This window comes from Macrotis lagotis, chromosome 4 (assembly GCF_037893015.1).
Source record: "Macrotis lagotis isolate mMagLag1 chromosome 4, bilby.v1.9.chrom.fasta, whole genome shotgun sequence".
NCBI lineage: Eukaryota > Metazoa > Chordata > Mammalia > Peramelemorphia > Peramelidae > Macrotis > Macrotis lagotis.
Window position 1 is genome coordinate 217946974 of NC_133661.1, and position 72089 is coordinate 218019062.

Below are 72089 nucleotides of genomic sequence, written 5' to 3' on the forward strand. Positions count from 1 at the left end.
AGTGTTTCCAGGGCTCAGACTTTGTCTGGATTAGTACCTTCCCCTACTGGTCTGTTAGCTTAACGAAGACCTGGGCTGCTATCTAACTGCTGGGAACAGGGTTGATATCCACCTGCCTTGGCCTGGGACACTATCTAGGTGGAGCCTGTGCTAAGCTGTGGCTTCCACTGGTTTTGCTGTTCTCCCACCTAGCTGGTCTATACTTCCTTGATACCCCCAAAGAGACATACTTTCACTGAATACCCTCCTCAAGGTCCAGAATTGAAAATTTATTTTGCTCTTTTTTTTTTTTTAATCAGATCTGGAGTTTTAATGTCTGTGTAGAGGTTTCATTTAAAGTTGTGTAGGGAAAAGCTCCAGGAGCATGCTAGCTTCATGCTGCCATCTTGGCTCCTGGAAGTCCTGAACTTTTATTAGAGATAAGTTTTGTGATTTTTTTTAAACCTATCTTTTAATAGAGAGGTGATGGACTAGAGGTAAAGAATGAGATACATAATTTCAAATATGACCAAAGGGTTGATGCTTGCTTGACTAATTCCCCCCACACTGGGGAGGTTGTCAGTTGTGAGGGTTAGAGTTGGATAGTTACAATAATTTAGCAACAAAACTAATCTTTCATTTTTTCACCTTGATTGACTCATCTTCTTTTCTAATCTGATACAACAGAGATCTCTTGGAGAGTTTTTAATGCTTCATTTTGTTCTGTCAAAACTATTTTTTTAATAACAAATAATAGAACAGGATCCTATATTCTTTTTCTCTTCATCAAAGAAGTGACTATGAAGATATAGTTTCAATGGAAGGAATTATTTTTTAAAAGTTTACTTAGTCTCATTTTATGTTTGCCAATGATACTTTTATTCTCTACAAAAGTTATTAAAGAAATTAAAGGAATATAAAGACATTAAAAATATTAAAGGGATATAAAGTCATTAAAGAGATGATAAAGCAAGCATATTGGTTGGCAGTTTCCAATATTTTCTTGGCTGACTTTTTTTGGTATCAATTTTGTCTGTGTCCTTTCAAGATTTTAGAATATCTTGGGGGAAAAAAACCCCTGTGTTTTTAAAAGCAATATCACCTACAGTGAAAAATTCTTCTGTATATATTCTATCATGATCAAATTCATAAGAGTCATTACTACATTCTTTTATACATGAATGATTGAGATGATAGTTTCATCAGAATCACTGATGGGAAATTTTAATATCTGTTTCATTTCACATCTATTTGTTGCCCTTTTGATTTAAGCTACAAACAATCTTTGAATGAATTGGTTAAATTGGTTTTCTTTTTATATTCTCTGAAGACTAATTTTCCTTTGAATTTCTCCCTTTATAAGGTAATACCAGTAATAATTTTCTGCCATCTTTATTGTGATTTTTATACATTAGGATTTTATGCTAAACTTTTACTGTCAAGTCTACCCAGCAAGGATATCAGGAAGAAGCTATTTTGACCTCATTATGAAGTCTCTTTGTAGCACTTAAATTTATTTAATAAAACATCATTGCTGATTAAAAAAAAAGTCAATAACCAATAATTGGAACTAAACACATTTTGGCACATTAAAGTTAGCGAATGTAAAAATGTGCTCTAAAAAATTGTTGTGCCTGATGAGTACAAGGAATCATGGAAAGATCTTTTGAACTTACATGGAGTGGAATAAATAGACCTGAGAAAATTCTATAAATAGTCCTTACAATACAAGGGAGGGAAAAAAAATAAAAAACACTAAAAAATCAAAAGTAAATGTAATAAAATAGCAAAGCTCTAATAGGACTTGAATGAGAAGACATTCCCAAACTACCCTTTGTTGAGGTAGAAGAATAAAAGGTATTTCACGTTGCACATGTTTTCAAATTTTTTTTCAATGCAACAATCAATTATGCTTTTTTTCTCTCTTAAAAATTTTTTTTGTCATGGGATGAATCTCAGGGCAGATGGGCAAGGGTAGTAAATAAATGCAATACTATGACAAGGTAAGAAATAAATTATCAGTAAAATTTTAAAAGAAATCATTATAGGGGCAGCTAGGTGGTGCAGTGGATAGAGCACTGGCCCTGGAGTCAAGAGAATCTAAGTTCAAATCTGGCCTCAGACACTTAATAATTACCTAGCTGTGTGGCCTTGGGCAAGCCACTTAACCCCATTGCCTTGCAAAAGCTAAAAACAAAAAAAAAAACAAAAAACAAAAAAAAACCCTTTAAAGTCTGATATCAATTTCTAAAGTCTCTATCATCTACATATTTCTCTTTTCAGTTCCAGCTCAAAAAGGAACTGCCATTGGTCTGAATACAGACAGCTCCAATAACGAACAACCTCATTAAAAAAAAAAAAACCTGGATATGTGTCCACTTAAAATATTTATTTTTATATTTTATCACATCTATTATTGATGTCATTTATGTGGTTACTTCCTTTGCCAGGACAAACCAGAACTCAATCCATGCATCCTATTCTGTATCATTGAAACCCAGACAGGCTAAAGGATTTAGGTGACTTACTCTAGATACCCTTTTGGTCACTGAAAACTTCTTTTGAACTCATTGGCATTTAATTTTTAGTTTTAAAGACATTCTTTCACCTTCTGAAATTAGTAGTTGCAGAAGCCTGTGCCATTTTGATAAAGGTGGAATATAAAACTTTCAAAGAAGTTTCATATTCATTCTTTTTTCTTGACCTTTACTTTAACTCTGGGAGGTAGGTATGATAAGTATTATTATCCCCATTTTATAGTTGAAAAGGATAAAGTACAAATGACAAAAGAGAAACACTAGAGATTTTTTAACAGAGAAAATACATGATAACTATGCATGAAGTGATACTATCCTAACAGTCATACAAAGGATGGATTTGCAGAATAGAGAGAGTTGAAATGGGAATTTTAGAATATGGGTTATATTAAGAGTTTATATTAAATTGCTGGTGGGGGAAAACTAAAGGATAAGTCGATATGATATGAATTATAGGCACACATAATTTTAACTGAATTAAAATATTGTAAAGATGGGCTAGTCATATTTGAGAAGGCTTCACTGAGAAGATGATACTTAAGCTAAATCTTGAGGGGGGATAAGATATCTGAAAAGAGAATTCAGTTCAGGTATAAGGGCTAGTACTTTTTGTTGTTGTTGTTGTTGCTGTTGTTGTTGTTTATGAAGAAATGTAGAAACTGAAAAAAAGCAACTTTGAGGAATAGCTAGTAGTCTACTTTGGATGACCTATACATTTATAAGAATAAAGTGAATTAAAACTAGAAAGGTAAATTGCAGCCATATTTTGAGAGCCTTAGTCACTGACTAAGGAATTTATATTTTATCCAAAAAGAATATTGTTGTTATTATAGTTGCTGTTGTTGATGCATTTTAGTTATATCTAACTCTTCATGACTCCTTTTGGGGGGCTTTCTTGGCAAAGATACTGGAGTGGTTGGCCATTTCTTTCTTCATTTCACACATAAGGAAATTGAGGCAAACAGAGTTAAGTGACTTGCCCAGGGTCACAATTTGTCTGAATGGTGGATTTGAATTCAGGAAGATGAACCTTCCTGATTTCAAATTTAGTTCCCCATGGACTGTGTCATTTACCTACCACCAAGAAGCAATAAGGAGCAATTAAAGGTTTTTTGAAGAGGAGAGGAATATAAATAGACCTGTATCTTAAAATTTGGCTGTATGAGACACAATATACATTTCCTTCTCAGTGCTCAGGCCCACTATTTTATTAGAATATCACTTTCAGGGTTGTAAGTGATGTTATTGTAAAAGTATAGAATGAATGAGAAGAACATGATTAGTCTATTAGAAAGAATTAGGAAGCTATATTTTTCCCATGGTCTGTGACTAAATAGAGTCTATGGTTCTTATTGAACCCAAGAGTGTGTGTGGAAACCAGCTTGAAATAGGTTCTAAGAGTATAAACAGTGGCTAAATTTTCAGTGTGAGCACTTACACCTCAGAAATTGGCAAACATTACAGATCAGGACTTGATTTATTATTTTGTTGATGATCTTAAGAAAGTGATAGAGAAATTAAAGTAATGGAGATTGAACTGAAGATTGGAGATTGGATTGGAGTTGTTATATGCACACTTTTTTTGTGGGAGTCACTTGTTAAACATTTAACAGCATACTACTCACTGAAACCTTCATTATATTATATTAATTATATTATATTATATTAATCATATTCCTGTTAACAGAAATTTCCTCCAGTTATGATAGGCATAGGCATATTCTCATTTCCCAGATTCTTTTTCCCACATGGATGATCCAGTAGTATTCATAGCTAATATTCTGCAAGGATAGACACTAATTTACCATATAATTTGTGTGTGAACAAGAGTGATTTTATGCTTGGAAAATGGCAATCAGCTTCATTCTTCAAGTTTCTTCTAAAGTTCTTTAAGTGAAGAGTTCCAGATATAAGTGGTAGAAATAGAATGCAATATTTCAGGGATAAAATTAATAGGACCTGGTAATAGATTTGGAAGTGGAAGAGGTGAGGAAGAAAGAAAAGGCACTGAGATTTTGAGCCAGGCAACTGAGATGGCAACGGTGCCATCAAGAATAGAAGAGAAGTTAGGACTGGAAGTAACATGAAATCAGTTTAACTATGTTGACTCTAAACTATTTGTTGTTGTTAACAATGTCTGGTTTTTGGTTTTATTCCAATTTCCCATTTCTTGCTTTTTCTGACCTAGTTTCCCATAAACTATGACTGTATTTTTAGAAATTGTAGAATGTAGTCTCAGAAATTCTTTTTTTTTTTAGGTTTTTGCAAGGCAATGGGGTTAAGTGGCTTGCCCAAGGCCACATGGCTAGGTAATTATTAAGTGTCTGAGACCAGATTTGAACCCAGGTACTCCTGACTCCAGGGCCGGTGCTTTATCCACTGTACCACCTAGCCACCCCTCAGAGATTCTTTTTAATACTCAAGATAGATTATCATCTCTCTAATAAGATGAACATATATCATTATTCTGATCCCCTTGAGTACTAGGAGATCAAATAATTTCCCCAGCAATATTAGCTACATTTGTACTATGTATCATCTACAGAATAATCAGAATAATAATAATATCAAAAATTCATTTTCTAGTTTTTAAAAGTATAAACTATCATACCTTAATTCACTAAATTATCTTCTTTTCCAGGGGATACAGTATTTAAAAATTTTTGCTAACAGTCATAAACTGGAACTGTCTAGTAGAGCATACTAGAGATTTTGGCTTTTTTCTGTTTTCTTTACCAAGCAAAGGGATTTTGAAGGACAAAAAATAGCAAGAATGAAGCAAAAATGATATATATCCTGACCTTGACACAGGTATTAGAAAGAAAGAGAGAAAGAAAGAAAGAAAGAAAGAAAGAAAGAAAGAAAGAAAGAAAGGAAGGAAGGAAGGAAGGAAGGAAGGAAGGAAGGAAGGAAGGAAGGAAGGAAGGAAGGAAGGAAGGAAGGAAGGAAGGAAGGAAGGAAGGAAGAAAGAAAGAAAGAAAGAAAGAAAGAAAGAAAGAAAGAAAGAAAGAAAGGAAGAAAGAAAGAAAAACTTAGCAAGTTTTGAAGAGTGGAGAAGGGGATAATAAGCCACAGAACTAGAGGTAAGTAAAGATTATCCCAATTTCTTTTTTTTTAATTATTTTTAAGAAAAATTTTATTTATTTTGAGTTTTATAATTTTTCCCCTTATTCCCTCCCCCACCCCCACAGAAGGCAGTCTTTTAGTCTTTACATTGTTTCCATGATATACATTGATCTAAGTTGAATGTGATGAGAAAGAAATCATATCCTTAAGGAAGAAAAATAAAGTATAAGAAATATCAAAATTGGGGTGGCTAGGTGGCATAATGGATAAAGCACCAGCCTTGGAGTCAGGAGTACCTGGGTTCAAATCTGGTCTCAGATACTTAATAATTACCTAGCCGTGTGGCCTTGGGCAAGCCACTTAACCGCATTTGCCTTGCAAAAAACCTAAAAAAAAATTATCAAAATTACATAATGATTTTTTTTCCTAAATTGAAGGTAATATAGTCTTTGGTCTTTGTTCAAACTCCACAATTCTTTCTCTGTATACAGATGGTATTCTCCATCGCGGATAGCCCAAAATTGTCCCTGATTGTTGCACTGATGGAATGAGCAAGTCCATCAATGCTGATCATTACCCCCATGATGTTATTAGGATGTACCATATTTTTCTGGTTCTGCTCATCTGGCTCAGCATCAGTTCATGCAAAAATGAAAATCCTTTCATGCTTCCCTGAATTGCCATCCCTCCTGGTTTCTAGTAGAATAGTGTTCTATGACATACATATACCTCAGTTTGTTAAGCCATTTCCCAACTGAAGGACATTCCCTTAATTTCCAATTCTTTGCCACCACAAACAGGGCTGCTATGAATATTTTTGTACAAGTGATGGTTTTTACCCTTTTTCATGATCTCTTCTGGGTATAGACCCAGTAGTGGTATTGCTGGGTCAAAGAGTATGCACATTTTTGTTGCCCTTTGGGTGTAATTCCAAATTGCTCTCCAGAAAGGTTGGAGAAGTTCAAAGCTCCACCAACAACGTATTAGTGTCCTAGATTTCTCAAATCCCTTCCAACATTGATCATTGGCCAGTCTGAGACATGTGAGGTGGTGCCTCAGAGATGTTTAATTTGCATTTCTCTAATAAGTAAAGATTTTTGAGCAATTTTTCATATGACTCTGGATCTCTTTGATTTCCTCAACTGTAAATTGCCTTTGCATATCCTTTCACCATTTTTCAATTGGGGAATGTTTCTTTTTGAAAATTTGACTCAGTTCTCTGCATGTTTTAGAAATGAGTCCTTTTTCAGAAATACTAGTTGTAAAAAATTGTTGCCCAATTTACTACATTTCTTTTGATCTTGGTTACAGTGGTTTTGTCTGTGCAGTCTTTCTAATTTAATGTAATCAAAATTATCTAGTTTGTTTTTAATGATGTTCTCCAACTCTTCCTTGGTCATAAACTGTTTCCCTTTCCATAGATATGACAGGTATACTACTCCTTGATCTTCTAGTTTGCTTATAATATTGTTTTTCTTATGTCTAAATGCTGTATCCATTTTGATCTTATCTAGGTATAGTGTGTGAGGTGTTGGTCTAATCCAAGTTTCTTCCATACTAACTTCCAATTTTCCCAACAGATTTTATTGAAGTGAGAGTTTTTATCCCAATAGCTGGACTCTTTGGGTTTATCAAACAGCAGATTGCTATAATCATTTCCTGTTATTGCACCCTAATCCATTCCACTGGTCCACCACTTTATTTCTTAGCCCATACCAGACAGTTTTGATGACTGATACTTTATAATATAATTTTAGATCTGGTAAGGCTAAGCCTTGCACTTATCCCAATTTCTTTTTTTAAAAAATGAAAAGAAAAAACAAAAACAAAAATAAAAGGGGCATCTAGGTGCTGCAGTAGATAAAGCACTGGCCCTAGAGTCAAGAGGATGTGAGTTCAAATCCGACCTCAGACACTTAATAATTGCCTAGCTGTGTGATCTTAGGCAAGTCACTTAACCCCATTGCCTTAAATAAATATTTTTTTTAAATGAAAAGGATACCATAAACTTCAGATTTGTGATCATCCTATGGATTCCTAGTGACCTTGTAAAAATGTGCTTGTGGTACCCTCTGTAGTCTCACCTTTTCCTACCTTTAAATTTATTCTGCAACATATATCTTACTTGTATATAATAGTTCACATGTTGTCTCCCCCAACCCAATTAACAGAGAACTATTGAGAGGAAGAGTTGGTTATTTTTTAATTTCTTTGAATCCTCCAGTGCCTATTTCAGTGCCAAGTTTATAACAGTTATTTAATAAATGCTTGTTGACTTGACTTGATTGTCCCAACTTGTATTAGACTAGCATATTCAATTTCTGGGAGAGAAAACTGTTTTTCTATCCTCAAGGTTTCATAAATAACTCAAAGGATGAGTTATCTAATTCTGTCATTTGTGATCCCCCATCTGGTATACTCCCTTATAGTAATCAAGCAGTTAAAATCAAAAAGGTTTTGCAAGATTGTTTTTATCGATAATATAGGACAATAGTTATAAAAATTATCTCATTAGGTAATTACCTAAAAGGAAAAACATTTTCTCTTTGTATATTTACAAGGACTTTGAGGAGAGTCAATTAAAGATTAAAGAACAATAGAAGTGACAATAAAGAAAGACATATACATAAGGGATACTTCACTGTTCCTGACTTAAGAATTCTTTTCTCTTTTCTGGGCCTTAATGTCCTTTAAGGAATATCCATCAAGTTTTCTTCAGGACCTTGCCTTTGCAGTATACAAGTTACTTCCTGGTTCAGCTATATTGACTCATTTGCTGGATGCAATTTCTCTGCTAACAGGTCAATTCGCTGCTGATCTTGGTGAAACAGGTTCCTCTGTTTCTATACTTTCTCCTTATAACACTCAAATGCTGCTGCTATTATCTCTAGTTACCCAAGAGGGAGCTTGTCTTTTGTTTTGCTTTGTTTTGTTTTTTTGCAAGGCAATGGGGTTAAATGAACTTTCAGTTAGAGCTTCTGGATAACTACTCAAAAGACTTAGCAGTCTCCCCTCAAAATATGCATGAACCTAAGATCTGGAAAAAATATACATAAAAAGGTGATGTTCTGTGAACACAAATAGGACACAGGACAATTGCCCTTCTCTCCTCTTCAAGCTTTTCACAGGAGTCCTTGTTTGATAGCCATAGAGAAGAGAGGATCCTGAGGGTCAGGAATCTCCCTTTTAGAATATCCCATGTAGCTCCAACTCAACATCTAACAGAATAATACCAACATACACACACACACACAAAATAACCCAATCTTATCATCACAAGACAAATCTTGGAATCATCATGGCCAACAGAAAAACAGAAAGCATTCAGAAGCTAATTGAAATATTCTCTATAATGAGAAATGGGCCTTCTATCACTCCTGATCAGAAGTAGGCTCACCCTACTCAAATGCCAAATGAACATGACTCAAGAAAACAAGGATAAGAAAGTAATGGGGCAAGAGTTATTAAATGAATGGCTGGTTAACTCTTAGAAAGGGAAATATGAAATAGCATGAGTACATTAAGAACAAATAATCCTCACTTTGATTGATTTTCCTGAATTGTTTTTTCTCTTTTTTGTGTATATTCTTTATTATTGGGAATAGCTCACTGGGTAAGAGAAGAAGGAGGAAAATATTCAAAAATTAGGATGATTAAATGAAAAAATCTCAATGAAAATAAGATGAGAAAAAGAATGTCTCAATTTGAAAAAAATCATACCAAACTATATTGCTGGAGTCACTAAATTTCTAGGAGATTGTCATAGTCATGATATTCCTTGGTTTCAATAGGATTATTGACAAAGCATCTCACAATATTCTTATTAACAACTTAGACTGAACACTGATTGAAGACATAAAATCAAAGAGTGGTGATGAAGAGATGAATCTCAACCTAGAGGAAAGTTTCTCTGGTGGAGTGTCTCAGATTCTAATAGAATCTCTAACCTCGGTTCTCTTCTATTCAACACACTTTTAATTAGTTACTTAAGTAAAGATATAGGTAGTATACTTATAAGAGTTTGGTGAGACAGGTAATGCTAATGATCTTGGAAGGGGAATAGAATTATAAGAGCATCTCTTTAGACCTATAAGGGATGTTAGGGAACACAGAGTTCAACAATTTCACTGTATCAATGAGGATATTAGAAGCATAGAGTTTAGCTAGTAAGTATCTGGGGAAGAATTTGAACCCAGGTCTTCTTGACTCTGTGTCAAGCATTCTTATCTACTACATTACATCATACCACCTCTCAAGATTCAAAAATATTTATTTGTTTTCTTTTTGCAAGGCAATGGGGTTAAGTGACTTGCCTAAGGTCACATGGCTAGGTAATTATTAAGTGTCTGAGGCCAAATTTGAACTCAGGTCCTCCTGACTCCAGGTGTTCTATCCACTGCAACACCTAGTTACCCTGACCCAAAAATATTTTGACAAGTTATAACATGAACTGTATATAATAAAGTGGAATTGAATAGCAGTAAATGTAAAATCTTCCACTTAGAAAAAATCAGCTGCATGAATCAGAATGTAGGAGATGTAACTCCAAAGGAGGTCAAAAAGACTGAGAAATATGTAATAGCCAAGAAGTGCAATTAGTGTCAACATGTTCAAAATTGAACTCATTAATTTTTCTTGTATTCAAGGTTTTGTTTTTTGTTTTTTTAACTTTCTCATTATCTTCAACTCTTCATTCTCCTACACCCATGTCCAATCAGTTGTCAACACTTGTTTTTCCTATCCTTACAAAATTCATTCTTAATATTAATACAGTTACGACTTTACTTCAGCCTGTCATCCCCTCTTAGTTTGACTAATTCAATAGCCACCTAATTGGGTTCCCTGTCCCAAGTCACTAACCATTTCAACCTAACTCCCAAAGGGATGCCAAATCAATCTTCCTTTTGTCAGGGTCTGATCATTACTCTCCTTTATTCAATAAACTACAGTGACTTTCTATTGCCACTAAGACAAAATTCATACTCCTCCCCAGCTTTTAAAGTCCTTTATAACCTGACTCCAACTTACTTCTATAGCCTCATTATACATGACTCCATTTCCCACTTTTAATGTTCCAGTCAAATTGATGATCTTCCTATTGCTCACTTGATAATCTATATTCCATCTCCATGCTTTGGCACTGATCATTCCCCATTTCTGAAAAATACTGCATCTCACTTCTGCCTAGTGAAATATCCTACTTCCTTTAAGATTCAACTTAAAGAACAATTTTCTACATGAAACTTTCCCTGATCCCACTGAATGAATTGTTAGTCCCCTCCCTATACTATCTCATTCCATTTTCTGTCTATTCTGTATACACATGTGTGTATATATATATATATATATATATATATATATGTATATATATATATAAATATATATATACATATATATTTATATATATATATATACATATATATATATATATATATATATTGTCTTTCCCAATTGAATGAATGACAGCAGAGTTTTTTTTATCTTTAACTTTATATCCTCAGCACCTAACACAGCCTAGAACAGGAAGTCTTTATAAATGTTTTTAAAGTAATGATTGACAGATTGGTTATCCCAATGTTGCTGTTAATGTATATAAGATTTTCCAGGTTCTGTCCACTTCTCTCAGCATCAGTTCAACTAATCTTTCCAGGATTTTCTGAAGTCAAGTCATTTATGATTTCTTACATAACATTCATATATCATAGCTTGTTCATCCACTCCCCAATTAATTGACATTATAATATTTCACAAAATTTCACTAATGCATCTATTAGTTTGTCTTAACTTTATAATGTCTTTCTTCTTTCTTATTCTTATCTAATTAAGATCTATTTTTGTTTTAGCTTTGTCTGAAATCAGGATTGCTACCCCTGATTTTTTTTTACTTCAGGTAAAGCATAATATATTCTGATAATCTTTTTTTTCCTTTACTTGTGAGTATCTCTGCTCCAAATATATTTCTTGTAAAGACATTTTTGTGTTTCTGGGTTTTAATCCACTTTGCTAACCCTTTCTACTTTATCCTACTTAAAGACTGAGTCCTTGGCTTAGATCTCTAAGGGCACAGTATTCAGTACAAAAAGAAAATAGTAACAAGACACCCAAATAAAATAAGCCAGGTTCATACTCACCCAAAATGTGCAGATTCTAACCTAAAGTTCTAAACCATGAAGTAATACTAGAAGAATTAGTAATATTGTGATGATAGAGAACATATTGTGATGGGAGGGAAACCTAAGGATTTCATCTCAAGATCAGTTAGAATTCTAGGAAGAAATAAAGCAAGAGGTTGGGGTTTTTTTGGTTAAAATTCAAAATATAAATATAATAAGTAAATAAGTAAATAAAATAAGTATAATATATATTATAAATATATATTATATATAGGAAGAAATAAAGCAAGATATTATTTTTGTTAAAATTTAAAATACAAATTATATTATTTATATATATATGTAAATTATATATTTCCATTATAAATTAAATGAGAGTGTTAAAAGATCTGGAGATGAAAAAAGAAGTTTGGAAAAAAGATTTGAAAAAAACAGTTTAACACAACAGGTACAGTAAAAACTCCTAAAAATTATAATGGACCAGATAAAAGTTAATAATACCTTGAGATGACAAGAAATATTAAAACATCAAAATATGTTTTAAAAGTAGAATACAATAAAGGCATTTAATATCAAAAATAAGTGACCAGAAAAGCAGATCAAAGAGAGATACTTTAAGAAACACTGTACTTACTTTAAAGCCACAAAAAAAGGATCCCAGTTGTAATATTTTAAATAATCATAAAAGAAAAATGCCCAAACATATTATATCATGAAGGCAAAGTAAAAAAGAGAAAGAATCTACCAATCATTTCCTGAAGGAAAACCCAAAACAGGACATTCACCACCCTGGAACCTTAGCCAACATCCAAAGCTCCCAGATTCTTGTTCAATCTCAGTGTTTTCTCTGTGAAATTATCTCCAATGGGATGGTATGACTATTAGAATGTTCACTCCCTCTTATATTATCAGTTGCTTTGAGTGAAGGGACTATCTGTTGTCTTTCTTTGTATTCCCAGAACTTAGGGTAGTGCCTGGCAAATAATGGATGCTGAATAAATGCTAGTATATTATATGATTGATTAAGATGAACTCTCACCTTTCCACAGAAAATTTTGATCTGTTACCTTTAAAATCTTTGCATATATTTTTTAAAGGAAAGTTTACAGTATTTCAGGAATGAACTCCTTTCAGTCAAAATTAAATAATACTTATAAGGTCATATTTTCTTCTTCCATTATAATTTCTACTTCTGAACGATATATACCATCTGCAGTTATAAGTATCATTGCAGACTTTTTCTCAGTAATTTTATGGGGTCAATTGCTTGATTTATCTTCCACTATTTTCCATACTGTCATACCTGGTTTCCTCTGGATTATCTGGTTACATATTTTTATCTATTTTTTCCCCTCACCTTCAATTTTTATTTTAAAAATTTTATTATCAGGGATTCAATTTCTAACCAAACATATTAGATGTATGTCTTTAGTAATCAGAGCTATCTTTATATTTCTTACTATTATAAGTTCCTCTGGCATAGGGAAATATATCAGTATCTATCTATCTGCCTATCTAATCTGTATTTATTTGTTTATTATCTCTCCCACTGCTCCTCCAATAGACAATTATAAAAATGAAAAATAATACCCTCATAACATACCTGTAAGCTCTAGTGATATAAATTCATATATTTGCCATGTCTAAATTCTATATTATTGTATACCCCAATTTTATCACTTCTCTGGTACAAGATAGGTTACATGATCCATCATTAGTTGTCTAGATTCATGGCTTATCATTGCATAAATCAAAGTTTGAAAGTCTTTCAAAATTGTTTCTCTCTGTACTTCTGTCCTTGTACAAATTGCTCTTCTGTTCTCATTTTATTCTACTTCAGTTTACAAAAGTCTTTCCAGTATCTAAACCATGTCTTTTTTTAAGCTTCACATTTCTCCCAAGGATTAGGAAAGTGATTTGCAAAATATTTTTAATAAATGTAGGTTGATGAAAGAATGACTAATATAGCTTTGGCTCTTCTTGAGCTGTCTAGTAAAAGTCCAACTGTGATTTATCCAACCTTTAGATGACTGATTGAATTAGGCACTGTAGAAATCCCAAGATTTGAAGTCTTGCCTTTAACAGATATACTGGACCAGTACTACCTACCAGTAAGTCAATAATTACCAGTGAAAGTTCTTCCTTTTCTTGCATGTCTAGAAACAAGAAAATAGCAGGTTTATATGATATAAATTCATAGTAATTGTTTCTCATAATTCATTTCAAGAAAATGTATTTGGATGATTACACCTAAAGAATGTCAAAATTTGAAACTAAATACCCATTAATTTTTCTAAACCCAGGATTCATGTCTTAAACATTTTTTTACCCTAAGAGACAAACTTATAACCTTAGTTCAACAACTAATATTCTACATTAGACATGATTTTAATAGCCACTCATACTGTGTGATAGTCTTTAATTTTTACTCAACAAGAATGCACAAGAATTTCCCTAATTGAAAATAGTAAAGGATCATTGAGAAATCATTGCCAATCAGATCTTTACCACAGAAAACTAACTATTCAGCATAATTGAAGTATGAATTTAGAGGTGGCTCAAAAGGAAATGACTTTAAGGGCATAGAAAGTTAATTTTTTTTTAAGTTCTCTATAAATAGTGATCTATAAGCCAAACCAGTGGCAGCTCTAAATTAGGCTGAATATATTTGTAAAAACAAACTTTAAGAAAGAGACATGTTTTCCTCTTCTGGAAAAAGTTACACAACCAACGTAATGTAAGTAGATCCTTTGTAAACCTCCAAATGTAAATACAAAGCTTGCTAGGGCAATACTGGATACAGTTCATGAAGTCCTTGGAATAAAATATCAATATTTCTTAAACTGAAGGAATTACTTTTTAGTGGTGGAGAACTAGGAAGTAGTCATAAGAAGAAATGGATTTTTACAGAGAAAAATTTAATGAAAAGATATAATTAGAAAGTGTAACAATGTCTTGCCAACTCAAAGAGGGGGTGACAAACATTCCCCTCTGTTCAGATTCTTAGTCCCTGAGGAAAGTGAACTCAATTTAAAGATATTACTATTACCTTTTCAATGTATTTATTAAATATACTTGGGGTTTTTTTCTTCATTTCTTTTTGTCTTTGAGAATACTATGTCTTATATGAGATGGTTCTCTGAGTAGAGGAAGGGAAAGAATACTAAAGAAAACTGATGATTTTTTTTTAAAAAAAATGTATCATTATTTATTTAAAAAAATGCTACTACAAAACTTTTCCTTCATCAAACTGGGAGGGAAAGGGCTTACTTTCTGGCCCAGGAAGTAATAAGGGCCAGAGCCTAGACATGAACTCAAGTACTCTGACTTGAGTCACTGTTTGTTTTGCTACACCATGCTCCTTCCCATTTTTATCATTTTTCCTCTACAGAGCTGTTCTACATTTTACTATGATCATACATTTCCTGGATAATATCAATTATAGTACACTTCTTGTGTAGTTCATCATGAATAATATTTTGTAACTTTATGTATATTCCTTCTGTGTGTGGCATAACTGATGGATGAGTTACTCTCTTACAGAGCATGGTGTCTCAGTTGCCATGCCAATTCACTAATTTAGGTGAAGCAAGGAGCTACTTAGGAAAGAAATTCACTAAAACTTCACTATTAAGGTCACTGGTTCTAGTTGCTGAGAGAATGCTTTGATTACACTTTGCTCCTTTCAAAGCTTACAAGTTAGTATACTTGTCTATTCTATCTCTGAAACTCAAACAGCTAAGATCAGAAAGAATAAATAAAACAGATATTTTTAAAACATAAGTTGCATAAGAATAAAATATTGGCAAAGAAGCTAAAGCAACATATTTATGGATATGTGACTGCCTGATGAGAGAGAGGGACCTCTGTAGAGTGATAGAGCAATTCTTTATTGCCTTAACAGGGGAAAGAGAGATAATTCATTTTTTTGATCTTTTTATCAACATACTTATTTCTGACTCAACAGAGATTTAAAAGGTTTATTATCATCTTGCAATAAGCCACTAGGAAATATTCAATGAATAAATTTTTTCAAGCACCTACTATGTGTCAGCATTGTGCTAAATGCATGTGATTCAAAAAAAATCAAAAGATGCTCCTTGCCTCCCAGGATCTTACACTCTAATGTCAAAGAATATCTTTAGGTTTCTGAAAAAGGAGAAGGAAAGGCTCTTTCATTCATATCCTGAGGCAAGTTCAACAAGCTTGACAGCAAGCAATGAATATTAAACTTACTCTTAAGACTAGATTTTCAATTTCCCAGAGTCCCATTGTATTAAAAAAAAAAGAAGCAATTGGTTAACTGATTTAATTGAAAAAAAGATATGGAAAATTAATTACATGCTCAGAATTAAAAAAAAATTTTCATTGGATGAAAAATAGAAGGAAATTATTAGAAACTATTTTGCCAAATTATATACCAAAAACTGAACATTTAAATGAAATGTGCTTAGAAAATTATTAGATTTATAGGAAAAGAAATATTTCATTTAACTAAACTAATCTCAGAATGGGAGGAAAATTCTAACAACCAAACTCTCAACAAAAAAAAATCTGTTTAATTTCTATTAAACATTCAATGACCAATTAACTACAATATTGTACAACATTTACAAAAAATAGAAACAAAAATATACTACCAAACTCAATTTTGTAAAACAAAATGTGCCTGTAGTAGATGAACCAGAGAAAGAAATAGTAGGGAAAGAGAACTATTGACCAATATTCTTAGTGAATATTGATGTAAGTTATTAGCAAATAAGTCATAGCAATGTATTTTTAAAAGTAGATATTCTGACAAAATTGAATTTATACCTGGAATTCAGCATTGGTTCAATATTGGGAAAATTACAACCATAATAAAGCATATGAATAGCAAAACTTATAAAATCACATAAATTAATATGTGCAGAAAAATAATTTAACAAAATATGTCATTAAAATTTTTAAAACATTAAAAAGCATATAAATAAATGGATTTTTCCTTAATATGGCAAATGATATATAAAATTAAGAATTGAAACTCTCCATAATAGAGAAATAATAAAAGCATTTTCATTAAGCTCAAGAATAAAGATATTTGTTGATACCTCTCTTGTCAGATCTAGTTCTAGAAATGCTAGGATAAACGAAATCAATGCAGTTAGAATTAGAAGAGCAATAGTTAACCTGGAATCCCCCAACCCCAGGAAATGTCTCTATAAAGGTTTGGTAATGAAAATATTTATATAAGGAATTGATAAAGAAAATCTATTAAAATAAAGAGTTTTTCTCAATGTATACTCAAAAATATGAACAAGATGTTTTCAAAACAGAGAAAGCAAACTATCAACAAACATTTAGAAAGATATTCAAATCATAATAAGAGAAACAAGTTTAAAAAAACAACTGAATTTCCAGCTCATGTCCATTTTGGAAAGCAACTTGGAATTATGTTCCAAAAGTCCCTAAACTCTGTATTCCCTTTTACCCAACATTATCACTATTAGCATATCCCCAAAGAAATTAGTACACAGGAAAAGAATCATATATAAATATATACAAAATAATTGATAAAAGTACTTTTGCTGTAATAAATGGACACAATGAATATTCATCAATTAGGGAATGGCTGAATGAATTATAGAACTGAATATAATGGAAGTTTATTATCTTGTAATAAATGACAAAAATAGATTAAAATAAACGGGAGGAAACTTGAATGAACTGATGCTGGGTGAAGTAAATAGAACCAGAAGAATTATTTGCAAAACAATTAAAATAATGCAAAAGAAAACAATTTTGAATATTTAAATAATCTGATTAATGCAATGACCTATAATGACTTCAGGAGACTGACAATGATTCATATATCCTACCTCTTGGCTGAGAAGAGATGAACCAGAGGTGTGAATGAGACATATATTTTCAGATAAGGTCAATGTTCTAATTCATTTTATTTTAATATACTTATACAAGGAAGAATTGTCATATGAGAGAAGAGGATAGATCATGAGGGAATTGGTGGGAATTGCTGACAGTGATGTAAAGAAGAAAAAATCTTAAAGATTTAACAATTAAATGGAGGAGGGTAGAAAGGAAGTACAAATGGGGACAAAGACAAATAGGGCTTTCTTAGTGTGTTAAATTAAAATATATATATATATATATATATATATATATATATACATAAAATCTATGTATAATAATTCAGTCTACTATACAATCCTTTCTTATGCTATTCTTTGAATATTTAAATACTCATATTTTTAAAGATCATAATAAAAAAGAAAAACTATCTGATACATAAAGTATCTGACAATATCCAATAATCCACACCCATATCATCCTACTTTATAATTCAGATGAGAAGTTAAAATTATTATCTTTTCTTGAAGGACATACTTGCTTATTGAAATTACATAGCATACTATTTTCGTCCCCCTTCCCCTATATCTTCATTTTATAGATGAGAAAAACTACTTACATGTTTCTCCCTAATAGAATTTAAACTCTTGGGGTATTAGGTGTACCATTTTTGTTTTTGTATTCCCTTTTAGTCAAAGAGCATAGTTCTTGGTTTATAATAGGTATTTAATAAATGTTTATTAGTTAATAAAATATGTAATTGTAGGATAAAATAGATAAAATGTTTAAATTTTCTTCAAGATGATAAAATATCCATGATGTTCTAGGTGCTGTTATGAAAGAAAGTGAAAGATTAAGTTGGGAATTATGTAAATCTATGGATATGTAAAAAAAAATGGAGCTCTGAACTTAAAAGTCAGAAAGATTTGTGGCCTTGTTTTGTACATACTACTTGTTTTAATTTGGGCAAGTTATTCAACCACTCAGTGTTCCCAATAAAGCAAGATAAAGAAGAGTTTTAGTTATCAATCATTTGAGGGAATTTCCACACAGGAAATCCTCTTCATCAATGGTCCTGATGCAGAGAAACCTGAGCATAGGGGCTGATGAGATCACTTGGAGACAAACTTTGGAAATCTTTTGTTTACATTGTAAAGTGAATCTTCCTTGCTCCTTCCACACCGGAGGGCCTGACCTTCAACCTAGTTGGATTGCCTAGTTTTTTGGTGGGGCAGCCAGTGAGCACAGGCCCTGGAAGACCACCCAAAAGAGACCCCTCCCCAAAAGGCAAAATATCCAGTGAGGGACTTGGGTCATTCCCAGGTCACCATCCCCTCCCTGGGAGAGAATGTAAGGAAAAGGAGGGAGGGGCTCGACCCCTTTGACCTTCCAAGCTGAACCCTGACCAGCTGGCCTGCCCAATTCAATCAGCAATCCACATGGTCCTCTTAAAATTCTTTCTAATTTTCCTATCCCTTTCTTAATATGTTGTAACTTCATTTAATAAATCTCTATTTTCTTTCCAAAACCTGCATTCCCAAGTCTGAGTCGTGATTCTTTGTGGGGCAGAACTGAGTCCAAGAAACAAATCAGTGGTGACAATCCACACATCCACCTCCTCTGAGAAAAGTTTATGCAGTCTACATGAAATAATATTTTAGAGTTTGCATTAAACTCCTCAGTGAAGCAAACTTATGTGTTAGGGAGAAAATGACGAAATGTTTATCAGATTCAAAAGATAACATCACCAGGAATGCCTTATTATTTTTGGTTATGAAATTCTTCTTTCTGGAATGTGAAGAATTAAATTTTGAATTAATATTTCAAATGGAATCTTTTGCCACAAATAAAAAAGACATCTTCTCTCCATTGCTGTATTTTTAAATGAGCCTACTTATTAAAGGAAACAGAAATTTCAATTAAAAAAGGAGCAGTTACTAGACTACTCCTATAAACCAGGCTATGTATTAAGCACTTCATATACAAATGAAAAAAATTCTTACTCTCAAGGATTTCAAAGTTGTCGGAAGAAAACAAGTACCTATGTAAGGATAAACAGAGCACAGAGATAAAGATACAAAGAGATAGCATAGATAAAATTGAATATAAAGAGCATAGATACAAAGTAAAGTAGTTAAGTACAAAGTACTTTGGGAGGGAGGGCATTAATAGGGAAAAGCAATCAGGTAAGACTAGATAGAAGGTAGTGCTTGGGTGGGTCTTGATAGAATGCAGTCTATAGTGTGGAGGTGAGGAAATAATGTATCCTAGGCATAGGAAGTACAGCACAAAGAAGAAGATGGTATATAGGATGTAGGGTAGAAAATGCCAGTTTGACTGAAACAAAATGTGGGGAGTAGAATACAATGAGTCTGGAAAAAAAAAAATTTAATAGCACCAGTAGATCCTTTTCATCTGTTTCTTACAATTTAAGTCTCACAAAGCCCTAACTTCTAGGACCAGTGATTTCTGATTTGCTAATGGTAAATAGAGAATTTGGCTCCCTCCACTGTAAGAACAAGCTGAAATTTGTAAGTAGAGAGAAACTATTGAAGGGGGTGGAAAGATAAATTGGAGAAAAAAAGCAAATCAACTGGCTGAAAGAACCTGAAAGCTGACATGTATCAGAGCTGCAAACATTGGCAGATTTCCAAAAGTATTTTGGCAGAAGGTATTCAAGTTTAGATGAGCAAATGGGGGGGGGGGGGGTCGGGGAGTAAGTTAACTGGAGAAAAGGCAAAAACAAAAGAGGCAAGAAGGGAAAAAAAGAAGGGAATCAGAGTTGAATTAAAGAGGAGACATCGATAGTCTCTTGTTTTAATTAGAAAAAGACAAGAAAGGCTTTTCAGTTGCTGAACATTTACTAAAAATGAACAGCCATCCAGACTAAGCAGTGGCCCTGGAGGTTTCTCTGATTCAGCATATTGTGGTTCAATCAAGCACAGACAACAAAAAAATTGATAAATATAATTTTACCTCCCTTGACCCTGGCCAAGCAGCATTTACAAACTAAGGACCATATCCTACTATTGATCCATTCACAGAAGTCCCATTGACGGAGGAAAGAAACTGAAAACCTTAGCAGAAAATTTCTTATCTTCAAAATGCAGAATGGTGCAACAACAGATCGATATTTTTAGATTTGCTTTTTAAGATAGAGATTAATTTGCTTTGAATCATGTTACAACTTCTTTTATTAAGTAACAAAACTATGAGAAAATTGATAAGGAGTTTCTGACATAATTGCCAAGAACCTATAATAGAAAATAGCAGTTAACTGTGATTGAAGTAAACTAGTAATATACAAGGAGAAAGCCGAGTAAAGCTTCCATGAGACCAAGTGGAAAATGACCTTAGAGTCCCTCTGTATTGATGCTCTTTTCCTTTCTATAAAAGTTGTTTGCTTATCACAATGACTAATCTCTGTTTTGGTAGCAACAGCAGCAAAACTCAAAACAGAAAGTTCTAAGTAAAAACTAACTTGATCATCTGTATGACAAAAGAACACCAATCATAAATAAATGATAAGCATATACTAAGGTCTTTCTAGGGGCAGCTAAATGACATAGTGGATAGAGTGCAAGACCTGGAGGCAGGTCTGATTTCAAATCTAGCTTTAAACACTTACTAGCTATATGACCCTTAGTAGGTCACTTAACCTTATTTGTCTCTGTTTCCTAATTTGTGAAATAGCTAGAAAAGACAAAAGTAAATCACTGTAGTATCTTTGCCAAGAAACCCCCAAATGGGGTCATGAAAAGCTGAAAATGACTGAAAATGACTGAACAACAAAAAAAGGTCTTACTACAAGTCAAGCATTGCCAAAGAATCTTACTTTCCATCACTTTTATTTAAAAAAATGCTACATAAGATCAGATCATTATGTTTAAAGGTGATTAGTGGCATGCTATTGATCATAGAATTTCAAAGCTGGCCAGTACCTTTGAAGTCATCCAGGCTGATTCACACCTGATCCCCTCTTCAGTCTCCTTGACAAGGAATTCAGTATTTGAAGAATTCTAGTGGGGATCAACTCCTTGTCTCCAGAAATAGTGCATGACTTCTGGTTTTGCTTTCTGGGCTCAAGCAGTGCTTTGTCTATATGGACGGATATTTATAAACAAAGTCAGGTGATGTCACTTTAAGAATGAGTTTTTAAAGTCCTTCACAATCTACTTGTCTACCTTTTCCAGGTTCATAGAGCATTACTTTCCTTCACACACATTAGCTTATGTGACTGCTGCTGTGTGTGTGTGTGTGTGTGTGTGTGTGTTTGTGTGTGTGTGTGTGTGTGTGTGTGTGTGTGTGTGTGTGTGTGTCTAATTCAATTCAAGGGAAGACATAAATAGACATCTCTGAAATCTCATCTACTCCTCTCTAAGAGACTTTGATTCCTACCTAGAAAAGATCAGGAGATGGGAAGCCACAAAGGTGATTGTTCTGCTCTCCTCAGAGAAAGGGTACCTAACTAGAATTATATGTTTTTCCCATAAATGTTGTTCATCTAGGGAAATAACTCCATTCTTAGATTCAAGTTGCTTTCCAGCCTACAAAACACCTTCACAAGTCATGAATAACAAGTTACAGAAATTAAACTACACCAAGAAATACACAGAGTGAAGAAGCTAAGGCTAGATTGTGCAGAAAATAGCATCCTGGGTCAGGAGTAAGAAGGATCTGGGTTCAAATTCTGCATCAAACACTTACTGTGTAACTTTGGAAAAATAACTTTAACCTCTGACTCAAGTACTTCAATGTAACTTGGAGGCCATAATAGCACCTGACTCACAGAGTTTTTGTGAGGCTCAAATAAGATAATATCTATAAAGCCTTTAGCACATTAACTGAAACATAGTAAATACTAAATAAATGCTTATTCCCTTCCTCCACCTCCTTCAACCAAATGACTGAGTACCTGATCTCCCAGAAAGGGAAGTTCCCCAAGTCTCTAGGGAGGCCAGATGTAAATCTAAAACCTATCAAGGTCTGCTGCTTTCCCAAAGTATTTTCTTTCTTTCCACCAGATTCTCCCTGAAGAGATCTTAGAACCATATGTGTCTTCTCTGAAGTCAGAAGCCAGAACTATCCTCTCTTAAGTTCTGGAATCAGCTCAAACTCTCATGTAAGTATGAAGTGCCAAAAATTATTCTCTCCACCAATGAAGAGAGTCTTTTGCAAACTCATCAAGCTAAAATTCTAGTTTGTACCTATATACAATATTCCATGACATTCCATCTCTTGTCTCTGTACCTTTGCATAGGATTTCTCTAGTTCCAGAAGTACTCTCTTCTTACCTTCCTCTGCTTTAGAAATCCTTCCTTCAAAGCCCTCTTCAAATGCTACTTCCTCAGGAAATCCATCCTGATCTCCCCAGTTGCTACTGCCCTTCCTTCAAAGGTAATGTCTATCTGTATGTGCAGCTAAGGTGGGGTGGAGTAGCACATGGGAAGTGAATTAGCTAAAGAAATGAGTGATTAAGAATTGCCTGTTAACTCACTGATGAGAGTTATAGCTTTGTATACCAATAAAGTGATAGATCTGGTCCCTCTCAGAAAAAAAAAATCCAACAACAAAATTACCTTATTTGCCATTCCATTATACACTTAACTACAGCATAGTGTAGTACATCCATCAAGTTAGTTCCCTGGGTGTTTGTGATGTAAAAGATCACGTAGGTAGTGACACTTAAAACATATGAGTAAAAAAATTGCAGGTCAGAGCATATGAGCAATCTGAGCAGGAGTCATAGAGTATAATGGAGAAACATGGCAATAATACAGTCTATTGGTTTTCTACTGCAAACTGTGTGACTCCCCAAAATTCACTTCCATGTCTAAGCATAACTTTTATGACCCTAAGTGATTATCCTTGATGCTAATTCTATGCCAGTTACATAAGGAATTGTTTCTAGACTGGGCCAAAGTAGATGACCCTACTTGTTACAATGCAAATAGTTCTGTGTTTTGCCAGATCTTATAGAATCATCTTAATAGGATTATTCTACTAATCAGATTTTGTACCCAATATAGAATTTAAGTTGGAATTTCTGGGATGTTTTAGTCTGAAGAAAATAAAAGAAGGACCCAGGGCCAATGCATGCAAAAATATAAAGAGTTTTATATCAATGTGTGTCTGAGTTTTTAATGTTCCTTTCTAATAAATGGTTAATTTGCATTTAAGTAGATTTATTGGAAGTTTAACAATTTTATAAGTAGAGTTCTGAACTAGTTGTTCAGTCTTACAAAACATTAATGTAGAACCAAAAATATCTTTGAAAGCTGGAGCATTAGGTAATTGTGCCATTATTTCATCTACGTCACAAACTTCAAGATTTATTTAAACATCAGAAGCATTTTCTTAAATATGTAAGATTTGAGATACTCCAGAGCAAGAGCATGTTGAATTCAGTTCAATTCAACTCAACTCTCACTGAGTGTCTCTCATATTCAAAACATTCTGCTTGATCCTGGGAACTCAAAGAAAAAAATAAAATAGCCTCTGCCATCAATGGAAGTATGTTGTACTGGGGTATAAAAATACACAAAGAACAAGGAAAGACAGGAGGGACATAGATAAAGATGAACTCTAACAAAATTCTTAAAGAAAATCTGAGGAAGAAGAGAACATTAACTAGGAAGAAGAAAAGGGAGTACATTCGAAGAATGAATGAATGGTGGAGTCAAGGATATTCTTTATTGTATAATATTTTGAGACTTTAATTTGTCAGCATTTTTGGAAACTGGTATTGACTGAATGCTAAATTAGGGAGCAATATCTTAAAACTACTAATTTCATATGCATCAAAATATTTGTCCAAATCGAATAGGAAAAGATAATTTGTTATGGAATAACTATCAATGAAAACTTTAATAAACATCAGAGGTGTAGATAACCCACAATCTCAATTGCTTTGATTTCTTCTTATTCCTTCTCTCTGTTCTAAGATCTCTTCTTGAAACAAAACACAATATAATCTAGACTATTGCATATATAAACTACATTCTGCCTCAACTCCTTCCACTCCAGGACATCCTCTACTCCTCTGTCAAATTGATCTTGCTAAAGTGCAAAATCTAGTGGATCCCTATTATCTCTGGGATCACATATAAAGTTTCGCTTGACTTTTAAAATCCTTATAGCCTAACTGAAAGTTTATCTTTCCATTCACCTTGCTCCCCTACACTCTATAATACAATGACTCTGGCCTCTTATTGTTCCTTGAATAAGATACTACAAATTCTGACTCTATTTTTACTTTCATATCCTCCCTATTGACCCTTGATAAACCCTTTCATATCTTCAAGAAAATTGCTATATTCCTTGTGTTCTAAGGCTGTACTGAGCTCAGTCAGTTCATCTGCAAATGTGTTATCCATCCTTTGGTCAGTCAGGAAATTAGGTATCAGTTCTGTCCAACCAGTGCAAATTGGCTGAATCCCACCACTGCATCAAGTTTTCTTACAGGGCACAGTCCTGGAGAATCCGTGTTCATTAGGCTGATTTTGCTTGACCTCTTAACTTCCTTGGCTTTCTTCTCACCTTCTCCAAGAAGCCTTTCCTTATCCTACTTAATGTTAGAGCTCTCCCTTTGGATTGATCTCCAATTTATGCTGTTTATGTTTTGTTATTTCCGTTAGCCTGTGAGCTCCTAAAGAACAAGGATTGTTACTGCTTTTCATTGTTTTTCAAAAGTAGTATAGTACCTGACACATTTATTTGATTGCTTTTCCAATACATTAATATACCCTAATCCAACCCCATTGGGAGTTTTCTGGGCAAAAATGCTGAACTGGAATGGCTTGCCATTTTCTTCTCAAGTTCATTTTACAGATGAAGAACTAAGGCAAAAAGGATAAGTGACTCACTCTAGGTCACACTGCTCATTAAATATCTGAGACTGGATTTAAACTCAGAAATATAATTCCTCCTGATTGTAAGCCCAGTACTCTATCCACTACATTGCTTATTTGAATATATACAGACTATGGAAAGCACTTAACATATGCAGATTAATTTGACCTGTCCTATATCAATTGTTCCATACCTTCTATAAATAACCCTTCCCCTCTTGTATTTCTGTTTCTTTTTAGAAATGAGGCTTTTGGTCTTTCTGATTTCTGTCGTTTTCACCCCCCATGTGTCTTGGTCATGGCTGTACTGGATGGCCTGCTGCCCTCTCGACACTGTGACTAACCATAACCCATGCCACCCAGGGTTTTGGAAGCCTCCAAGGAGGAGGACTCTGCCACTGGTAGAGGCCCCGTCCCCCTGCTTCTTGTAGTGATTCTAGAAAGAACCTGTGCTTGTGAATGTGCCAGGGGAATATGAACTTTGCCGAATTCCTGACAGATGAAATTAAAGAGGACAGGAAAATCTCGAAAAGCATATACCTCCCCAAAATGTCCAGGAGATTGGGAACTGGTTATACAATGAACAGAAGCCAAACTGGTCTGGAGATTAGTTGGCGAGAGAGAGGATCAAGGTCACAACAGTATCCCATTGAGATTTGATGATGAGCCACCAGAGGGACAAAAAGCCCAAGAACAGCAAGGACTTGAACTCAACATAAACTCCAAACTTCAAGGTGGAGGTAATGAAGGTCTATGCCAAAAAGGCCCTTGTGTTGGACTGCCACTATCCTGAAGATGAGGTTGGACAGGAAAAAGAGTTGAGAATGACATCTTCATCTGGGAAGTGAGTTTTCAGCCTTTGAGCAAAACCAACTGGAAGCAAAACCAGCCTGACAAACACAAATTCTCCAGGACTGTGCCCTGTAAGAACACTTGATGCAGTGGTAGGATTCAGCCAATTTGCACTGGTTGGGTAGAACTGATACCTAATTTCCTGGCTGACCAAAGAATGGACAACACATTTGCAAATGAGCTGATTGATCTCAGTACAGCCTTAGAACACAAAGAATATAGAAATTTTCTCAAAGATATAAAAGGGTTTATCAAGGGTCAATAGGGAGAGGTAGAAAAACAGTGTTACGTTGATATGTTTAAGATATTAAAAGAAATGGAAATAAATCTCAAGCATATAGAGATCCTCTTTAGAGGATTTAAAGAAATGCAAGGACTGTAAAATATGAAGAATCTTGATTTCAGAAGTATAATGAAGAAATGTGCTACCCACCTCCAAAAAAATGAGATGAATATTTCAACAAACAGAATAAGACATATTTACAGATATGACAAAAATGGAGATTTGTTTTGCTGACTATTCATAACTGATACAAAGATTATCATTATTTTTTATAATTTGAAGAGAAGGATTGCAGAATAAGGGAGATTAGTCATAGTTACTAAAATGAGGAGAAAAAGAAGCAAATCAAGACAGGAGTATCATTGAAGTATTTTTAAATGTATGGGAAAGAACAAAAGAAAGACCAATAGGAAACAAAAGCAATTCAAGCAATTTTTTACAACTTTTTTTTAGGTTTTTGCAACGCAAATGGGGTTAAGTGGCTTGCCCAAGACCACACAGCTAGGTAATTAAGTGTCTGAGACCAGATTTGAACCCAGGTACTCCTGACTCCAAGGCCGGTGCTTTATCCACTACGCCACCTAGCCGCCCCCAATTCTTTAAATGGCAAATAAAATACTGAACTTGTTCAAAGGTCCATGTCCTTTTCCCCTAACATTTAAAGGTTACTAAGTTATGCTAAGCAAAAGGGAGAGGTATTATTTGGCAAGATTTTATTGTTGTTCAGTGTGTCACTCTTTGTGACCTCTTTTTAGTTTTCTTCAATAACTTTATGACACATGGAAACAAATACTACTCTTTATCTAACTAATGTACATGTTGCTCTGGGTTAAGAAAGTATTTTTCAGTTTGTTCAGTAACCTTTCATTTCTATCTGACTCTGTGGCCTCTTTGGGGGTTTTCTTGGCAAAGATACTGAAGTGGTTTACCATTTCCTTCTCCAACTCATTTTATAGATGAGGAACTGAGGCAAATAGAGTTAAATGCTTTGCCCAGGGTCATATAGCAAGTAAGTGAATGAGACCTTAATTTAAACTCATAAGAAAGAGTCTTTCTGATTCCAGACTTTATCCATTGAACCAGCTAGCTTGTTCATTATCTGTCAAGATAGAGTTTGCTAAAATGACCAAGAGTAAGGTCTATTTCAAGAGGTACAAACTGAAATTGGAACCAGAGAAGAGAAAGAGAGAAATGGAGTCTTACACATGAAAATACTTAGTAATCCAACATAAAAACGAGTATAACACATCAAAATGTAAAATGATAGCCTGAGTCACCTACAGATACCATCTGCCAAATTACTTATGTTCATTAGGAAGGAATAAGATGATCTATGCCAAAGTATTGTATGAAGATTAACTTGACAAATCATCCAGGTCTGCTGCTGACCTTGTGGCTTCTTAACCTTTTACATAGACAAGACCATGATGAAAGAAGGTCAGATGAAAATGACTGGACATGAATACAATGTGGAAAGGACTAATGATCAGTCTGGTATTGACTTCTTACCTCCATATAAGTCTTATCAGAACTACCACTGGAAATATAGTCTTTGAAAGTCCATAAGAGAGATGTGGATAGTGGCTCTTCTATTCTATATCAAACACCTACCTCATTATAATTATAAAGCAAATTCAGTGTTAAAGTATGTAATAGGCACAATATGGACCTAAATATTGTGGATTCTATGCACTATATAATGAAAGATAAAGATCTCCTAAAAAGTTTTCAGAGTACCTAAAAACTATAATTTCCAATGCAATGTAAACTTAATAGAAGAGAATCAAGACTATGAAAAAAAAAAAACATGAGGGAAATTAAAAAGAAAAGTTGGAAGCATCTCAAAATGTCCTTCTCCTAGGAAAAAAGACCAGGTTGCTCAAAAGAAAAGTCATATGCAACTTATAGCTAAAACATCACAATCTGTAATGTTCTATGAAGATTTACAAACTAGATCATAAATTTGTTGAACTAGTTTAAAAAAAGGAAGAAAAAAGAAAGAAAAAATGAATTGAATTTGTTGTATCCTTAGAGAAACAAACTATGTTGACAGATTAATAGCTTCATACCTAATCCTCTTTTCCTATTCTGATTTAGATATAGAAATCCTCATCTCATTTTTTAAATTAAATTTATTTTTGTTGCATTTTAAATTCCATACTGTCTCCCTGCCTCCCCATCCTGCACTAGAAAAGGCCATCATTTGACACAGATTTATAAATATATGCAAAACAATACCTTGCATACTTCTTTTCATCAGTTCTTTCTCTAGAGGCCGCTAGCATCTTATTTCATAGGGCCTTTATAATTCATTTAATTATTTATAATACTCAGAATAATGTAGTTGTTCACAATTATTTTTCAAACAATATTATTGTTTCTATATATAACATTCTCAGTCCTGCTCATTTCATTTTTCATTATTTCATGCAAGTCTTTCTGTGTTTTTCTAAGATCAATCAGTTCATCATTTCTTATGCCACAATAGTATCCCATCACAATTATAAACAACTTTTTTAGCTAAGGAACTTATATTTTTTGTAAATATTCTTCTATTTCACTTAACTGCTAAATATATGGGCATGTAATTGGACAAAACACACTAATAATTGCTTTGATTACATCTTTAGTGATATAGTCATCATTTTTATTTTTGATATTAGTAATTTAGTCTTCTCTTTTTTGATAAGACCAACTTCTAATTTTATTTACTAATTCAATGGCTTTCTCACATTCAGTTTTATTCATCTCTATTTTATTGTTTAGGATTTCTAATTTGGTATTTAATTGGAGATTTTTAATTTGTTTTTTCCTTGTTTTTGTTAATTGAATACATAATTCATTGGTCTGTACTTTCTCTATTTTATTGATGTATTTAGAAATAAACATTTTTGCCTGGTTACTGCCTTGCTTCATTCCAAAGGTTTTGATATGTTGTTTCATTATTATCTCTCCTTTAATAAAATTACTTATTATTCCTATGATTTGTTCTTTAACAAACTCATTCTTTAAAATTAGATTATTTAGTCTCAAATTAATTTGTAGTCTTAAATTCCAAGATCTCTTATTAAATATAACTTTATTGCATTGTGATTGAAAAGGAGACATTTAATTTTTCTGCTTTTAACTATAAAACTTTTATTCCTTAATACATGGTACAATATTCATCTTATTTGGCATTTGTTAAAGTAGAATTAAAAATAATTAAATAGTTAAAAATTAAAAAAACTTAAAAGGACATAGACCAAAATCACATGGGATTAAAAAGGTATAGAAGTATATGGAAGTTGATTATAGACTTAAGTATTATGCCACATATTCATATAACCACTATTTCCAAATACCAAGAGCTGCTGCAAAACATTTTCAAAGGGTCTCTATTGACCACCTATTAATCAGTTTTTACCACTGATCAGTAAGGTAGACTCTACTTGATCCTAGGTCAATTCAGTTTTATTCAGCAATATTTATCAACTTCCTACTGTGTGCAGAGCACAATTGGACAGTATGAAAGTTACAAAATTTTGATAATATACAGTCCTTGCCTTCATTCCAATAACAAAATACTACAAAGACAGTTTAAAAATAGACTATAATTATAGAATACAGTATTAAAAGCACATTACATAGATTCAAAATAAAAGTGCTATGTTAGATTTGGGGATTGAAATATTGATTAAGAGAGAGATGGAGTCAAGGAAGATTTCCTGAAAAGATGTGGCTTAGAAGTTAGATTTTTTTAAAAAAGGAGGCTCTATATCCTAGCTATAAGGAATAATATTAGCATATGTATAGAAGGAAGAAAGATAAGAATGTGCTTAGGAAACACAGAGTGATAGTTTGCAGAGAATGGATTTAGTGCTTTGAGAAGAATAATAGGGAACATGCCTGGAAAGTTTAATCAGTCAGCTAGCATTTATTAAATGCCTACTGTGTACCAGGCTAAGTATTGGTAATACAAAAAAAAAGAACATAAAATAGACCCTGTTCTCAAGGACCTCAGGGTATAATGGGTTAGGAGGCTGCCTGATTATGCTAGAGATCTGAATGTCAGTCAGTCCAAGTCACCTCAATAGAATTCTATAGAACACACAGAAACATCAAAAGTTTATAAGCAGAAGAAGGGCATTCCTAAATCCATATGTATTAAGGGTCATTCTGGCAGCAGTATGAATGATGGATTATGGGGGGGGGTGGAGGAAAAGTAGAGGTGAGAAGACTTGTTAAATGAGACTAGTTCAGGGGGGCAGTTAGGTGGCATAGAACAGTGACCCCAGAGTCAGAAGGACCTGAGTTCAAATCCATCCTTAGAAACTTAATAATTACCCAGTTGTGTGACCCTGGGCAAGTCACTTAACCCCATCACCTTGCAAAAACAAAGGAAAAGAAACTAGTTCAATAGTCAAGCAGCATGATAAATGAGACCTGTTACTCATGTAGTGATAAAGATTATATAAAGAATAGATGCTAGCTAAATCAGTAATATCTGTTATCTGGTTGCACATGAGACATGGGAAGAAATGAAATAGCAATGATAACTCCATGATTTTGAAAATAGAAACTGGGGAGATGATGGTTTCACATCAGAAATAGTGAACTTAGAAGGAAGGATGGGTTTAAAGAGAAAGAGAATGAGTTTGGCTTTGGACATGTAGCAAATGGAAATGGGAGGATATTCAAGTGGTGACATCCTACAGATAGAGATATGACTGGGACATTAGAAGACAGTCCTTTTCAGCACTATAGATATAGATGTGAAAGTCATCTAAATAAAAGTAATATCTGAAACAATGGGAGTGAATCAGAGGAATGTTCAAATATTTTTGAAGTAAAAAAATATACAACAGTATTTTCTGTCAGAACTGATCAAACATTTTTAGGACTTGGTGATCATTAAAAAACACTATACTCTCATTCTCTCTTTCTTTCTCTCTCTCTCTCTCACACACACACATACACATATTTAGATCTTTCACAGCTGTCATGATTCATTCATATAGTATAATAAATGTATATATATAACTATATAAACTTGATGCTGATATCTTGTAAATAAGAAAGAAATCTGTGTACCATATTTTAAAAACCAATTTACATAGCATATGTAAACAAATAAGCATTGAACTAAATTTCAATTAACTTTTTAATATTAATATTAAATTGACATTAACTCTAATTTATGCAATCACTTTTCAAGAAAGCTTTGATTTACTTTGTGGGTTAAACTACATTTGCCCTTGTAGAATGCACAAAAGAATTGTAAAAGGGAAAATATGAAATATCATTACAGCTTGCTTACTCATAACAACAGGTGAAGCTCATTTTCACATTTTCATTCAGTGATATTTGTGATTATGCAAATTATCTTGAATATATTTTTAAAACATCTCTATGTATTTCAAGGTATCAGCTTTGAAATATTTTAAAACTAAAAAAATTTCTAGAAATAAAAATTAACATAGATGCAGATCTGCTGAATGTGACTTTAAAAACTGTCAAATCAATGCAAGAAAGTATGTATGGCTGTTGACAATACAAAGGTTTGGATAATAATAATAATGATGATGATGATGATGATGATGATGATAAATAGCTAACATTTATATAGCACTTACCATGTGCCAGGAACTATAATGCCCTATAAATTTAATTCCCCATGTATTCATGATCATAATTAGTGTGGATTCCACTCATGATATTTATCTATCCATAAATGCACACTCATTCACATGCCACGTATACACATCTATATAGAGATTAATTCCATGAACTGATCATTGAACTTCACCATAGTCATCATCTAATCAGCATGAGTTTTTATCCACTTTATTTTTCCAATATGGATGAGCCATTCATGTTGTTAAAAATCATCCTTATAAATATTTTATAGAGGGGTGGCTAGGCAGCGTAGTGGATAAAGCACCGACCCTGGAGTCAGGAGTACCTGGGTTCAAATCCAGTCTCAGACACTTAATATTTACGTAGCTGTGTGGCCTTGGGCAAGCTACTTTACCCTGTTTGCCTTGCAAAAACCTAAAAAATAAATAAACAAATAAATAAACAAACAAACAAATAAATGAATGAATATTTTATAGAGATATAAGGGATGACATTTAAGTTAATAATTGTTGATATAAACACAAAATTATTTTTAGTGATAATCCAGCTATGATTTTTTTATGTTTTTTTAAAAATCATTCTTGAAATAGTTTGATAATCAGTTTCTGAATGTCTCATATTCAGACTTCTCATGAGTGAATCTGACTAAGACATTTGGTTGTTGGGTTTTTTTTGGTGAGGTTTCTTCTTTGTCACATTACTATGTGGTACTGAGATGTTAGAGACCTATAGTTATAGTACTTTTTTTTTTTTTTGGTTTTTGCAAGGCAAATGGGAATTAAGTGGCTTGCCCAAGGCCACACAGCTAGATCACTATTAAATATCTGAGGCCAGATTTGAACTCAGGTACTCCTGACTCCAGTGCCGGTGCTCTATCCACTGCACCACCCAGCCTCTCCCTAGTACTGTTCCTAAAAACAGATCAATATAGAAACTACAACAAATCTGTTCCATTTCATATATGTGTATATATATATATACGTGTATATATATATATATATATATATATACACATATATATATATATATATATACACGTATATATTTGTTGTTCCTTCAGTTTCTTCTACAAATGCTCTTAGAATGCTCAGAACTTGCACTGATAACAACAAAAATTAGCATTTACATTTTGCTTTAAGTTTGTAAAAGAACTTTACAATATCTCATTTTGTCCTTACAACTCTGGGATATAGATCATATTATTATTCTCATTTTACAGAGGAGAAAATGGAGGCAGAAGTTAGATGATTTGCCCAGGGTTATATAGTTAATTAATATCTGAGTTTGTATTTGAACTCCTCTTTCTGACTTCAGGTCCTTTGCCCTACTGTGATACTTGACTGTTTCAAGACTTGATTTCTCCAGGATTTCCCTTCCCCTCCAAATGCTTTTCACTGTTTTTTTGTAAAGTGATTTCTAAGAAAGACAGAAATAGAAAGGCAAAACGGAGCCAGAAAAACAGAGAACCTGTTAAACATCTACTTTGTGCCACACTGTGATAAGTACTGTAAGCAAAAGAAAGACAATTTCCATCTTCAAAAAGTGTACTTTCTTGTAGGAGAAGATAACATATAACAGAGTTTTGAAAAGTGGAAAGGAGAGGAGCAGAAAGGTACTTCTTTAAAGGTGAGGAGGAGAGGTGATCTGAAGCATCATAGAGTATTGAAGGTTTGAAAAGATAATGATGTGTATCTTCAAATGGAGATTTGGGAGTAACTCACCAAACCAAGGAAAAGACCAGGGGATAGACATATTGTCAGCATGAAAAGAAAACTACTAGGACACGGGTAGAGAAACTTTTTAAGGTGGGAGGAGTGTTATGGTCAAGTCTAGGTTTGAAGAGACTATGATGACTGTCATTGGTACTTATTCAAACTGTTTCCTGTGGATTTATATGCCTTTGGTAGATTTTCTATCATCTAGAAAATACTTTGAAAGTATTTTCAGTAATTTGGTTTGTGAATTTGAGTTTACAGCTGTTGCATATATATATATAAAAATGATAGCAGTATATATTTTTTATCTCTCTCTTTAGACTAAGTGGTTCAATATCATCATTCATCACCAAGGAAGTGATGTTCTAGATTAACAATGCTTTCATCATTCACTCGAGAACCTCCATTTGCTATGAGCCAAGGAGTATTTTTAAAAGATGATATTAAATAGTAATTCCATGCCTTAATATAGAACATGGGGATTTTTTACATACATGGCAGTTTTAAAACATTCATTTCCTGGAAAATAGGTATTATCATGTCATTTTCACAGATGAGAAATGGGAAATGATTTGCCCAATGTCTCAGGAGAATCAGAAGCAGAATTAGTACACTATCAAATTTGTCCCCTGGGGTACATTGAGACAATAAGACCATACTTCTCTCTAGTGGTTATGCAAATAACTCACACAAAATCTGATTTTGATTCTTGATTCCATTAAAGAACAGTTTAGCATCATAATTTCTTTAATTTCCTTTTAAAGCCTATGAACAAATGTTAGGTATGGTAACATGATATTTCCAAAAGTTCCAACAACATGAAATATCTTGTGTGTATATGCCAAAGGATAGAAGTATTAACCTTGATGTTACATGATACTATAACTATTTTCTGACTTTCGCAAAATGAACTCATGTTATATTAAGACAATTCATAATAATTAAAATGCATGTTAGTATTTTGATAAGAATATTTTAAATCTTCTTTGCACAAATACTCATATATTTTACATCATGTTGATGATAAGAGATTGAATAATCTAAAATCTTACTTGCTTTGCCCATAGAAAATATAACTGGTAAATCATTTAAATCACTCTGAAGTTAATAGTCAAAATGGAGAGGTTTTCAGCTTAAACGGTCTAGGAGTAGTACTTTTTAAAAAATGTACTGATATTTTTATCATCAGTGTTAAATAATGCAACAAAGTATTCTGGTAATTTTCTCACATTCATTGAATTAAACTAGTCATAAATAAGAGAACAAGAATGGAAAATATAAAAGATGATAAAACAAGCACATACATTCTTATTCTTCCTTTAAGCGAGTCCTATGGATCCCACTTTCAGAAAATGTTTTCAAATTGAAAATAACTCTGATGGTCCAATTTTTCCAAACACAACAAAGTGTCATTTTAAACTATTTATTTCCCATTGTTTTCTCCACTCTCCCAGCTTTTATTTCCATTGTTTCTTTTCCCCATTGATTCTTTCTAATTTCCTTGCACCTCCTTTTAAAACTTCCTCTTTCTTCTTGCCCTCTGTCTGTATTAGTAAATCTTTCTTTTCTTGACTACTGCAATACTGTAGAGGAAGGTGTTTAGTGTTTTAGCTATGGTTCTTCCCTTCCAGCATCAGTTATGGAGAGATGCTGCCTATGGTCTCTCCTATCTGCAGTCATTTGACTCTCCAGGCAGCGCTGCAGAGAGAGTGCTTTGAGAGGAGAGTAGTGAGGCTCTTGAGTTCTCCTTTAGCTTTTTAAATAGGTTAAACACACTCACAGACACACACACACACACACACACACACACACACCAGCACACATATACGCACACTCAAAACCACTGCAGCAATTTCAGAAATGTGTTGACATGAAATTTGGATATGGATTCCTGCCATTTAAAAATATTTGATAATTTCTAACTACAAGGTTTTTTTTGCCCTCTGAGAAAATCTACCTTAGAGTTCATTCTGTCAAACTCACATGAACATATATATTAACATTGGCATCTTAATTACATCAGGCTTAGGTAATTCTCAGTTATCCAGGACAATTCCTGTTTGATATTCACTTGACAGCCCATATATTTCTGGGCCACTTAACTACTGTGTGAGAGGCAGAAAGATAAGGTGAACAGTAAGCTAGCCTTAGGCATAAGAATCAAGAAAACATGGATTCGAGCACATCCTCTGACTACCTGTGTGAAGAAGGGAAAAATTAACTAACCTCTCATTACCCCAGGTAACCCCTTAAGAAAATAAGACAAGTTATAGAAGAGTTGTGATCTGTATAAGTAGAATGAAATTCCATATAGAGAATTCAATAAAAATGAATCAAACATTTATTTTGTACTTATTATGTTCCAGACATCACTTCAGATACAAGACAAAAAAATACAATAATCTCTGCTTTCAAGCTGTTTACATTCTATGAGGAAAGACAGCATATAAATACAAACAAAATATATTTTAAAAATACAAAGCAATTAGGTGGAAGAAGTATTCTCACAACCAAGAAGATCTAGAAATGTTTCATATTTTATGTGTCACTTGAGTTAAGTTTTGAAGGAACAAGATTCTAAGAGTTGAAGGTGAAGAGATAGCATTGGTTACACAAGAGAATAGACAGTTCAGAAGTACAGATTTGGGAGTGTAGTGTGTGAAAAACAGTAAGGAGGATAATTTAGCTGAACCATAGAGGCTGTGAAGGAGAGTAATTGATAGGCTGAAAAGAAGATGGATTTGGATAAATTGAAAGGGACTTTAAAAGACAGAGGGAAGTTTATTTATTTATTTGATCACACAAAGAATTAGAATTTTTTACTATCATATACTAGATTTTATGGAGTAGGTAACCTTCATTTGACCCTATAATCCTCCAAATCTTTTCTCTCTTTCATAACCTAACTCTTCCAAAAAAAATGCATTCCCTCAGTTGCCTCTACTTTCTCACTTTCAATTCACTTTTCAGCTTGTGTTGACTAATGTTTCATTTTCATCATTCAAAATTCTAAAATTCCTCTGCAAATAATCTTCTTCCAGTTCCTATGCATAAACATCAGTCCATACTGTAAAATCCTGTCATTTTAATTTCCTCATGCTTTCCCAAATGATCTCTCCTGCTTTGTCCTCACTTTTCATCTTGAAAATCATTTCTCTTTAATTGATCAGTTCAAATCTGTACTCTTTATCACCCTTGAATCCTTTACCCCATTGTCTTTCATTACTCTTATCTTTCAAAACTCCAACTCTGAAATATTCCCCATATTTCTTCTTCTCCTTCAGAATAAAACTTGTAAAAGTTACATAACCTTGCTTATTGGGTCCACCTCAAATTTATGTTATTCAATTTTATCTAGACTCTCAGTGCTGCAGGTCCAGTATTTTCATTCTTTCCATATTGACTGAGAGCATCCCACAGTAGCAATTCCAAATTGTCTTTTCTCAAGTCAATCTTTACCTTCCCTCTCAACAAAGAACCTAACTTGGAAAAAAAAGTGAATCTATTATTATTGAGCTCTCTCTACTCCCAATATCTCCCTTCAAATCAATGTCATTCTCCAATATGCTCCCTGGCTTTAGTCGCCAAAAGTGAGGTGTTTCTTTTCCTGTCTAACTCCTCTGCTTTTGTGTCTTTGATTCTTTCCCATCTCTCCAGGAGCTTACCCCTTCCAACATTCCCTCTATTTGCCAAATTTTCTTTTGTGTTTTGTTTTAGGTTTTACTAATCTCTTCATTTTATATCACTTTAATTTCCTAATCTATTCCTCGTGTCCACCATACAAAAAGTCAACTATCCCTTTATTGCAAAGAGCAAAAATGGAAGGAAGGGTAAGAGAGGAGTAGTGCAAAAAACTTAAACAACCTATCAATTTTTACAGTAAAATGCAATGCTGAGCATACAATGTTCTCAAGTTCTGCAAAAGGGTCAGAGATAAATTCTGATATCTGTTCCTCAGGGCCAAGATTAGTCATCATAATTACAACACAATTCAGTTGTTTTTTTTTTCGGTTGGTGATATTGTTCTTTCCATTTGCATTATTCTAGTCACTCTATATAATGTTTTCCTGAGTTCTATTACTTCATTTTTCTTTATTTCCCCATGTCTTCTTATTATGTCTCCTTATATTCTTTATATTCATCATTTTGTATAGCACAATAATTAATCAATTGTATATACGTTCAATAGTTCGTCATTCTTCCATTGATAGGTATCTACTTTGTTTCTAGTTTTTGTGCTACTACAAAAAAAAGTACTGCACTTAATATTTTTCTTTTAAAAAAAATTATTGATTTCCTTGGAGCTACTGGATCTCCAGATCAAAGAGTAGGAATGTTTTTGTCACTCTCAGCATAATTCCAAATTGCTTTCCAGAATTGTTGGCTCTTTCCTTAGTTTTCAATATCCTCTAATGCATTGACTCTATCTCTGCTGCCTACAAAGAAACATGAATTTTCCATGTTTTTAATAGATCCTATAGTCTTCTACATCTTTTTTTTTTCTTTTTTCTAGTCAAACTCCTTGAGAAAGTTGTAAACTTACTGTTTCTACTTTCTCAACTCTTATTTTTCAGCCTCTTTTAATTTGGCTTCTGAATCACTAATCAACTGAAACTTCTCTCTCCCAAATTACAAATGACTTCTTTATTGTAAAATCCATTACTCATTTTTTTTAACCAGTCAACCTTCTTGACTTCTCTGCAGTATTTGATAGCTGAACACACTTTCCTCTTTCCTCTTTATCTTCCTTGGGTTTTTGTAATACTATATGGTGGCATTTCTTTTATCTGTCTGCCTGCTCCTTCTCAATCTCCTTTTAAGGTTTATCATACAATTTCCATTTCTATTCATGGAAGTGTTCTCCAGGTCTTTGTCCTGTGCCCTCTTTTCTTTCTTTATACTTTTCACTTAGTGATCTCATCAGCTACAATGGATTCGGTTATTATTCTGTTTTACTTTCCAAAACTATGTTTGTAGAGTTCACTTAATAAAATCACTTTATTTTGGATATGAAATTGAGATCCAGAGAGGTAAAGTGATTTATTCAAGATCACAGAGAAGTAAATGGAAGAATCAAGATTTGAACCCAGTTCCTTTGATTCTAGATCTAACAGCACACTATCTCCTGAATAATGGAGTTAGCTGTTACAATGGATAGGGTGCCAAGTCTGGAATGAGGAAGATTCATCTTCCTAAATTCAAATTTGACCTCAAACACTTAATGACTCTGTGACCCTGGGCAAGTCAACCCTATTTGTCTCCACTTGCTTATCTGCTAAATGAGTTGGAGAAGGAAATGGAAAACCAATTCATTAACTTTGCCAAGAAAACCCTAGAGTCATAAAGTGTATGGCATGACTAAAAGTAGTGAAGAACACCAAAAAGATTTACTGAACCATCCAATGGAATGACTTGATACGATCTATGTACTTAAAAGCTATTATAACCATTTACTTTTATCAGACACTCTAGCTCCATTATCTTTTGCAATGTCATACTTAATAGCTAACACCTTCTGATATTTGAATGGAAATAAGGACAGAGGAAGATTCTGCCCAATTGTCATCTAGTTTCTGCCAGTACTCAATTAGTAGTACTAGATTGAGATTGTGATTTTCTATCAAAACAGGCACAGGGCCAAACCTCAATTTGATACTGTAGGGCTGAGGAGGGTGATAGATATCCATTTACTTAACGGGGCTCAGACAACCTTTCAAACTGATTCCTGGCAAAGCAAAACTCAAGTTTTCAGTGTATAGGCACTGTATTACTTCAAAGGTAGCATTGACAAGAGACACATGATTGAGCTTGGGACTTCCTCTGAGGTGGCTTCTGAAACTTCCTTCCTATTAATCTCCTTACTTTTGTGGAAGGAGCTGAAGCTTAATGACTTGTGTTTATTTTACTTGTGGGCTTCTAAGGGAGTTGGAGGCCAGTTGGTTCTACTCTTCCTTTTCTTATGCCTTGTCATTGTGAAAAGAATAGAAGCTTGAAGGTTTTACTACTACTCCTCTACTGCTAATAGACTTTTTAAGGAGTTAAAGCCCACTTTTCTCTCTGGCTGCAAAGTGGTCATACTACATCTGTGTTTCTTACCTATTCTTCTGATAATCTAGGGGAGTTCTGAACCTTACTAAGCTGAACTGGAACTGAGATGAATAGAAAAGAACTGATAGATTCTGTATTGTTTTTTCCCCTCTCCTTTCTTTCTTCCATATACAGTAGTTCAAATAGGAGAAGCTGACTGCTAAATTTTCATTGTGGATATTTATGAAATGGTAATCAACAAGCACTGTAAACCAGGGTTTGAATTATTATTTCTTTGATTTCTAGACTTAATAAAGTGACGGAAAAAACATTAATAATGCATAAATGTTAAAATTAAAAATGTGCCACATGTACTTTTTTTCCCCTCCAAAGGGTCATTTGTTTCATATTTGTCAGCACATTCTACTCAGGAAGGACTATTAGGATGCAGATTTAAAAAATACTCAAATAGGCCTAGTTGAGGTACTCCATTGAAATCTCTTTATAGAAATAATCATTTACATGTTTGAGAGTATTATAAAGGATTCAAGTATTGTAGAGAATTCATTACTGATATATTTTTATGTTAATGACTACCTTATAGAGTTGTGGTGAGAATATAATGAGATACGGTATAAAAGTATTATATAAATCTTAAAATGCTATATTAATATTAGCTATTATATTCATAATTGATGAGTTAATGAATCCCCTGTTGGACCAAGTGTTAGATAATTCAACTTATACTAAATTTATTGACTCACTAAGGCTTGCCCTCTGTTCTATATTCTATATACAGTTCTATGTGCTTTCCATATTCTATATACAACTGTATTCTAGTTTCTATGGAGTAAGATTGTGTCATTATTTTGTGGTTTCAATTATGCTTCTGTGCTAAGACCAAGGCCAAAAAAATATCAGGACTCCTAGTATTACAATAAATTTAGAGATGTAGAAGAGTCAAGAGCTGGTGAATATTAAGAGATCATTGTTTTTCTCCCCTCTCCTCCTTGTTCCCCCACTCCATGTGTTAACACTTAGGGATTTGATTTCTTGAATGAGAATGAGGTCATATATTAGAATGGTGACTGCAGGAATAAAGAAGATCTTGCAGAGATCTAATTAGGAATCAAAGATAACCAAGTTTCAAACATGGGAGACTGGATAAATGGTGGAAGCAATAATAGATATGGTGAAGTTAGAAGGAGGAAGGAATATGAGGGGAAAAGATGAGGTCAGTTTTGAGCATATTGAGCAATATATTATAGGGGCATCCTATAGATAGTTGAAGATACCTATTTAGACATCAGGCCTGGAGATGACGTTTCAGGCATCACCCACAATAATAGTGAATTATAGGAGTAAGTGAAATTGCTAAGGAAAAGAACACAGAAGAAGGGACTGGAGGATTGAACATTGGGGAATAATAATTTAAAGAGATCAGGAAGCTGGGGAAGCAGAGAAAGGAGAGTGTTTTCAGTTATCCAGATATTTGCCTCAACCCTTTCCTCTATTATTTAGCTATGTGATCAATAATAAAAATTTTAGTTATTGTTGTTCAGTTATTTAGTAGTGCTCAACTCTTGATGACTCTGTGGTCCATACTGTCCATGAAGTTTTTCTTGGCAAAGATATTGGGAGTGATGTGTTATTTCCTTCTCCAGTGGATTACAGCAAACTGAGGTTAAGAGTGAACTCAGATTTATCCAACCAGTGACTGACAGGATATGAATTCAGTTCTTCCTGATTCCAGGCCTAATAGCTACCTTCAAGGCAAAAAGAAGTTAAGTGACTTGCTCAAGGCTACATGGCTATTAAATAAGAGTTTGAGGCCAGATTTGAACTCAAATATTCCTGACTCCAGACCCAACACTCTATATAATGAATCATCTAGCTGCACCAATATAAATTTATCCCCCTCCTTATCTTACATTTTAAGTTAATCAGGAACAGTTAACACATAGAAGTTTCAATTAAAAATGTTTGTAATTTTCAAATGGTTATTAATAACTTACTTACTCTAAAATGAGGCCTGGTTATTCTTAAACTAAACTACTGATATTTTAATTTATTATAACTAATTGCTACCAAAATGATTTTGAATTATCTTAGAGGAATAAAGATACCAGAAATACATGTTTAAAGAAGATAAGAGCAAAGAAAGTCACTTTGGGAAATATGGCATATATTAACAGAATCATCCATGAATTCTTTATGGTCTGCAAAAGAGATATGATAAATGGATCTCCTGCTTCTGTTCCACAATGCCATTGCTTTGGATTGACTGCTGTTAGATCTCTTAATCCTCAGCCCTGGCATATTGTTCAACGTGTTTGCCCCACTTGGTAGAGCTACTTATAAGTGTTTAAACATAAAAACAAACTCTTTAGTGCTTCCAACAAAGAGATTGACTCCCTTATCACCTACACTTAGAATATTTTTTTTTAAAGAAAAACTAACATTGGAAAAAAAGTTGTGCAGATTAATAATTCTGACCCCAAGACTTTTGAAAAATTAGCCAGTGAAGTGATTTACCTGGTGTCATCCTTTAATTGGCAAAATGCCCTGGCAAAGATATTGAGGTGCATACTTTTAGAGGTGTGTCAAGTTGGAAAGCATTTTGCTGATTAGTAATCAAATGCACATGATTTGTCCCTTAATTATAACCTTTGAATTGGTAACAAACATGTTCACTTTACAGTTTTATTTGAGCTCTCCCGTGCCATATAGAATCAGAATGTTTAGACCCATAAAAGGGATAGTATATAGAAAATGTGTTTAATTACCTCCCATGCCTTTTCATGCCTAAGTACATGTTTTTCTTACATTTTTATGATGCAAAAATGATAATCAGGTGGCTAACTTTTTCCTAAACATAATCGGCAAGTCCTTGGTAGGTCTGTCCTTGGACCTGTATTCAAAATTTTTCCAATTTTGTAGGATCTATAAGAGTTTGAAAGTTTCCTGACATAACATGATAGCCCAAGTCAATCTCCATGCTATGATGAGAGGCACAAGACTAAAGTAGAGATCTAGCCTTACTTAGCATAGGGGGAAATGGAGCTTTGCCAACAAAGGCCAAACTTTGCCTTCCAAAAGGACCCCACCTTTTAAACCTCTGCTGACTCATGCTGTCCCATGTCAAAATGATCCCTGTCTACCCATCTTAGGGGCCCAATGCCATATGCCTTTGTCTTAGTACTTGCCTTCCCTTCAAAATACTGTGAGAGACAGAGCTAGAAAACAGGCTTATCTTGTCTGATGAGACTATATCTGAGGTAGTGTTTCTTCTTTTTTGCTAATCCCCAGTCCATTTATTTTTCCATCAGATAAATATATATGTGTATATAACAACTCTTTAGGATATAGACCACAAAATGTTATTGTTGGTTTAAAATCCTAAGTGGAAGATAGAAAATATGAAGTGACATAAAGATTCATGGCTTACATCATTAAGTTAGTAATTTAATGGGATTTTTTGAAGAGGATTAATGGTATTTCAGTGTTGGAGTCAAGGTAAAATGTGTTTGACTGTGACTGATCAGTCTAACTTGAGTTTGGAATGCTCTACCTTAAGGCAGACACAGGTAGTCCATTAGTATATTTGAGATGGAGCTTTCTCTGAATTTACCCAGCTCATACTTCTTTTGAGCTACTATGATTCTGTTTTGCTCTTCTTTGCATCTTCTTTGATGCTGACACTTTGCTAGGCAGTCCTGTGCCATCATTTCCCACATCCCATAATTGACACTAAACTTCTTCAGAGAGAGCTTGTAAGACTCCTTGTATGACTTCTGACCACTGTGTGAGCACTTGCCTTATAAGAATTCTCTGTATTCTTTTAGCTAAGTGTGTGTTTAGCATTCAGGCTACTTGCCCAACCCATTAGTGCTCTCTGCAGGAGAGTTTGAATGCTTGACAATTTGGGTCAAGAGAGGACCCTAGTGCCTAGTACCTTCCTAAGACAATTCATATGGAAGCAGTTCAATTTCTAGCATGGCATGGATAGACTGTCAGATTTCATAGGCATATAGGAGTGAAGTCAGCACAATGGTTCTGAAGACCTTCAGTTTGGTATGCAGCTTAATAGCTTTTCTTAATACCTTTTCTCTTCCACACTTTCTTTTTGGAGCCTCTCACTCTGAACTTGCTCTGCTAATGAGAACATCAATCTTATCATCTATGTGTATATCCCTGAAAAGTATTGCCAAGATACATAAACTTATTCACAGCATTAAACATTTCTTTATTTATTGGGACTAATGCTTCCACATAGGGATGGTTCAATGCTTACTGGATGAGGATCTCTGTTTCCTTTGTGTTAATTGTCAGACCAAAATTAGCACATGTAACAGAGAATCAATTCATATCAGTTGCATCAGTCTCAGAGGCTACACTGAGTGCCTACTCATCTGACAACAGAGCCATGCACCAACTCTCCCTCCTTTTGGCTTATGTTCTCTTCAAGTTAAATAGTGCAGTAGCTGACCTTGATACCATTTTCATTTTCTTGAAGGCACCTGAAAACATTTTGGAAAAAATCATGCTAAATGTGGGAACAAGCACACCACTCTGCTTCACTCATTTCATCTAGAATCCATGAAAGCATATCATCATGAAACTGCCATTCAATACTGATGAACTTTTCTGAGCAATCAAATTTCTCCATGAACTGACAATATCAAAGACTTTGTTCAGGTCAATAAACATTGTTTATACACATCTGTTTTGCTCCTACTGTTTCTCCTCGAGTAGTTGGACAGCAGTTTGCAGTGTCATCATTCCTGAGTCTTTTCCTGAAGCCACATTCACTGTCAAACAGAAGACCATCATACATGCAAAGAATCATCTAATTAAGGAAAACTTAAAAAGACTCATGCCTGCAATGATTAAGAGGGAGATCCCCCTGTGATTGTCACAGGACAGTTTGTTTCCTTTTCCTTTATAGAGATGGATAATGGAGCTATCCTTGATCTCTTGGGGATAACTTCCTTTTATCATGTACTCTGCAAAATTTCAGTCAGCTTCTGTATAAGCAGTGAACCCCCACTGACTTGGGGGCATGGAACTGCGGGGATGGAACCAGTGTCAGACACTTTGCCACTCAAGAGGGGCTTGATGCCAATTTAATATCTCTTCCTGAATTGGAAATTTAGCTAGAGAGGGACTGACTACAACCTGAGGCAGTTAGAGGCTTCAGCATTGGTTGATGATGATATGTAGTGAACACTAAATAAGTATTCAGCCTATTTCTCCAGGATCACGTCCTTACCACTGATCAGCGTGGCTTTATCAGCTCTAAGTAGTTGAGATGCACCAGAGGTCTTTGGCCTATAAATAATCTTTAGGGCATTGAAGAACTGCTTCGGATTGTTGTTGTAGTTATAAAATTGAATCTCATCTGTTTTCTTACTGAGCCAAGAATTCTGCATATAAGCTTATCTTGCACTTTACTTTTGATGAAATTAAACACTGACTTCTGGGAGACAGACAAGTACTGTCCTGCCAGTAAATCCTGTTGAGTTCTCATTTTTCATTTAGCAACTTCTGTGTTTCTCCATTGTTTTCATAAATATGGTTAATCTAAGGTTCATATGGTTGAAGTAGGCAGTAGATTTATCTACTTACTAAGTATTTATTTATTATTTATTATTTATATTATTTATTGGGACTAATGCTTCCACATAGGGATGGTTCAGTGCTTACTGGATGAGGATCTCTGTTTACTAAGTAAGTAGATAGCAGTTATTAAACTTGAAAATAAATGGAATATATTTTTAAAATATGATTTAAAAATAACCGGTGACATATTTATATATACCAAGAATGGAATTTGTTGCCATTAGCTAATAAGAAACATCAAGCTATCACATTTACAAAGAAATTAGGGGGAAATAAAAGAATCCTATGTAAAGCCAAAGCTAATTTATTTCATAGATTTCATTTAAAAGATAAACTTAATTTTTATTTCCTTGATTAGAACTACCTAATTAGGTTTATGCGTGCACCCTGGGAGGGATGAGAGGAAGAGGGGGGGGAAATAACATTTGGAATATGGCCTGTCTCTCTTTAGTGATTTCCAGAAGAGGACTGGTTTGAAGAATATTACCTCACCCTGGCCCCCTGAACCCAGAGATCTAAGTTTTTCTGCAAGAAAATTTGATGAGGGGGCAGAGCCAAAATGGCAGAAGGAAGACAGGAAATTACAGAAGTTCTTCCCCAAACCACTCCAAATGACTCTTTAAATGCTTTAAATAATAAATTTAATGAAATTCTAGAGTGGCAGAATCCACAGAAAGACTAAAACAATTTTCCCAGTCCAATACAACTTAGAAGATCTGCATGAAAGGTCTGTTACACTGGGGTTGGAAAGGGCAGAGCTGAAGTAAACCAGTTCCAGTCATTCAGGAACATCTCTTGGGGTCCCTGGGTCCCTGGGGCACTTGGTAGTGGCATGGCAGCTGTGGCAGTTTCCATAACTATCAGTCCAGGTATTGCCAAGGACAAATTGGAAGGTCAGTGGATAAACTGATGCTGAGTGTGTGTGGGGGGCCAGTACAGCATACGCCTTGGTGCAGCCTGGCCCCAGGAACCATAGACAGGTCTGCAGAGTCCACCTGGCAGGTGCTTCCAGAGCATTAAGTTCACCAAAGGTAAAAGGGGGTCAGGGAGACTGTAGAGGTTTCTCTGCTATCTCTGAGGCAGGACTCTGTTGCTTTGCCCATACTCAGATATTAGTCTCAGAAAGGGAGCCTTTACTGCCATAACAAAACAGAGACCCTCCTTCTCACAGTTTCAGGGCAGAGGGGAGTGCTTGTGGTCATTCACAGACCAGAGCATAGGCCAGGAGAACTCTAGTCAGAGCTTCTCATAAGTTTTGGGGGTGGGCGTGGGGAGGACAGTTGCAATAGCCCTCACAAACTTGGAACAGTATGCTCTCCTGCTCACCCTGGAAGCAGAGCCCCACTTAACAAAGAGTTAAAAATCAAGTCATAGGCAGGGGAAATGAGCAAACAACAGAAGAAAAAAATTTGACCTGAATCTGATCCCTTGGAGATTCAAAATATACAGTCAGAAGATGACAAAGTCAAAGCTTCTATATCCAAAGCCTCCAAGAAAAGTATGAATTAATCTCAGGCTATGGAAGAGCTCAAAAAAGATTTTGAAAATCAAGTAAAGGGAAGAAATTGAGAAGGAAGGAAGAATTGGAAAGAGAAATGAGAGCAATACAGGAAAATCATGAAAGCCAAGTCAGCAGCTTGGTGATGGAGATACAAAAAATACTGAAGAAAGTAACATCTTTTTTTTTTTAGAAAGATTTTATTTATTTTGAGTTTTACAATTTTTCCCCCATTCTTGTCCCCCCCCCACAGAAGGCATTCTGTTAGTTGTTACATTGTTTTCATTTTACATTTTTTAAAATCCAGTTTAGGACAAATGGAAAAAGCAGTCCCAAAGGTCAGTGAAGAAAAGAGTGGCTTAAAAAAGCAGAATTGGCCAGATGGAAAAAGAGATAAAAAATGCTCTCTAAAGAAATTAAATCCTTTAAATGGAGAAGGGAAGCTAGTGACTTTGTGATAAATAAATAAACAAAACCAAAAGAATGAAAAATCAGACAAAAATGTGAAACATTTCATTGGGAAAAATGACTGGAAAACAGATCCAAGAGAGACAATTTAAAAATCATTGGGCTACCTAAAAGTCATGACCAGGAAAAAATGCCTTGATATTCTAGAAGCAGAAGGTAAAATAAAAATTGAGGGAATCCACTAATCACCTTCAGAAAGAGATCCCAAAATAATAACTCCCAGGAACATTATAGCCAAATCCCAGAACATCCAAGTCAAGGAGAAAATATTACAAGTAGCCAGAAAGAAACAATTCAAATATCATTGTGCTACAGTCAGGATTACACAGGATTTAGCAGCATCTACATTAAGGGCTTGTAGAACTTGCAATATGATATTCTGGAAGGCAAAAGAATTGGATTCCAACTGAGAATCAACTACCCAGCAAAAATGAACATCCTCTTTCAGGGGAAAAAGATGGACATACAATGAAATAGGGGAATTTCAAACTTTCTTGTTGAAACAATTTAGAGTTGGACAGAAAGTTGGATCTTCAAGAACAGGACTTTGGTGAAGCATAGAGATGGTGGATGGGAAAGGCTAATTATGAGGGATATAACAATGTTGAACCACTTGTATTCCTGCATGGGAAGATGATACTAATAATTAATGTGGACCTTCTCATTTATTAGGGCAGTTACAGAGCATATATAGACAAGGCACAGAAGGGAGCTGAACATGAAAGTAAAATATATTATAAAGATGGAGTCAATGAGTGAAAAAGAAATGTACTGGGGAAAAGGGAAAAGAGAGGTACAATGGGCTTAGATATTCACGTAAAAGAGTCAAGAAAAAGCTTTTGCAATAGAATGGAAAGGGGGAAGGTGAAGGGGAATTGAGGGAGCCTTCATTTTCATCAGAAGTGGTTCAGAGAGGAAATAACATACACACTCAATAGGGTATAGAAATCTATCTTACCCTAGAGGAAAAGGGGAAAGGAATGGGATGGGAGAAAGGGGACAGGGGTAGGAGGGGGGGTGTAGGTGATAGAAGAGAGATCATGGGAAAGGGCAGTCAGATATAACACACTTTTGAGGAGGGACAAATGAAAAGAGAGAGAATAGAATCAATGGGAGTCGGGAGGAATGGGATGGAGGGAAAGAAAGCTAGTAATAACAACTATGGGAAAGAATATTGAAGCAATCTCTCTGATGGACTTATGATAAAGAATTTGATCCATCACAAAGACAGAACTGATGGTATCTGAATACAGACTGAAGTATACTTTTTTTCTCTCATTTTATTTTTCTTAAGGTTTCTCTACCTTTGTGTGTGGGGAAGTAGATTATATTTACCTTTACAGCAGGATTATTATAGTAATGTGGAAAAAATAAACAAAAATAATATAAATGAATAAATAACTTCTTCCTCAAAAAAGAAGAGTATTTGATGATGCACTGGATAATGCACTGGAGTGCATCATCACTTTTTCCTTACCTGTTCTTGGGAATATTTTTGACTCCTTTCCCCATATCTCTTTCCTTTACTCATAGCATCAGAGATCTACAGCTGGAAGGCACCTCAGACTCTACTCCAATTTCCCTATTTTATACAAGAAAAAAATTGAGGATTAGGAGAGCACACAAATGGCTAAGTATAGTGGAAAGAGTGCTACATCTATAGTAGATGGGTTTGATTACCAAATCATTTGGTGCAACTTTGGGCAAGGTTGTTTTAGCTTGTTTGTGCTTCAGTTTCCTCACCTGTAAAGTCAGATCGTTGGAGGCAATGATCTTTATAGTCACCTCTAGCTCTGAATCTCTGAATCTCTGAATCTCTGGTACTGTGATATTGTCTGGGAATTCTCTAACCAGGTGGGCTGTTACCATTTTGTATAGGATTGAGAGGCTGCTGAGGTCCTATTAAAACTATTTCTTTATCATGTCTCTCAGTCCCTTTCTACTGGTGAAAGACAGAAGATTAGGAAGATTTACCTCACAAAGAGAGTGCCATGAAATCTAAAAGATAAAAGAAAATGTGTGACTATAAGGATAATAGGTATTTGATCTGTGATTTCATTGATATGAGGATCTACCAGATGAGCAAATTCCATCTACCAGTTCAAGTCAGAACTTTCTTTGAAGTTTAAAAGTCTCAAAAGAGTTGCCAAGAACTCTGAGAGTGATTTGCCCAGAATCACACATCTAGTGCATGCCAGTGATGGAACTTAAACCCATGTTTTCTTGACTTGAAGACCTACTCTTTCTCCATTAAGATGGCATAGTGTCTGCCTTTACAACAGCAATAAAAAAAATCAAATCAGAGAAAAGTTCATAAGAAAGAAACTAACAGGAAGATTCTGAGAAAAGTTCAAAGGGCCAACCTTTGGTATTCTTGTATTCTTAGCCTCAGTCTCTGTATAAAAGCACAGAGTGCGATCTGACACAAGTGGAGGAAAATTATTTGTCTCAGAACTCTGATTAGCAAAACTTCCTTGGAAATCGAGCATAGGAACATACTGACAAAATATAACTGTTTAGATTAAGCTTCATTTCTCCCCTTTTTTTATCTAAAACTTTTCCTGATACCCCAGCCTCTGGTACCTTCCTCTATATGACTTACCTCCTACCATCAATTGACTTGTATTAAATTTGTATATTAAAAAAAAAGGAGGGAGCAGCTAGTGTATAGAGCCCTGGAGTCAGGAGGACCTGAGTTCAAATCCTGTCTCAGACACTTAATAATTACCTAGCTGTGTGACCTTGGGCAAGTAACTTAACCTCACTGCCTTGAAAATAAACAACCAAAAAAACAAAAAAAGGAGTCAGAATAGGAAATGAGGTAATAAAGCCAGCTCTTTTTAGATGATATTATGATACACTTGGAAAGTCCCTAATACTCAGCTAAAGAATTAGTTGAAACAATAATTTTAAGAAAAGTAGCAGGATATAAGTAAATCCATATAAATCATAAACATTCTTATAGATCACAAAGAAAACCCTTAAAGGAGATATAGTAAGATATATCACATTTAAAATAATTGTAGGTAGTATAAAATACCTGTGAGTACACCTGCCAAAACAAATCTAGGAATTATATGAACAAAATTATAAAAAATGCTTTATATAAATAAAATTACATTTAAATAAAAGAGGAGAAAGAGAATATAAAAATAAAGGCCCCTATATACCAAATTATTTATATTAGTACTTCTAGTAGTTGGAAAAAATTAGAAACTGTAATTATATATTGAATGGGGAATGGCTTAAGTGTATGGTATATGTTCTTATTACTCTGCTTTAAGAAATAATGAATATGAAAGATAGAAAAATATAGAAAGACTTACATGAACTGATTAAAGAAAGCATAACCAAAAAGATACTCTGTACCATAACTACAAGCCAAATAACAACAATAAGCATTTACTAAATATTTACTTTGTATCAAGCATTGTACAAAATGTTCCCGTTATAATGAAAAAAATAAATAAAAACTCTCTGCCCTCAAGGAGCTCACAATCTAATGGAGGGAGACACTATGTAAGTGACTGCATGCAAAAAAACTTATAGGCAAGGGAAAAAATGGAGAAAATCTCAGAAAGAAGGTACAAACTTTAAGAAGGATTAGTAGTACTTTATTACAGGAGGGGGATTTTAGCTGAAACTTGAAAGCAATCAAGAACACCAGGAGGCAGAGAGCTAAGGAGGGAAGAATTCTACACCCGGGGGACAATCAGTCAAAATGGAGAATTAAAGATGGGATATCTTTTGGTAGGACTGAAAATGGAAAAAATAACAACAACAAAACCAAACTTAATACAATGAAATTGTGAAATTATGAGCAAGTTTGACCCCAAAGAAAAGAGATGAGGTTACCTCTCCCTTTTTTATTATAGAAATGGGGGAATATGGGTATGGAACAATGAATATAATGTCAGACTTTTTTGATTTGTTGGTTAGTCTGGCTGAACTGTTCTGATTTCCCCCTTTTTAATTTTTGTACAAGAAATAACCAAACTAGAAGGGGAGGAGAAGGAACAAGGGAAATTTAAATGATGTAAAAAAAATATAAGAAACAAAACTGATCTAAAAAAAAAAGACAGGCCAGAGGCTCATTGGACAGAGTCTTCTTCTCTCTCCTCAATCCCAAGTGGACACTGGATTGATTATTTTTTCAGAGTATTAATTGATCCAGAAAATTGTAAAAGTTGATAACAACTGGAATAGAAAGTGATATCTGGTAGGCAACAGCTTAATGATATTTGTAAAAATATTAGGTAGTTATATGAATCACCTATTAAAATGCACAGGTTATAAATGTTCTAAGTGAGCCTTCTCCATAGAGAGGAAATAAAGGAATTATTAGAGTTAGTTTTATCCTTGTCTAATGGAAGCAAGAAGTATTATATCACGGGATATTTGATTATTCCACATGAGACATTATTGTGATTCAGTCAAATGGTATAGTTGGGTAGACTGCTGGTTCTAAGTCAGGAAGCCTTAAGTTCAAATCTGATCTCAAAGATTTACTACCTGTGTGACCCTGGTTTAGTCACTTAACCTTAGTTTTCTCCTTGTAACATGGATTAATTTTAGTATTTACCTCCTTGGGTTATTATGAGGATCAAATGAGATAATAATTAAAAAAGCTCCTAGCGTAGTTTCTAGCACATAGAAGAAACTACATAAATATTAGCCATCATCATCATTATTATATTGCTATATTGGTGATACTATCTGAAAAATGACCATAATGAAAATAATTATATCTTGTATACTGGTATTAGTTGCAAGGGAGAAAGAGATTGGGAAATTCTACAAAGACCTAAGATAGTCCCTCCAAATTCAACCCAACCTAAACTGTAATGAAAGATAGCATTACAAAGTAGATAGAAAATTGGACCAGAAGCCAGAAAACCTTGGTTCAAGTTTGGCAATGATTCAAGGCAAGTCAAATTGCTTGACATTTCAGTGCTCTAGTCCAATCATGTCAAATGCAAATAGAAATGGCAGCCACTAAACTATGCAAAGGTATTTCTGTGGGCTATATATTGATTTAGAAAAACCACATAAATAATGTTATGAAGGTTTAATGTATGTTTATTTTGTTAGATATTTTCCAATTACATTTTAATCTGGTTTGGTGGCACTTCGCAGTGTTGTGAGACTCTTGTTTGACACCTCTGTCCTAGTCAACTCAATGTTTCGAAGAATGTGCTAACCTACATAGAGAGTTCCTCACCTAAAAGTTTCCTATACTAATGAAATCACAGATTCAGTTACAGTCTATCCCTTATAATCTGATATTCAAGAAACTTATAAAAAGCAAGTGATGAAAAAAATGTAAGTAATGAAAAGATAAACATGAATACAAACATGGTTCATGATAAAGGAAAGAGAGGGACCAAAAATTTGTAGACTATACAAAAACTTATGCTTTTTGTACCTTAACCACTTTCTCTGAGAAAAGTATTTGTAGATGTTGGACATGATGAGTACTAAATAATATTGAAAAACTAAAATAGATTAAAGTCTTAGTGCAGCTTTCAGTTCTAATGACTTTTTTAAGTTTTAGTAGCTTGAAACTGCATTAAGACTTTGGGGATACTCTTTACTTTTAAATGAAAGACATGTTATTAATGGTAAATTTATTCCTAAATTAGTAAATGACTTGTCAAAGCAAAGCTCAGAAAAAGTAAAAAGCAAGAAGGAAGAATAATGATAAAAAGATAACTTAAGTTATTTAAATAAATAATTATGAGAAAAAGAAGTACTATTTATAATGAGAAATAGTAGAAATGACACCAATACTTACTAAAATCATTTTATACAGTTTAGTTGCTGTAAATCTATTGCCATGGAAAAAAGATCAAAAGAATTCTTAAAAGACCTTAGAAAAGGATACATTTGATTTACTTGTCAAGCAAAGAAAGACTACACCAACACTAGTTTAGAATATAAACTCATTTGTAAAACCTTACATAAAATGAAGGATGATTATGAACAATAATGTCTTCAAAACAGTGAAGCAATGAAGGATGAAATCATTTTAAAGTAAGAAATGACATCCAACTATGAAAAGTCATCCAAAGGAATCTTAGGGATGAAATGAGAAAAAAGAAATAGCATGGAAGAAACTTGGGAAAGATCTGTAAAGATTAATTTTTCAGAATATGTTTTCAACCACAAGTACAATGTAACCACCATATTTGGAACCCTAATACAGAGTCTCAGATGTACTTATGAGGAATATAAAAATGACAATAAAGAAAACTTTAAAAAGGTTGCAATATATATAGCGAAGGTTTATACTGAAAGAAACATAATTCTGAGAGTACAATATGATTATATGCAATGTAGATGATGGAGGGGAAAACACCAGAGGTGTGGGGAAAAATCTCAGACCTTTTTAATTCCAAAACAAGGAGAAACTAGGAAAGTATCAATCACTCTTGAACAATGTACATATACTAAAATCACACTGCGAATCATTTATTCACAATAGACATCCTTGATAGGGTTTTAGTTGGGAATAAAGGTTTTGCAACCAATATTCAACAATAGATCAAATCATTACCAAGGTAACTTATTGCTTGTTGATTTTTTAAAAAACATTTTTATTTGGTATTGTAAAATACTACATTAAAGTCTCTTTTCCAAAATGTCTTTCTTCCATACATCAAATTCATCCAAGATTTCAACAATTCTATAATTATAAGATTTAAAGGATGCATAAAACAGGAAGATATATACTCAACAAAGGTATCTCCCACTATTAGAAGATCCAGAGCAGAGCTCAAATTCTCTGTGGATGGGAAAGTTTTCATATATTATTGTTTACAGATGACACTGCTGGTTGCATTAAGCCCTAATAGACAGAGTGCCTGCCTGTTTTATATATATATATATAAAATATATATATATATATATATACACACACATACACACACATACACACATGTGTATACTGTCAGTTTACATGGTTTTACATTTTTATGTACAATAAAACTATTTAAAAATGTCAAAAAAAGATCCTTCTGAGCTATGTGTGAATATGGAGGTATAGTTTGCTGACCCCTACACTAGAATATTGCTGAGCCTCCTCAAATAGATTTGCAATCATTCAAAAGAGATTAGTTTTTCCATAGAAAAAAGAACTTACTTCTAAATACCTATAACTAGTGGTGTTGTATGGCAGTGAGACATTTAAAAATCTCTAAAGATTTAAAAATTAATATCACATGGTGGGCAATGGAGAGTTTTATGGTGTGTATGAACAGGCTACTACAAAGAATTTAGAGAAGAGCAGGGATAAAAGATGGAAGGTGATGAGAGAGAAGAATGACAAGTAAGCAGACTGAATTCCTCACTCCTACCCTAGAAGCGTTAGAAGAAAATGAGAAAACTTCCAGCATGTTGGATGAATTCTCTATGATGAAATTATAGAAGAATATATACCAGAGTTGCAAAGAATGGGTAGGTTTAATTAAATTGTGATTTATATCATTGGAAAGAACTCTAATTTTGAGTATTGGTAATGGTTTATGAAATGTGATTTAGAAGAATCCTTTATTTTTTTAATTTTTTTTTAGTTTTTTGCAAGGCAGTGGGGTTAAGTGACTTGTCCAACGTCACACAGCTAGGTAATTATTAAGTATCTGAGCTCGAATTTGAACTCAGGTCCTCCTGACTCCAGGACTGGTGCTCTATTCACAGCACCATCTAGCTGCTCCAAAAGAATTCTCTTTCACAAAATACTCTAGCATCTAAAATTTAGTACCTGAGTTAATTATGTTAATTATGGATTCATAATGATAGGACCCACAGACTATATTTTCTTTTTTTCCTTCTTTTGACCTCTGTGCATTATGTTATGAAAATATCTTAATAAATATTCTAATAATATATCACTCTTAGATAGATCTTAGACTTACTAAGGCTCTTGGACATTGCCTATTACAACCTTTTATGCCCCAATAGCCCTTGTTTAAAGGATATAACCTTCAAAGTTAATCTAAATAATCATTGCTTCCTTTATAAAGGCTTAACAGAAAAGTTTCACATATAACTCACTCATATACTTTTAACTTTTAAAAAATTTCACAAGTAAAGTAATATTATCTAGACCTGAAAGTTCTTATGATATTAGAAATCTTCTGGTACAATTCCCTCATTTTACAGATGAGACCCTAATTCTGAGGTTAAAAGAATAGTACAATAATGTAGAAAAACTACAGAAGGGAGTAGACTTTCCATTTTTCATAATTGGTGTTCAGAGAACTATATACAAATAAGAAGTGGGATGAGTGGTCACTAGATGAATTTTTCATTTTTCTGCAACAAAAGAAGATTGAGTATACACACACATGCACAGTTTGATGTAGAAATATATCAGACAACATGAAAAACATCAGGAGGGAAAAATACTCAACATTGGTAGAGGCTGGGAAAGGATGGAGTAAGAGGAAGAATAATGCTAGAGTAGGAATAGCCACATGCAAAACAAATTTCCCATTTTGAAAGAGAAATTAAAAGAGAGAGGAGGAGGGGTGGCTAGGTGCTGTAGTGGATAAAGCACCAGCCTGAAGTCAGGAGGACCTGGGTTCAAATCCGGTCTCAGACACTTAATAAATACCTAGCTGTGTGGCCTTGGGCAAGCCACTTAACCCCATTTGCCTTGCAAAAACCTAAAAAGAGAGAGAGAGAGAGAGAGAGAGAGAGAGAGAGAGAGAGAGAGAGAGAGAGAGAGAGAGAGAGAGAGAAGGGGGGAAAAACAAAGAACTAGACTAGAAGGGAGTGGTTGTCAATTGAGGAATGGTTAAATAAATGTTGATATATGGATGTTATTCAGGACAAAAATACTGTTAGAAATAATGAAAAAAAGATTATTTCAGAGACTTGTATCATGTGAACTGACACAAAGTGAAGTGAGCAGGACAAAAATCAAAATTAGATAGAAACACTGTAAAGAAAAACACCGAAAAAGTTAAGAATTCTGCTCAGTACAATGACTAGTTATTACTCTAGAGCAGATGTGTTAAACTCACAGCCCCAGTCACAAATATTTGTCTGCAAAATTCCCCAATATAGGTAAAATGTAATTTGGAAATATTTGACAAAATAAATACAATATAAATAATATTAATTTGTGTTTTTTTTTCTGTCAATGCATTACAACAGTGAATGGTTTCTATTTGCATTTGACACCACTGATCTAAAAAATCTTTAGTGAATCATACTATGTGCCTTCTGATAAAAGTTTTGGACACAATGTGCAGGGGGAAATAAAAATTTTTGGACATGTCTGCTGTGTGAATTCATGCTCTTCCCCCCCCCCCACCGTCTGTCTCTGTATCTTTCTGTCTGTCTCTCTCTCTATTCCTCCCTCCTTCCTCCCTTACTCTGGGGGTGTGTGTGTGTGTGTGTGTGTGTGTGTGTGTGTGTGTGTGTGTGTGTGTGCTACTTTGCTTGCAGTGGTAGAGCTCCTTCACTCCATGTTGTCTGATACATTTTCTCAATATATATATATATATATATATATATATATATATATATATATATATATATATATATATATATATACTCTTTCTGATTTCTGTTTTGCTACTGACTTAGATAAATAAGTTTCTTTCCTATTTCCTATATATGTTTACTGTGGAACTGGCAATTGTTGGGAAAGAAATCAAGCATTGGATATAAAATCTGAGGTTTGTTGGCCCAATTAACAAATAATGATTAGGAGTTTAGCTTGAACTTAGTCTACAATATTTAAGCAAGTAGATAGATATAATTCTAGCTAGATATTCCTTCTCTGAGGAAAAGTTGAGTGGTCAGCCTCTGGTCCAATCTCTTACTTCCCTTCCTGGGAGAATTAAAGTTTCTTTTGGAGAAGTGTAGGGAGAGGAGATGCTAGAAAATGTCTATTCTTGCCTCTCTGCAAACCACACAAAGACAGTCAAACACTACAGCTAAAATAAATATTTTCTCTTTCCATTTTTATTTGGGGGAGGGGGTTAGGAGGTAGCAAGAGAGATGTTCTTCTCCTGCTCCCCAAAAAGAGGGTCATTGAAATATTTTATAAAACTGGCAGAATGGAACAGAAGGAAGCACAGACAAGTAATTTAGAAAATAATATTTAGTGATTAATATAGAAATATGATAAACATGTGCAACCTATATCAGATTGTTCACTGCCATGGGGAGGGGGGATGGGAAAGGAGGGTGATAGAAAAATGAGGAACTCAAATTCTTGCAAAAGGATACATTTTGAAAACTATCTTAGCTTGTAAATGGAAAAAAATAAAATAAAAGTTTTGTTTTAAAAAAAAGAAAGCAATATGTGGAATAGTCTACATCTTTTTCAAAAAAAAGAAAATTATATAAAATGTTTGATACAGAAATCTTTTTTTGGTTCTGTTATATATATGCAAATATTCCTTGGTTTTTACATCTAGAATTTAAGAAAATTTAAAAGTATTTTAAAGACAATATAGAAACTGTAGTTCCATTTCCCTCAATAAATGTGGGGTACAGTCTCCCACTAATACAATATCTTTGTGAAGATTAAACTTAAAGTTACAGTTCAGCCATAGGAAGTCACATTTTTAGGTAATATATATGACCAGGGCTATTCATTCTTCTTGTTCTCTTATACTCAGAATCCTTTCTCTCCTCTCAGTGTCTTCTCTTTAGACAAACTGAAATGCTAGAGCTAGGTCTCCACTAATTTTATAGCTGTCTCTTCTTTTCTTCCAAAGATAACACTCCTAGAAGTTGCTTTTTAGTCTTAACATCCTCTCTGTATGCATGTCTGTTTACAAAGTCTGTGTCTTTTAACTCAGCCTTCATCTCTATGAAACTGACTTCCAGCTGGTGGAAGGCAACTTCTGGACAAGTAGCTCTGCTGCTAGAAGCCATGGTTGATGTTGAAGAAAAGTTCCCTCTCCATCTGCTGCCCTTTGGTCTAATTCTAAACTGCCTCAAACTCTTTCTAGGGCTTAGTTACTTAAATTCCCTTAGAGGCATGGCCAATTTTCAGCCCAGGCAATGATGCTTCCTCTTCTGACTTAATCCATGAGAAGAGTTCATATTTCACAAAAGGAGAGGAGGTCATCAACACCATGTTAACACATTAACATCCCTTATCTATAATTATATTTTCTAAATACATTAACTGGGCTGGAGTTGGGGGAAAATTCAAACCCCCTTCACTTAGAAAGTTTTTACAATTAAAAACTTAAAAAAATAAGCAAGTGACTCCTGGACATGTGTGAAAGAATGGATTGTATGCTTTTGGTCAAAATGATTTATAATTTAATGTATAGGCAAATCATAGGGTATAGAATATGGGGAGGAGATCATGCTTTGGGCATGTCTATGATACAAAGTAATTGAATATTGAAATTGTAGTATTAGCACTGTATAAGAACAACAGAGGGATGTCATCAAAGAAAACAGTTTTAAATATTCTAATAAAGTAAAGTGACCTGATCAAAGCAGAAGAATTGTTAATATGTCAAAATTGTTTTTGGGAAAAGATTAAATAGAAATTTATTTTATATTGATTTTTCTTCCCTTACTGCAAACATTAACCATATATACTTTATAATTTCTCTCTCTCTTCCTTTCTCTGAGTAGATGTACATTATATATATCCCAAATACTAACATATACAATAGACATCTATGTATATATGAAGTTCAATAAATGTGAACATATATAAAGATATAAGTATATATTATATTTATTCCATATAACAGTAATATAGCCTATATACATAAATATTATCATAAAAACAAGATACATATACTCTCAGTTATATGTCTATTAGAAAGGCATGATTTAGATGCTACAAATGAATAGGTAATATGTCTAAAGCTATTCTCTAGTATAATTGCTTCTGAATATGGGAGTCTGAAAGATTAAATGTCAATAGATGCAGAGTTCTAAAAAAGTCATTTCTAGGAGAAATTTCCAATGGTGGTAAATTTTTCCCCCCTTCATTTTCATTAATATCTATTTCTTCCTTATCTTACACCAATAGGCAAGAGAAAATTGGAAGAGAAAATTCTACCTTCTTAATGATTGACCAAGAATAATCAATGTAGGCCGCTAAATGTGTTTGAAAGGAAGCCTTCTTAAGGGAAGGAGAATGTTTCGGGGCTCTGATGGTCAATAATAATAATTGACATTCACATGGTACTTTGCATACACTTTCTCATTTGAATTTCACAACAATCCTGTCAGGTAGGTAGTATAGAGACTATTGGGGCATTCTCAGGGATTCAGTTTGCCAGGCAAATCTTACCTCTGCCACTACCTCAACATCATTCTTCTTCAGACCCAAATGGAGACCCTAAACCCTAGGAATTGTAGTGTATAGTCTTACTTCTGGCCTGGAGCCTGAAGCCATTCATGGGAATGATTTTTCAGAAAATGGATGCATAATCTTTGTTACCATCTGTATCAGCTACTAAATTAATTATCATTAATAAAAAGATAAACTCAAAGTCCTTGGGAATTATATTAAATATAGAATTCTTCTTGTGTGCTCCTCTGCATTTTGAAGGATGAAGATGTTTTATCATTAAGGAAAACCAAAAATATTGTGCTTTTAGCAGAAAGGGAGCTCCAACAAATGTCTGGATAATTGAAGTCCCCTCCAGCGCTCCCCATCCAAATCCTACACTAGAGTTGTAAGCTAAGTAGCCTTGAAGGAATGTTAAGAGGAAATATATCTGTCACCACTATGATTTTGATACCACTTCTCCTTATACATTGATGGAAACAGCACAGGAACTTAAGTCCAAAAGATAACTGAGAGAAATTTTCCCCTGGGAAAATCCCTCAACCACACACATATCTATTTTACATATATCTAGGCTCTTTTCTTGCTCTCTCACCTCTTTTAACTTAAAGCCCTTTTGAATAGATTTACAGGACACCAGACAAATGCATTCCTATCAGTATTTGTTAGGTATTGGGGGAGTTTATATTTGATCTTAAAAGTAATAGGGAAAGCTGGAGTGTATTAGGGTAGTGGTAATGTTTTTAGTAATTTGGGAAAATTACTTTTTGCAGTTGTGTGCAGGATGGATTAACATGGGAGGAGATTTGAGGCAAGAAGACTAATTAGAACACTATGATAATAGTTCAGTTGAACTATTGAGGCTCTTAACTAGCATGCCTGGTATCTATATCAGTGATGAAAACTTCTCTATGCAAGAAATGTTGTAGAGACAGAACCTAGATGCCTGAAGAAGTGGTTCCCTCAACAGTGGGAAGGAAGTTTAGATGAAGGATGGTCTTAGGGAGAAAGATAATGAGTTCTTTTTGGATATATTGAGTTAGAGGCATTGGTTATGTGGGCCTGGAGCTCAGAGACATTGGGACTGAATATAAGAATTTGGGAATCACAAGCATAGAGATAACTGCATCAATAGTAACTGGTGAAATATCCAAGTGATCTATAGTCATCAAGAGATGAAGATCCATCAATAGGTCCTGAAAAAGAGAGTCAGAAAAAGAAGTACTAAAAGAGAGTATTATGAGAACCCAGAGAGGAGAGGCTATCTAGGAAAAGAAGTATCAAATGCTTCTTAGAGGTTAAGAAAGTTAAGAACTGGGGGAAAAAAGGTATCAGATTTGTCAATTAAAAGATTACCAATAATTCTGGAGAAAGCAGTTTCATTTGAGTGCTGTGTGGAAGTCAGATCATTGAGAGTTTAGAAGAGAGTGAGAGGAAAATAAATGGAATCACCCTAGTGCAGGTGACTTTTCTACAAGTTTAGCTGAGAAGAGGAAACAAATAGAACAATAGATAGTGTAAAAAGAAGGAACTAGTGAAGAGACTTGAAGGATGAATGCATCATGGGAGAGTTTTAGGCAGCAAAGAAGGAACCATTGGATAAAGGGAGATTAAAAATAACACTAAGATTGATAATAACTAGCATTTATATAGCACTTCAAAGTTTGTACTTTACAAATATTATACCACTTTATTTTCACAACAATCTTAAAAAATTTGTGGGCAATTTTTCCCACTTTACAGATAAAGAAACTGAAGTAGATGGAAGTGGGGTGATTTTCCCAAGCTCACACAGCTAAGATGCACCTGAGACAGAATTTAACCAAATTCAGCACTTTATCTACTCTATTGCATAATAGTTTTGTCCAGAATGAACAAAGCATTTGATAACTATCCCATACTTTTCTTGTGGAAAATAAAGATGTGCTCTAAATGATAATACACTTAAATTCAAAACTGATTGAATGAAAGAACTAAAATAGCAATTGTTAATTCTTAATGATAAACTTGGCAGAAGATTTCCAGTGTAAGTGTCCCAGGGGACTGTGCTTGGCCTTGGTCTGCTTTGAATTACTATCAATAATTTGAATAAAGGCAAATGATTTTTATATACCATAATGGTTATTACAATATGCTTATCAATTTTAGATGACAATTAATATGAGAGGGATAGTGATATACTGGATGAGGATTCAAAATATTCTTGACAGTCATATTAGAGCATTGAGCTAAATCTAATAAGATGAAATTCAATAGGGATAAATGTTAAATCTTATATTTGGGTTCAAAAATCATCTCCATGAGTAAAATATGGAAGAGTCATGCTTACATAGAAGCTTGGAAAAAAATGGACATTTTTAGTGGACTCCCAATTAAAAATTAGCTAGCATGATCTTGAGTTGCACTGAGAAGCATCATTTTCAGGAATAAAGAGAGTCCCACTGTGTTTCACCTCAGTCAGACAAATCTGGAGTTCCTTTCTGGGTGCCACGATTTCAGAAAAGTATTGAAGATATGAAGAAGAGAACATGTGGTGAAGTAGACTGAGTTCTTGTCACATGGAAATAAGCTGAAGTAAAACTGGGTTTAGTCTGAAGAAGACTGAAGACTGAGGGAGAGGATAGAAAGCAGAGAAGAATGACAGTTCTGAAGGACTATCAAGTTAAAGAGCTTTTTATCTTGTTCTGTTTTAACTTAAAAAGCAATAACAGGAATAATGTGGAAACTGCAAAGAGGCAAATTCTGAGTTGAGTATCAGGAAAAATTTCTTAGCAATTGGAGCTAACCAGCAGTTGAATGGGCTGCCTTGAGACATAGAGTTTTCCCTACAAATGGAGATCTCTAATCAAAGAAAGTAAGACTACTTTTTGTATATGTAAGGGTAAGGAATTACTTTTATTGTGTGAGTTGGATTGGATGGCTAAAGAGGTTCCTTCCACCTCTGAAATTCTGCGATTCTGTAGAATAGGCAACTGTCAGAAATGAAGGATTCATGTAGTACAGAGGGACAATCATTAGTTAATCTCTATAACGTTTGTGTGATGAATGTGATGTAGTAACTATCACTACCATTTCACAGAAGGAAAGTGATGCACAAAGGAATTAAAAGCTTCCATAAGCTCCCCAAAGAGTCAGTGACACAGATACAATTCAAAGTTCTCAAGGTTTGATTTGTTGCTTCTTTACTATACCAGATCATATGTGATCAGAAGTGGTCAGAAATGTAACAAAGGCATGACTTAAAACATATTTGATATAATACAAACATAAAACTTGCCTAATATTTCTCTATGACTTCTTAAATTCTACTAATTTCATGTAGATCTATTTTTTCTTGTTTTTGACTTTTTTTGCCTTTCACTTCTAATAATTTTCCAAAACTAAGTAATTTTTGAAGTTAAACTGACATATTTGAACTCCTAACAAAATATTTGAATTATGTTTTACAGATGAAAAAAATAACTACTTAATTTTAGAGTATCAATATAGAAGTGATCAAGTTTATGAAAGCTAAGTTTTAATTAGAAAATCAAAGTAGTCTCACTCAAATGATTATTTCTTTAGAATGGTTGGTAAGTAGATCTATAGAACTTCAAATAGCTGTGTAGAATTATACAAATAGGATAAACCAGAAAGGATGAAAGTTCTGTTTTAATAATAGCAAATATTTCACTAAAAATAAAATTTCACTAAAATGAGATTAGTCTTATGAATTTGGTATTCATAAACTAGGACCAATATTTAGTTTACTTGGCTGATTTCTAGAAATATGCACTTGGTTTAGAGTCAGAGGACCAAGGTAAAAATTACAGTTCTGTTACATTTTAGTTAAAAGATTTTGTGCCAGTCATTTTACTTTTTTTGAGACTTTAGGCTTCTCTTCTGAAAAGAAAAAAAAACCATACAGGTCCCTTTGAGTACGAAATCCTATGACCTCAGATTTCCCACCTCCATACCATCCTACCATTGCTATGCCTAGAATAGCTATATTCTTTTTCCCATTTTCCAATCTACTGATTGAAATCCTACACTACCTTCTACATAAAACTTCCTTAAATCTCCTAATTCATAATGATCTTCTGCAGACCTTAGAGAGTGCTTTGTTTGCACTGTTATTATCATGTATTATTTTATTTAATAGAAATCTGTGGCATATTATCTTCCTGGTAAACTATAAACTCCATAATGGCAGGGATCCTCTCTTATCTAAACATTGTGATTTCCCCAGTGACAAGCACAGTGCTCTGCACACACAATGTGCTTAATGTTTGCTAAATTTGAGTGTTTGTATCTACTAAAAGGTGATATGTATACCAAAGGGGCAAGTATTTATATTTTTAAGAAGCTGTTAATCATTTTTTTCTAATGTGTTGCCACTACTTAAAATGTTACTCTTGATTAATATATCTATTTATAGAACTTGCTATATCTGATTATGGGATTACTTGTTATATTTTTTTTGGTATATATTTCCTCCTTTTACTTCTTTGAATGAGAAATCAATAGGAATTAATCTGTATATTGATTCCTCATGCCCTATAAAAGAAATGACTGAAAATGTGTTTGAAGGAACAAAAAAACCAGGTCAGGTTTTTTTTAAAAATCAATTCCTGGTTATAGTATTCAGAAGCTGAAATATTCAGTTTGTAAATTTTTAGATCTTTTACTCTGTTTGGTGAAGTGGCTATGGTAGGGAGATTGGGCTTTTTTTAAAAAAAAGAAACCTTAGAGGAAGTTTTTGGATCAATTCAGATCAATTGGGTAAAGTCTAATGGGAAGTTAGAAGGTTATTGGAGCATTGAGAATGCACTTGCAGAGTGGTACTATAAGGGCTATAAGCCAGGGATCTGAATTATCATGGACAAGAAGTCAGAAGCTGTTAGGAGAATGCACCCATGGCCAAGGATTTGGCCTACAGTGACCTAGAGGCCAGATGACTGGAAAAAAATACTAGCTAGAATAATCAGGACAACTGAGTCTAGATGATCCAGATTTCAGGAAAGGGAAGGAGGAAATTGGGAAATGAGGGCCTTCTTATGAACTTAATGGTAAGAATATACCAAAGTGTGGGGGCCCAATAGTTTATACATAATGCATATCAAATGGTCATTCATTTAATGAATAAGTCAGACAATAAAATGAAGAAAGTTAAACACCTGCCATTAGGATCCATTGGTATTTAGCAAAGGATAGATTGAAGAAGTGTAATAAAATTGATTCATTCTGGGTTTTTTTTTAGTATGAGCTCTGAGAAAAGCTTTGGTGGAGGCAGGCTGAAGCTTTTATGACGATGCAGGAAATTTGAGATTATCTATGGATTTCAGTTGTCTGCCTTCTCTGTCTCAGCTCATCAAGGATAACTGAGATTAAGAATATGAAGTTTTATGATTCTCACATTGAGAGGAAAAAAAAAAGGATACAGAAGATCTTATTTCCACAACACTTATTTCCACAACATCTTTCACATTCATCCCTTGTTCTGCATTCATACAGCCATCACCCTGATTCAGGCACTCAACCTCTGGACTACTGCAATAGGCCTTGAACTATCCTTTCACCTTGTTTTCATATTCATATTCTCTGTATGGCCTTCTGGCTATTTCCCAGGCTTGTTATTCCATTTGTTTTGCCCTATGCATTATCTTCCCTCTCCCAGCCACCTACAACAAAGTTCTCTTCTTTTGATCTATCTTCCTTTAAGGCTCAGTTCTGGTACTACCTGCTCTCTGAATCCTTCCTTGATATTCCCTGAAAACTCTCTCCCACCCCAAATTACCTTGGTGTGCATATTACCTTTATTGGTGTGCATACTGTCTCCCTCCAACAAAATGTCAAAGCAGTTGAAGGTGGGAACTGTTTAGTTTTTTTCTTTATATTTTCAGAGCCTATCATGGCTCTTTGCTCATAGCAGGTACTTTATGTTTGAACTAGATTGATAAATCTCAAATAGAAGCTTACAAAAATGAATCATAGTTAACTATCATTGAAAATGTCATTAATATGAAAGAAACAAATATTCATCAGTAACTAAAATAGCTCTGAAAATAGTTAAAATAGAAGTCAGTAGGCCTCAATGAACTCTTAACATGATGGATAATACTATTAAATTAGCATTACTTAATTGTTGGTTCATCTTACATATGTGTATATATATATACACATAAGTTCTGAAAATGAAGGCTATTTGAAAAGTTATTTTCTATACTTATAAAAGCTCATTTGAATACAGTATGCATAGAATCCACGTGCATAAAGTATATATTTAATTTCTATCCTTGGGGCTACCAGAAATTTCCTTTCTTCAAAATTTAGTTTTAGTAAATTTAGTCCTGTTATCACTGTGAAAATAGTACTGCATATATCATGTAAAACATTTATTTTCATTCTACATAATCAGAGTGATAGCGTGAAGGGCACTAAAAATAATTTAGCACTATAACTGAGAATACTAAGGTTAAAAAAAAACCCTGCCAAGGAGAAGGGGTTTAACTGAATGATTATAAATTACAATTCACTGACCAGATCAGTTAACACAAGAGAGATTGAGTCCCCTTAGAGGCAAAGTCCTGGTGTTATGAATGTGCTCTAAAATGCTTGGCACACTACATGCAGTCTATTAACATTAAGCACAGCATTCACATGAAAAAACATTTTTTTTGACCCTGGGAGCTCCCTAGAGTGCTAGAAATGTTCACATAGGCAAACTGAAGAAGGGTCAGATGAGCACCTCCATGTCAACGTAGCATCTCCATCGACTCCTCAAAACACCAAAATACAAATCATTTATAACGTTTGTCCCATTTTCAAATAAACTCAGACATGGTAAAGACAGTTACTCATCTTCCTTAAATAATCCTCCCACATGCTCAGATATCCCATCACACTTGGCAACGTTACCCTGTCACTAAAACCCTTAGGGAAGGCAATTTCAGTTATCTTTGACTCATCACTGTCCTTTACTCTGAAAATTCAGCCAAATTCTGCCTATCAAAAACATTGCTGAGCATTTATTTGTAGCATTATACTGAGTATTATACAAAACAGTTTAGTGGCAAAAGTACTATATAGGACACAACAGGAAGCTGCAAACTTGGGAGAAAAGCCTTCTTCACGGACAGAGAAATAGTTGTTACTTGCCTTTTCCTCTCTATTCCCACTGCTGGTCCTAATCATTTCAGTCCTTATCCTTTTTGCTCAATTCCCTGCACTAATCCTTTGTGGATAATAGCTTCCTCTTACACTACAAAACAAGACCCCAATCTTCACCTTTAGCTTCAAAGTTCTGTACCAACACACCTCGGGTTATCTTACTTCCCATACCTCTTTCTCTCAAGACTACCTCTGGGGCGCTAATAGGCAAAAGCCCATCATTCCCTTTGCCTTTTTTCACTCCCACCTTCAAGCCTTTTTTCTGAACTAAGCCGTACCTCAGCCTTCTTGTAAGCCATCCATCCATCATTCAAACAGCACCAGAAATGTCATCCCTTTCCTGAAGTCTTTCTGGAATTAACTTCTGTTCATAGAATTTCTTTTTTTTTCTCTTTAGCTTTTCCCATATATATGAATATATATATTAATTATATACACACATATAATTTTAAATAATTAAATTTTAAAAATCCTTTAATATCCTCTTTATTCTAGATAGATCTCTCTCTCTCTCTCTCCATTTCCCTACTCAGAGTTATTCCCTGTAATATAGAACGGGATGAGAGAGCTCATTCTGCAAAACTAAGCATCACATCTACTGAGTCTGATAGTATGCGCAACACTTCACATCGACGTCTAAGGGAGGGAGGTCCATTTTCTCATTTTCTTCCTTGTCGAGCTTGGCGAGAAAATGCTATTTCTGCGGCTTTCTTTGTTCATTGCTTCCCTAAAGAGAATCTGCCCCGAGCTGGAAGATGATGCGAACCTCAGGGAAAGTCTTTGGGACGCAGTTGTGTTTGTGCACACGTGGGGGGTGAGGGGGGCGGAGATGGCATTAGAACCAAGCGCTAGCTTCTCCGCGTGTAGCGGCGGGAGGTGTGTGTGGGGGGGGTTCAAGATTATGCAATAATAAATAATAAACTTGTTTCCCATTTTCCAAAAGCCTAGCCTCTAGAGGGGAGAAATGACTCGCTCAAGGTCACCCGGTTGAGGAGGGACGCAGCCCCATCATCCCGATAGCGGCGTGCTGGTTCACTCAGTCATTCGGCAAACATTTATTGATCGTCTCTTACGTGCGAGGCAAACGGGGAGGAAGGCTACAGTGGGGAAGCGAGCGGGCTGCGCGCTGCTCCGCGGCGGCGGCCTCCATGCGGCGGCGGCGGGCTCCGGGCTCCGCGTGCGCCGGCCGCCTTGGGCGCTGAGCTCCGCGGCCCTCGCCGGGGACATGGCCCTGCACGTCGCCGGGCGGCGCCGCGTCCGAGGGCGCCCGGCCGCCCAAGGTAAGGATGCTTTTTGTGGCGCGGCGCGGCCGGCTGCTCCCGGGCTCGGCGGGAAGCTGCGGTCCGCTCGCGGCGGGGTGGGGGGCGGCTCGTGCTTGCTACTGGGTCAAGGGCTTCCCCGGAGCGCCGCCGCCGCCGGTCCCCCGAACGCCCTTCGCGCCCGCCCGCCCGGCCGCGGCCGCGGGCTCGGACGCCGCGAAGCCGCTCCTCGCCTTTCCCATCCCGCCCCCGTCGCCGCCCTCTCGTCACCCGCGCGTCGCGATTGGCGCGGCGGCCGACCGGCGCTCTCGGCATCCCGCTTCCTATTGGCCGGCGGGGCCGCCGGTCGGCGCGGCCGTCCCCGCCCCCCCCGGGCCTAGCACGTTCGCCCGCGCCTCCTCGGTGGCTGCGACAAGCCGTCGGGGTTTGGGTGAGCCGCGTGGCCGGGGCCGGGGGCCTCTCGCCCGCGCCCCCGCCCCTGCACACTCGCGCGCTCACACGCACTCACACACGCGCGCGCGCACTCCCTCGGGCTGAGGCAGCGCCGGCCGGGAGGCGGCGGCGGCGGCGCTGCTGAGAAGCGCGGACCCGAGCGCCGAGTGTGTGGGAGTCTCCGAACTCCCCCCCTCCCCCGCCCCCCCTCCTCCCTCCCTCCCCCTCCCCCTCCCCCCCCCCCCCCAAGCGGGAGAGAAATAATGAGAGAGTCGGAGCGGCGGCGGCGGCAGCAGCGGCAGCGGCGGCAGCGGCGGCAGCAGCAGCGCCGAGCAGCCCAGGCTCCGGCACACCCCGCTCCGGCGGCGGCAGCGGCGGCAGCGGGCGGCAGCGAGGAGCCCGGCGCTAGAGAGCCCGCCCGACGCAGGGCGCAGCGAGGCGGCGCCGGCCGCTCCATCCCTCGCCCCGCGCCCGCCGGCCGGCTCCCGCTCCGGCAGCCTCCCCCGCTCCCCCCCTCCCTCCCATTCACTCTCGCCCCGCTCCCTCCTCCGCGCTCCACCCCCCCGTCCCCCGCCGCCCGCTCACTCACTCTGCCCTCCGCCGCCCGCCTCCCATTCACTCTCTCCGCTCGCTCGCTCCGCTCTGCCTGCTCCCTGCCCTCCCGTCCCCGGGACCGCCTGCCTTCTCCCGACTCTGCACTGCAGCGGAGCCCTCCCCTCCCCGCGGACGCCAGACCCGCGCTCCTCTTTTTATCCAGAGACACATTTCAACCGAGACGATTAAAGGGAAAGGGGAGGGGAGAGGAAGGAAGGAAGGAAGAAGAAGAAGAAGAAAAGAAGAAGAAGAAGAAGGACTGAAAGAAAACCCCCGGTCTTAAAACAAAACAAACAAACCAAACCAAAAACTCAGTCATTAAAAAAAAAACAACCCCAACATCCTCCCCTCTTCCTCCTCGTCCTCCTCCCCCCCCCTCCTCCCCCGAACCAGGAAAAAAAAAAGAAAAGAAAAAAAAAATATCAGACAAGCCGGGACAAAAGGGAGAAGGTTCTCCCCGAGCGGCGGCGGCAACAGCAAACATGATGGCGGCAGCTCCCATCCAGCAGAACGGGACCCACACTGGGGTTCCCATAGACCTCGACCCGCCGGACTCCCGGAAAAGACCGCTGGAAGCCCCCCCCCGAAGCCGGCAGCACCAAGAGGACCAATACGGGCGGTGGGTATCAGCTTCCACCGCCTCCCGTCCCCATCCCCTCCCCCCGCTTGCCCGCCCCTTCCCTCCTTCCTCCCTCCCTCCCTCCCTCCCTTCTCCCTCCCTCCCTCCCTCCCTCTCCCTCTCTCTCCTTCCCAGGCTTGGTCACCACCAGCCTCTCTTACCTGCCAGCTCTTCCCCACCGGCCTGCCCCCTCCTCTCCTCCCCCTCCCCTCCTCCCCTTCCCCAACATTTCCATTTCTATGTTTATCATTCATCAAAATGGCGACCGTTTTCCGAATAGACCCATCTTTCTGTTTAATCTGTAGAGAGGGTAACCCTTTAAATGTCCTATACTTAGGTAAGGGGAGGGGAGCCGGGCGGGGGAGGGGAGTGGGGTCTGCCCAGGGAGGGATGACACGACCCTCTGCCAGGGGGCAGCGGCTCCCAGATGCGCGCTTGCATGCATCCTTTATTATTATTATTTTTTTTAAACAGTTGGCTCCAAACTAATAGCATTTCTGTAAAGGGGTTGCAAAGGACTGCGGGCAAGAGGAGACTTTTTTTTTTTTAAATTATCTCTTCCCATTCTTTTCTTTGGGCCACAAGTTGAATGAAAAAGAAAAAAAAAAGATGACTGCATGCCGCTGTTGCCCGCACTTATCTTGTCGGTGTAAATGCCTCATTGATTTGCCTGGGGGGGGTAGGGGATGGGGGGCGGTGGGAAGGAGGGTGTCTGGGTGGGCGCCTCCTCAGTCGGCACCCTGCGTTTCCTGGGAGATGAGTTGTAGCGCTGGAGTCGCGCTAACAATGCCCCGAGTCAGAGGTGAATTCATCGCCAGCATCCCCAGTAGCAAAGGAAGGGCTCATCCCTGCGCGGCGCACCTGCGGGTGGCTGGAGCCGCGTGGGCTCGGCCGGACCCTGCCCTGCACGATCGCACACCTGCCACAAACGAGAAAGTTTCCCAAGTTGCAGTCATTTTTTTTTTTAAATCACCTAATTTCTCTCCCTCTTCCCCCTCCCCTCCCCTTCATATCTCACCAATTTTTGTAGTAGCTTTGCTGGAGTAGGGAGGGACATTAGGTGTTCTGTCACTTTTAAAGTACTTAGGCTTTTGATCATTTGGAGGAATTCTTAAAAGTCTTTTAATTAATGAGCTTAAAAGAGATCATAGTAGGCTGGGAAGTATTAAATGAATACATTCGGATTACTTAGGTTTGCCATCTAAAACCCACACTTGGAGGATTACTTGACTCTTAAGGCTGGACCCCCGCGGTTTGGGTGGATTACTTGGTAGTATGGTAGTCGTTTGCACCCTTTTAAAGTAGGGTACTGGCAGTACTAGCTGATTTTATGTTGGGAAAGGATAATGTGGTTCATCATTACTTACAGTAGTTATGTATTTTATATTATTTTTTTTCCTGTAAGGTTACAGTTTCTAACCATGTAAATTCCCTGGAGTTTTGTTATATTGGTCATTTTATTTTGCCATGGTAACCACAGATAGAACTGAAACAATTCCACATTTGGAATAACAACTGGAATTCAGTCATCTGTTTCTACAGCATTACAAAATGACGAAATATGTTTAGATTTTATTTGCCCACCTTCAAACCTAGTAAATCCTGTACAATGACAGATGTATTTCGTTCCCCAAAACTTCTTTGGTATATGACTGGTTGGTGTTTTTTTTTTTTTTTTTAAATCATGTTGTATATAAATGTATGCCTAATGCTTTAACTGGTTCTCTTTGGGGAAGAAGATAGAAAGTTTCAGAAATCACATTAATCTGGGTACATGTCTTTCCATTTTTCAGAAGACGGCCAGTATTTCCTAAAGGTACTCATACCTAGTTATGCTGCTGGATCTATAATTGGGAAGGGAGGACAGACAATTGTTCAGTTGCAAAAAGAAACTGGAGCCACCATCAAGCTGTCTAAGTCCAAAGATTTTTACCCAGGTAGGTGCAATGATGATGAACACATTATTTGAATTCCCAAGGAGTTATAGACTAGATCTACCTGTATGATGTTCTGCATAGAGGACTTCCCCATGAATACTATGGGAAGCATAAAAACAAATAAGAAATCAAACACTGTTTATTGTGTTTTTGTTTCAAGAATTGATTTGATGTTGCTTGTTGTTAAAATGAGAAAAAATGATTTAGGCTGAGATCATAACTATTCTTTTAAGTATGTGTGGTGTGTGTGTGTGTGTGTGTGTGTGTGTGCGTGTGTATGTGTGTGTGTGTTTTTAAGATTTTATTCTTCATTGAGGAGAAAAATCTAGAATCTAAA

At 35.4% G+C, this 72089-nt stretch overlaps 1 protein-coding gene and 1 pseudogene across 1 annotated transcript in view; both read left to right on the forward strand.

The window, feature by feature from the left end:
- Positions 1–25677: 25677 nt before the first annotated feature.
- On the forward strand, positions 25678–26509 carry LOC141522860 (complement component 1 Q subcomponent-binding protein, mitochondrial pseudogene; annotated as a pseudogene).
- Positions 26510–69678: 43169 nt separating this feature from the next.
- The window catches only part of NOVA1 (NOVA alternative splicing regulator 1), a 159063-nt gene continuing 156652 nt past the window's right edge, over positions 69679–72089 (forward strand). The window contains 3 exon segments of the mRNA XM_074235401.1: positions 69679–69774; positions 69776–69815; positions 71609–71752. Of these exon segments, the coding sequence (XP_074091502.1) occupies positions 69679–69774; positions 69776–69815; positions 71609–71752 (280 nt within the window).